A 65,258-nucleotide genomic window follows, 5' to 3' on the forward strand; every position below is an offset into this window, starting at 1 on the left:
AGTCACCGGTTACCAATTGAGACGGGAAGATGGCGAGGCTTGTCACGAAACGACAGACTTTGTCATCTCTGCGATTCAAGTGGTATTGGAGACGAATATCATTACATCATGACTTGTAAATCTTTGGATGTAGAGAGAAAGAAATTTTTACCTGAATATTGCTGTAAAAATCCAAATACATACAAATTTAATGGTTTATTTAATTCAGACAATACTATCATTTTAGAAAAATTATGTAAGTTTATAAAAATAATACAGGTCAGTCAGTCCTCCAAGTTAAGTTACGTTTGTTCACACATGTGCATGCTTATATATACATATATGTAATTGTAGATATATATTTTCTCTGTAACTATGACATGTAGTTTTGTGAGAATAAAGTTCATTCGTTCATTCAAGTTATCTATTGGATGTAACTGGGCTTGGACTATCATTAACTTTCAGCACTCTTTGAACGTCATTTTTTTTTTTTTTTTTGTTATTTGTTTTTGTGCTTAGTACTAACATTTTTTTTACGGTTTGTTGTATCTCTGTATCATGTTAGGGTATATGGTGTGACAACAATATTAAAATAAGGAGATCTGGTATAAATGCCAATGAGAAAATAATCCACTAGAGTCCAAATGATGAGGATGTTAGAACATGTTTATGTCGCCACATTATTTAAGTACCTGTTCTAAGAGTCTGTAATCCGACGGTTTGCCATATTTGTTTTTTTCTCTCCATTTATTGATGTATTAAGTACATAGTCGTTGGTTTTCTCCATTGAATCCCCCCCCTTTTCCCTGTTATCATCCCGGGGCCCTATATAGCTTACTATACGTCAAGGATGACCTAAGATCATACGATATCTCCTTATTTTATATAATTATTCAGTAGAGTTTGTACCGACATTTTGTTAAAAACCTGCTTAATGAAGAACAGTTTTGCGCAAACTTTGATCAGATTTAATTTCAAATACGAACAAATATAAGGGTTCATATGTAAGAGGTTAAACTTGTTTTTGTTATTACCCTTTTACCTAAAGTTGTATTCAGAATACGCAATGAATTATAATTTACTATACTTGACTTAGTAATTCTTGTATGACACACCAATGTACTTTTGTCATTTGGCGAAATTGAATACATGACCTGCAAAACGAACAGAGATTCCATTGAATCGCATTGTATATGTAATATATTTGAACGTTTATGACTGCTGGGAAAACGTATCCATTGTAACAAATGTCTGTTAATAATTAAAGCTGAAGACTGCATTCATTGTTTCTGCAAAAACAGAATTAAATATAACAATACGTTATTAATCAGTTTTTTGGAGAAAGTTCATTTCGAGGAATAGCAAATGAAATCCAATTACTCCGTTTATTAGATTCTACTTATGAACAAATCTTATGACAAATGGAATATTCTCTTTGGGATTATAGAAAGCATGTCCTCGATCACAAGGCAAAGTTTAACGTGCACCGGAAAGTAATGTTTCGTAACCACGTCGTTTACTATGGTACATAAACTTTCAAAGATAGCTCATATATAAAGTCTTACATCCTCATTCTTTTGACAATTTGGTCTCTAGTGGATAGTCGTCTCATTTGCAATCATATCACGTCTCTATTATTTTACATAGAATCGTGCTATATGTTAAGATATCGCCCTTATTTCATTCATGGGCAAACACGTTTTATTAAAAGTATTGCTTGAATATATAACGTCCCGTTAGATGCTTGGATGTCAATTAATACGAACATTTAAAGGGCGTTAGCTGTCAGATTCTTGTTCACCGATGTAACTTAAATTCTCATATTTGGTTTATTACATACTAAAACGTATATCCAAATTACAAAAAAATCCAAAAGAAACAATGTATGCACTCGTTATAGAGTATCAGCATGTTGTGCGTAATTCAGACTAAAACGTCTTATTAACCATCGACATGACCTTCGAAGATTGCCCGATGGTCATATGACCCGATATAAACATAAATAGAAATAGAAAAGCACGTGTTATCGTATAATGCCGATTTTCTGGGTCTGTTTGATTTCATGTCGTAGATTAAATATCAAACGTAAATCATCGTTTTACCTGGATATTAATTTTTTTTGCCGAATCAGTCAACGAAAGATTTATTCTTTGTTTCATTTTTCAATGTTAACATTATTTTCTTTTTTAATTACTGAACACGCTTTCAACAAACGTTATCCTTCTCCAATTAAGGGTCTAATTCAAGATGAATACGGATTCATATGTGGTTCAATTATTGACATGCAAGCGAATGATACATAAGCGATGTTTTTTTCCAGCTCATTGTGACAAACTTGAACCAAACTAACTGCTAATATCGAAAATTTATTTCAATATTCCGCTTTTATAAATGTATGAAACAAGAACATAATCTTATTTCAATTTTTTGTCTAAATCGTAGCTAATGCCCCTTTAATGCTATGTTTGATTGATTTGTTAATTTATTTTTCCTTTAAAAACCTGTTACAGCGTTTTAGTGAATATTCTACTCTGACCTTTGCATGAACTAATTTGCATGCCAAGTATGACTGATAACAAAGATTAAAATAAACATGTCTCGCCTACAAACTGTGTTTTTTTAACATAGTTTAAGCTTTTGAAACTGTTTAAAACATTTCGCTACCTTCCAATGTTTCATCGTAAAAACAATGCGCATGGCAAAATTTCAAACAAAACATATATCACGTCCAAATTCCGGATGTTACGAAACAGATAGGTTCAAACACCGTACAGAGGTGCCTTCTGTTAAGTCAGCATTCTCATGTTTGATTACGGAACAGATAGGTTCAAACACCGTACAGAGGTGCCTTCTGTTAAGTCAGCATTCTCATGTTCGGTTACGGAACAGATAGGTTCAAAAACCATACAGAGGTGCCTTCTGTTAAGTCACCATTCTTATGTTCGGTTACGGAACAGATAGGTTCAAAAACCATACAGAGGTGCCTTCTGTTAAGTCACCATTCTTATGTTCGGTTACGGAACAGATAGGTTCAAAAACCATACAGAGGTGCCTTCTGTTAAGTCAGCATTCTTATGTTTGGTTACGGAACAGATAGGTTCAAAAACCATACAGAGGTGCCTTCTGTTAAGTCAGCATTCTCATGTTTGGTTACGGAACAGATAGGTTCAAAAACCATACAGAGGTGCCTTCTGTTAAGTCAGCATTCTTATGTTTGGTTACGGAACAGATAGGTTCAAAAACCATACAGAGGTGCCTTCTGTTAAGTCACCATTCTTATGTTCGGTTACGGAACAGATAGGTTCAAAAACCATACAGAGGTGCCTTCTGTTAAGTCAGCATTCTTATGTTTGGTTACGGAACAGATAGGTTCAAAAACCATACAGAGGTGCCTTCTGTTAAGTCACCATTCTTATGTTCGGTTACGGAACAGATAGGTTCAAAAACCATACAGAGGTGCCTTCTGTTAAGTCACCATTCTTATGTTCGGTTACGGAACAGATAGGTTCAAAAACCATACAGAGGTGCCTTCTGTTAAGTCAGCATTCTTATGTTTGGTTACGGAACAGATAGGTTCAAAAACCATACAGAGGTGCCTTCTGTTAAGTCACCATTCTTATGTTCGGTTACGGAACAGATAGGTTCAAAAACCATACAGAGGTGCCTTCTGTTAAGTCACCATTCTTATGTTCGGTTACGGAACAGATAGGTTCAAAAACCATACAGAGGTGCCTTCTGTTAAGTCAGCATTCTTATGTTTGGTTACGGAACAGATAGGTTCAAAAACCATACAGAGGTGCCTTCTGTTAAGTCAGCATTCTTATGTTTGGTTACGGAACAGATAGGTTCAAAAACCATACAGAGGTGCCTTCTGTTAAGTCAGCATTCTTATGTTTGGTTACGGAACAGATAGGTTCAAAAACCATACAGAGGTGCCTTCTGTTAAGTCACCATTCTTATGTTCGGTTACGGAACAGATAGGTTCAAAAACCATACAGAGGTGCCTTCTGTTAAGTCACCATTCTTATGTTCGGTTACGGAACAGATAGGTTCAAAAACCATACAGAGGTGCCTTCTGTTAAGTCAGCATTCTTATGTTTGGTTACGGAACAGATAGGTTCAAAAACCATACAGAGGTGCCTTCTGTTAAGTCACCATTCTTATGTTTGGTTACGGAACAGATAGGTTCAAAAACCATACAGAGGTGCCTTCTGTTAAGTCACCATTCTTATGTTCGGTTACGGAACAGATAGGTTCAAAAACCATACAGAGGTGCCTTCTGTTAAGTCAGCATTCTTATGTTTGGTTACGGAACAGATAGGTTCAAAAACCATACAGAGGTGCCTTCTGTTAAGTCAGCATTCTTATGTTTGGTTACGGAACAGATAGGTTCAAAAACCATACAGAGGTGCCTTCTGTTAAGTCACCATTCTTATGTTCGGTTACGGAACAGATAGGTTCAAAAACCATACAGAGGTGCCTTCTGTTAAGTCAGCATTCTTATGTTTGGTTACGGAACAGATAGGTTCAAAAACCATACAGAGGTGCCTTCTGTTAAGTCAGCATTCTTATGTTCGGTTACGGAACAGATAGGTTCAAAAACCATACAGAGGTGCCTTCTGTTAAGTCACCATTCTTATGTTCGGTTACGGAACAGATAGGTTCAAACAATTAATTGGTATTACTTTATTGTATTGCCTCAGTTCTTATGACTGTTTTATAAAAAGTTGTTTTTTTTTTTTTAAAGTTTGGTGTTGACGGATTGAAAAGCCCTTTTATTCTTTTTCACGATTATTCAGTTATCAAAATGATCTTCTACAGTATTGAAATGTATATTAAATATTTTTTTACGAATATAAATGAAAGACAGAAAGAAACAATGTCCATCATCAATTTCGATAAATACACCTTATGTATAATCGTTCTTCTCTTGGTATTTTGTTTTTGTATTTGCCTATTTCAATTATTATAAGTGAATTACCTGACTATGATCACTGAATTATCTGACTATGATCCCTTAATTACCTGACTATGATCCCTGAATTACCTGACTATGATCCCTGAATTACCTGACTATGATCACTGAATTATCTGACTATGATCCCTTAATTACCTGACTATGATCCCTGAATTACCTGACTATGATCCCTGAATTACCTGACTATGATCCCTGAATTACCTGACTATGATCCCTGAATTACCTGACTATGATCCCTGATTCTTAATTTTGTGAGAAATCTTCAAACCTCAAAATTAGGATTTTTATAGTATAAACAGAAAAAGTTCAACAAAAGAAAGAGTATTGTCCTTACTTAAAATCCATAATATGATAAATTGTCACACCGCCAAATTTCTGAAAATATCCAGGAAGAAACTTGATCAAGATCTTTCCCGAGCCGCCCGTATGCTGTTTGTGGGCCCAAAAATCTTACAGGTTTGTTGATGAAGACTGATTAATCACCTAAACAAGGCTTTTCGTCTGTAGGCTATTGGGTTGTGGGAACGGATGATGTTTGACTTGCAAGGAAATACTGTACATCCAAACTTTCAACAGTCACTTGACTGATACGACATTCACCATACAATGTATTTCTTCTTCAGTGGCGAGTTAGGACATTTCACAATCGTATGAATGGCCATCGTAGTGACTATGACTGTAAGCCAGATCTCACTCTCGGTCAACCCTTGATATCTCCTGGTCACTCTATGGCAGATCTGAACCGACTATCACCATCATTGACCACAATACTTGGTCCAGCGAGGAAAAAATCACTCGGGAAATATTTTGATTAAGAAATTTGAAAACGTTGGCACCAAATGTAATCCATGAATAGAGGTAGCTTAACTCAAGCATTACTTACTACAGTTGCAAGATGTGTTATTTCATTTTGGAATGTATTGCCACGCACTCCTGTTGGTTTTAATATTAACTGTATCCAGTTCATCAATTTTTAATACGTAATTTGTATGTAGTAGCTTAAGATTTTAGAATTATTATATAACTCTACATTTTATAATATATGGCTATCAAAGTGTATTGCTGTCATAGTATATTGCTGTCAAATTGTATTGTATTCAAAGTTTATTGCTGGCAGATTGCTGTATAATATATATGTTTTTCGTTTATTGTTTTTAGATAAGTCAGTCTGTTTATTTTCTCTTTTTTTTTAATGGTTTAATATTTTGCCGGGGCGTTTTACAACTTATTATACGGTATGGGTTTTTGCACATTGTTGAAGGCCGTGCAGTCACCTATGGTTTTTTAGATTCTTTTATTAATTTGACTTTGATTTGTATCTATCAGATTTGAACACCGGTACCCTTTTGTTGCCTCTAAAGTACCACCTCTCCTTATTATTTTATAAACTGTTAATGATAAAACTTAAGTTGATATTCGTAGTAGATCAGAGAAATCACGTGTACTTAACATATATTTTCAAGCATATTGTTTTATTCTGATGTTTGGCTGAAGGATAACAAATGTATTTTCTCTGTTTGAGAATGAAGCTGCTATCCGAATGTGGAACACTTGACTTTTTGACACCATAATATAATAAAGCTTTGAAAGATCAATTGCTTCGTTTCCTTGTACAAGACTTTAAAAAAACGTCATTGAAACAGAGAATAACTTTTAGATCATGAGCGTCTCGCTTTTTTTTAAATTTCAATTTTTATTCATAAAGTGAATTAAATCTGAAAAATGCAATTTATTTTAGACAAAACTGAATTAACGTACTTTCTTAAAAGGTTAGATTATTAGATAATAACGTAGACGAACCAAATTGAATTAAAAATGAAACGAGCATCAGTTAACGACATTTCTGAATTGTTAGATAACATTTAACCAATCAGCCTGTTATCAATGGAAAGGGCAAAGTCACCATCCTTAGAATATATGTAAATAGTAGATTTTTTTTCACTAACCCAATATCATATGTATTATATATTGTTTAGTAGTATATTGTCACATACATGTTTCTGTGACAGTTAATAGAAGTAATGCCTATAGGATACATTATCTATCGACAATGCTCTGGATAAAAAAAACCTGTTAAAATTACATACAGATTTATAAAATGAAAATTCTGACGTAATCATGTTTTTTTCATCAACTAAAAACTACTAACTATGTCCATTGTATATTTAAAAATTAACACCAGTGAGACGTTGGACATTTTAGAGTGTATATAACACACTACACTATGATATGCATCAACATGTTTTACTGAAAGATTGATTTTCTCCTTCTTTCTGAACTGTTGGATAAAAAAAATTCTCAATACCATTATTGACTGTTTGTAGACGATGTTCCGTCATTTTGACAGCCCGACGTTTTACAATTAGCTGTTTGTGATAGGTCTTTAATTTAATCCAAAATAAGTTGATTGATGGTTTTAATATTTTGGAATTTTTCTTTAAAGGCAAGTTATAGACTACTAACTTTCTTTAAAGGCAAGTTATAAACTACTAACTATGTCCATTGTATATTTAAAAATTAACACCAGTGAGACGTTGGACATTTTAGAGTGTATATAACACACTACACTATGATATGCATCAACATGTTTTACTGAAAGATTGATTTTCTCCTTCTTTCTGAACTGTTGGATAAAAAAAATTCTCAATACCATTATTGACTGTTTGTAGACGATGTTCCGTCATTTTGACAGCCCGACGTTTTACAATTAGCTGTTTGTGATAGGTCTTTAATTTAATCCAAAATAAGTTGATTGATGGTTTTAATATTTTGGAATTTTTCTTTAAAGGCAAGTTATAGAGAAGTCAAATTGAACTTCATGCTCTCTTTAAGGAATATTACTATGCCTTTAATAAATCAGATTTAAAGTACAAATACAAAATTAGATGAACAAATATACAATATTTATGGCTCTGCAATCTGTCGATACCTGCTTCTTGACATTGCACAATGTCATATTTTTCTCTGACTGTCTTTACACTAAATCCATTGGATGTTGGATATGTACTAATTGATATATAAGTCTTAGATGTATGGTTTGATTTTATTAGTTGTTATTGACTTTGATCTAATATTCTGCTTTGTATTGATCTTATTAGTTAAACCCTTTTCAACTGATTTTTATTGTTTGTTTTTATGTTGTACTGTTATACCACTGTCCCAGGTTAGGGGAGGGTTTGGCGCCAACAAATAAGTTAACACCACCAAATTATGTATGTGCATGTTCCAAGTTAGGAGCCTGTGATTCAGTTGTTGTCGTTTGTTGCTGTATATCATTTTGTTTTTCGTTCATTGTTTTGTACATAAATCAGGCCGTTAGTTTTCTAGTTTGATTAGTTTTACATTTGTCATTTCGGGGCCTTTTATTGCTGACTATGCGGTATGGGTTTTGCTCATAGTTGAAGGCCGTATGGTGACATACAGTTGCAAACTTCTATGTCATTTGGTCTCTGGTGGAGAGTTGTCTTATTGGCAATCATACCATATCTTCTAACTTTTATAAAAAAAAAGAGAGTTTAATAACTGGACCCATTCATGTTAAATTCACATTGCCAATGAAATCTATATTTGCTCTTTCATCTTAAAAGAATTACTATGTGTCTTGTATCCATGTTGATTTAAAGATACATATAAATATGGATACTATTGACATTGTCATTACAAATTGCTTTCTTCCGATTGAAAAATGTATTTTTATTTTCAAAGAAAATTCTTCTTATTATTACAATCTAAGTATTTATCAAATTAAAAACGAAATTTTTCACTGTATTTTCAGTTTTTTTAAGTATAGCGTTTTAGATTTTACTTCAAGATTTTCTCTTTCACCGAATTTTAAATTCCAATGTTTCTAGAAACTTTCATGTGAGAAAAATACCCCAAAAAAACAAATTAATATTCTAATGTGAATCTTTCCGTTCACTTTTTATTTTCCGATTTCTTTACAATAATATCGTCTTTTTACTTAAGAATATTTTGTTTATATAAAAATCTTTATACTGGTGAAGCCAAAATCGTTACCTTTTTTTTTTTACAAAATTTGCAGTTGTGCATTTCTATGTCGAGTGAGGCTACCATGTGAGATTACCAAAAAGTAGAATGAAAATACATTTTCCTCTTTCACACCTGACTCATATTAGTTACTTATATTACATGTAACTTTCTAGAACCATTCACCATGATCTAACTCCATTATGCTAGTACAAGTACCACCTCTCTTCATAGTAGATTTATAAAAAAAAATGCATTATGCTGAATGTTATTGTAATTGTAGTCCCGGATTCCCACTGAAATTTTAAAAAATCAAGTTAATACATTAAATATATTTAATAAAACATTTATTGTGTGTAAAAATTGGATAATATCATGTTAAGAATTTTTGACAAACAACAGTCATAAAAGGCACTAACATTTACAGTAAAAAAATCACGATGAACCATTTTAAGCATCATTGTTACTAAGAAGGACTCTGTTACATGAATTGTCTAAACTGTCATCCTTGAAATTCACACATGGAATATGTTCATTAACTTCCCGACTTATACGATCTCCACCATTTTCCTCAACCTTATCAAATAGTGATCTATGAACACATTGAAAGTCGCCTTCTGCTCTCGAAGTAAGTGTCATGTTAACTGAAGTAGAGTTGAATTTACTTCTTGAATGTGAAATACCACGATCCCTTATTCGTCGGCGCCATGTCCGGCGTAGATATGAAAATACCTGTAATCAAGATATCAATAATAAAAAAAAATGTATAACGGCGAAATCACTTACTCATGAATGCCAGATTTTGATATAATAAAGAATTCGAAGAAAAAACAATACAAAACCAACTTTCGTTTTATTGATACTGTTGGAACAAAAAAGTAAAAATGCTACAACGTTTGAGAGAGATAATAAGAAATGTTTTCTTTTGAAAAAAAAACAACTCAATGTTTTCGGTTTACACTCTAGAATAATATAGATACTTGATAATTCAAAAAAATTATTACAGAAACCAGATACCAGATTCATTACGCCAGACGTGCGTTACGTTTACACGAGTTTTATTTTAAGTAACGTCCTAATGAAATCACTTGGAATACCAAAGCAAATATAAAGATGAAGAGCATTGAAAACCAAGCAACTCCAAGAAGTAGTCATTGTCGTAAAAACTGCGTTTAGCAACCTACCTTTGTTTACGGTTATATGTGCAACTGTTGTGAACAAAATGATATTATTAGGAAACATCGATGAGACAGCAACACTTCATTGTTTTGTTTCGTCACTACATAATAAAAATCAAACATGCTTTTTGTCGCATTGACCTAATATGTATGTTTGGGCTGCTCATCAATTTTGTCAATATAACGGAACTATAATCTATATAACTGTCATACAAGTGGGAGGTTTAGGTAGCTATAAAGCAAGGTTAAGAAATTATGAAAACAACACGTGATAAATGTCATGCGTCCGAAGCGCTCTTCTGTATTAACCTTCATCAGGAACGCTCAAAACTGAATATTTTAACCAACCATTTTCTTCGGAAAATACCTGTACCAACTCAGGAATATGGCAGTTGTTTTTCACTTGTTCCGTCGTTTGACTTTGTCAGTTTTTATGGACTTCCCAAACCTTCACCCCCCCCCCCCCACCCCCCACCCCTTTTGAATTTGCCTTGGAGTTCAGTGTTTTTGTTATACTCTTTTAAACTGCCTTTTGTAATGCAAGTCGAAAAAAATTAACAGAGACTAAACAAAAAATCTATCATTAAATTCAACTTCTCCAAATAACAAAAATGAATTCAACTTCTCCAAATAACATATTAAGATATTTCTAAAGACAACTTTAACGATGTTTCAGGCACACAAATATACGACATGGCTAATCTAGTCTTCTTATATCTCGGACAACATTGTCGAATGTTAGTGTTTGAAATAAAAAAAAATATAATTGCACAAAAGACCATTAACAATAAAACCAATGCAGCTTATGCAATGTTCGTCTTTGAATTTGAAATCGTTTTAACATTTTGTCTTTGTCATTTGATTTGTCATCAGACTAAAGGATAACATAGCTGATTAGAAAAGAAATAGAAAATATATCAAGGAAGAAATAAAGAGAATTAAATGTCCATTGATTCTAGATTGTGAAGTGCAGATTACTGGTAAGCATAATTATGATTACCTGTCTTTTTGTAATTTGTCTGTGTCTCATATTTATAAACACTATATAAAAGGAACACAGACGATTTAACGTGTTATCTTTTTATTATCGTTCTTATAAAACTATGCAATTTGTCTGTGTCTCATATTTATAAACACTATATAAAAGGAACACAGACGATTTAACGTGTTATCTTTTTGTTATCGTTCTTTTAAAACTATATTGTTTTACTTACTTCATTGTTTAGGAAACAAAATATCAGTGCCACAAGAAATCCCTAAAAAAACAACAGATTTCTTATAATTATATATAATGAACTGTTTTTCACAAAGTTTCATGCATATTTAAAATTGTAAAACCAGCGGACCTTGACCCGCTTGTACTATAAGATGCTATGTTTTGTTTGATTTGTTTTGCTGTACATGACAACCCAAAAGGCATGACAAGTCGAAGAGTCGATTAATGTCGATATAATCGGTCAAGCGCTAAACAGAATATAAACATTCTATAGCAATTACATAAAATGACTTTCAAACAATAAACTTAGATGGCTTGCCATTTTAGTCAGAACTTTGATATGTACATTCATAAGTTTATTTTCTTTTCACTACAGAAACATTTGCAATTTTAAGGAGGTGTGGTATGATTGCCAAAAAGACAACTATCTATTAAAAGATAACAAAATGACATTTATTTGGAATAATAACAGTTCATCGTTCGGCGAATGTTCAATAGTTGTGCAAAACTATAATTAATATTGAACTGTCAAAAAGTAAATTAACATTATCTGATAAAATAACTTTCTCTTAAAAAATGTTTATTTGAGAAAATAACATTATAAAAGGACATGTCGTAAAACGTACAATGAACCTATGTCCTATAACTTTTAATCATAAAAGCAAGACAAAAAAATCATCCAAACAAAACGAAGAGTCTTTCAAAGCAATAACAAAAGCTTGTGATGGACAAATGATGTTCATAGAATTTCGTTTACTTTCGCTCAAATATCGATTTGAATCATACCTGATGTAATATACATCTGAACATCTGTAAACGACCATATGTTAATGATCTTTATAGTTCTTCTTACCTGTAGATTGTTAATGATAATAGAAAATCGTTCGTACTGTAAACCGCCTGTCTCAGTGATTGGTACTCTATATATAGTCACGACCAACTGTATTCCAAACAAAGGAATTAACACAAACATTGCCTTTAAAGCTTTTCTAAAAGTAAAGTAAGAATAATAACCAACTATGGTTGAAAATTATTTATTGCAGGTTAAAGTAAACTCATCATAGATACCAAGATAAAATGTGTACGCAAGACGCGTGTTCCATCTACAGTAGACTCATCGGTGACGCTCGATTTAAAAAAAAGTTTAAAAAGCCAAAAGAAACATTCCATTATATAGTATTTTGTTAGTGTAGGAGTAGCTGTCTCTCAATTAATCCAAAGTCTATATTTCAAGAATAATTAATTTAAAAAAAAATAAAATAAAAATCTGGAGATGCGGTTCGAGTCCCAATTAGGTCACTGTACGGCCTTCAAACCTTGTGTATTGCAAGTAACCGATCAACATATTCAATCTTCACAGTATTTTAGACCAATACTAGTATATTTTTTTGCGCATAATTACGTTTAAATGTTAAAAAAAAATTCAAAAAGTAAAACCAACCAATAAACTCAGATCAGAACATATATTTGATTTATGAATCCAATGATTCGTTAATGAATCATATATAAATATTCTGAAAATCTATTTTTAGAGCTAAAACATCATACAGAATTATGAGAATAGTTTAGAAGCATCATCCGATTCAATGCTTATTAATTCGACTGAACTATTCTAAATTTACAAATTATATAGGCACGTGTTTAATGGTTCATAAATATTGTTTTTATTAATTATTCCTCTTGATAGCATAATGGTGATAACTTCAAAAATATTCATAATCGATGAAAAGTTTTATATTAATTACTGTATACTATTTTAAGTACATTTTCATTTGCACAGCAGTTTTTACTCATAAATAGCTACCCACCTGAAATTACTGGGTTCATTGGGGTGAGACTGCATCTGTGTGAGCAGTATCCGAAGAATGTTACAAAGAAAGATCAGATTCACCTGTTAAAGATAGAAGAACATAAGGAAAATTGGGATACTCATCATAAATCGATCAATAAACTAAAAATTCGTGTTGTCAAAGGATCATTTACTGTTCTTCGTACTTTGTATTTAAATACCTTGACTAAATTGAATGAAAATGTGATGTACATGTTTCAACATTATTCTGATTATAGTTTTATGTATGTATTAACAAGTACTACAGACTCAGATCTACTCTAACATTGTTTAGTTGATTTTCTAGGCACTTTATTAATATTCTAACGCCTGGTATTTCTTAGTTATAAGAAATCCAATTGACAAGGTATATTTTGCAGTTGTCAATACACATAGGCAGACATATTAACAAGTTTATATATATAATTATTGAATGACTGCATTTGTGTAAATGATATATAATCCTTATTTTCTTGTTTACGTGTTTTATTGATTGTTAAAGTAAAGTACGACTAACTGTACAAAAAAGAGGCGAAAGATACAAAGGGGGCATTCAAAACTCAAACGTTGGCAATACCATGGCAACAAAAAAGAAAAACGACGAAAAGATGAAAAAAAACTACATAGAAAACTACAGATTGAGCAAATTGTTATATGAATGTTCTGTTATTTTTTCAATTTATTCTTATCATTATTCTTGACCTGTGGTAATATACTATAGTGTTTGATTAAGACAGTGAAATACGTGAGGATGAGCTTTTTTTAATATATTTTCCATAATTTTTCTGATAGGCATTTCATTCGGCTTTGAGTGTTTGTGATCAAGGTTTATTTAGAAAAGCGCTTCGGATGCAAGAATTTATAAAGTGATGTTTTCACTTTTATAAAATGCGGCATACAATTTCCCTGATTTGCGTATTAAAAAAATCATATTTACAATGTAATTGGCTAAAATATGAAAACATTTGTGATATGTAGGATGTAACAATGACCATGATTATAAATTCCCTTGGTTTGTATACATTTTAAATAATGTTTTTATACATTTTCACTTGTAGCAATTTTTTATATATTCTCTTTTCGTTTAAGGATATAGTATTTAACTTATATAATTAAATAGTCATAATTAACAATTTAGAGGTAAAAACTTGAAAGGAAATAATCCAAAAAGAAATAAGGACGCAACAAAAGAGAAGAATATACCAATAAAATCAAAAGATAATAATGATGACGATAATGATGACCGAGGCCGAGGTGATTGATAATTCCAAGAAATATAGAAAACATCATAAACAAATAACATAACAAGACATACACAAGATAATTATATACAAATAAAGCGATGTGTTATGATTGCCAATGAGACAACTATCCGCCAGAGTTTAAAAGAGGTGGATGTAATCAAATATAGGCAACCGTACGGCCTTCAACAAAAAACACATTGAAATATTTTTCTATAAAACTTGTAATCTGCATTTTGTCAACACCAACCCGCAAATAGGATAATTATGCATCTTTGGCTCGTTAATAGACAATTTATTGTTTCTTTTATTTTTCTTTATAGCGTTGTGTTCGATTTGGTTAAACGGTTTATCTACAGGTTGCTTAAATTCAGAAGAGTAAAAATGTGCCTTTTTATAGTCAATTATTGTGTCTATTGTTATAAAAATCAATTCTTTAGAAATGTGTAGAAGAAAGAGTATCAATTACTATCTCACTTTTGCATGTTAAACAGACGACACCATATGTACACATAACAATTACTATGTTCCGAAAAGTTTAATTTATTTTCTTTTTCTTGATGCCTAACTGTCTTTTACGGAAAATATGTCATACAAAAGCAACGACCCGAAACATGAATATTTATTCATTTTATCATTCCTTATACTTATACATAAATTGTTTAGGAATAGGTTATTGTACTTGTAGACTTGCCATATTGAATTTAATAGCATTGTCATTTAAAAAGCACTAATATACAAAAAATCAAGTTAGTGTTTACTTTTGTACCTTTACATGAGGCACAAACTGACATGAAGATAATTCTGATTTTCAGTTTTATGTTGCTATTTAGTCACTAAATTACTATTTTCACATATCTTTTAAAGAAAGCTATTAAACCAAGGGTTCCTAGTGGTAAATTTAAAGACATCATGTCGAAACTTTTACGGACGCCATCTCGAGATTGTTGACCATTCTGGAATATATGTGTCACTATCAACCACGAATTTTCTCCGATTGTCGTTACTACAATTACGTTCTCTTTTCCTCGATTTGACTATCGAAATTGTACCTAGCCTGAGTAACATGACGGGTGCCGCTAGTGGAGCAAGTTCTGCTTACCTTACCGTGTTGGTCAATCGTTAGTTTTCTACGTGGAGTTTTGTACACCTAATTGTATGTTCGTCCTTTTTCGTTTTTGTTTTGTCATGGCGTATAAGATTTGAATGTCCTCTTGGTATCATCCGCCTTTTTATAACAATTTTTCAATTTCCAAATTCTAGTCTTCCAAAATAAAATCGAGCTGATATCAAATATGACAAACTGAACATTTTGATTTTAGGACACTCATGAACATTGACCGACAGAATGAATACTTGTTTTTGCAATTGAAAATGATCCGCTGCTCTACTTATTTTCTATTATCTGCTTTACGCATGTTTTTGACATTTTGTTGTTTGTCATCTGTCCATGAATGTAGGATATTATAATGCTTATCACTGGTACATAGAACTGTAATGTTGGATACTTTTACAGGCACGAGGATATAATAGGGTTTTACTATATTTCTTATAAAAGTTGCAAATTTCAAAATTTACTTCGATACTTACAGCTAGAAAAATAAGATTTGGTATATCAAATATCCATTCAAAATGTCCGTAGCTAGTTGACCAACAACTGAAATAAAACACAAACAAATCCGGATAAATAATTTTTTTACATTCCGAAAACAACATATATTTCAGTCAACATAACAAAATAATGTTTGCTATCGACTATTTTTTCACATGTTTAAACGAGGATCAAATTATTTACTACTTTCAGTCGCGCTGTTCTTACTGTTTAATCTAAGATTTCAAAATGTTTAATGCCAATTAATACTTTTCGGGCAGTTTAACTTTTTTTTCTTGCTAAAAAAATCAAGCATTGCTTCTGATCACCATTGACACATTTAGGTATAAGCCAGCTGTAAAAAAAAGGTTTAACCCACCATTTCGTTCGGAAAATGCCTGATCTTAGTCAGAAATATGACAGTTGTTTTTTCACTTATTCCGTTGATTGATAACGTTTGATTTTGTCAGTTTTATGGACTTCCACTTTTTGAATTTGCCTTGGAGTTCGGTATTTTTTTAATACTTTTTTAGCAGGTTAGAACCTCATACCCTGGCGTCAAAGGCCACTACATCAATACATTGAATAAAGGAAAACATGTATTTATACGTAGAGGAAAGTTCAATTTTTGATACATCATGAAAAAGACTAAATGCTTTTTCAAAGTATACTCCAATATAACTAAATAAGTCATTAATTATTCCTTACCTTTCATTTGCATAAACAGCACGCAGTATTGCATAAATGAGTGTTGTTATAAAAGGAACAGCTGAAATTTACAATGTGTACATTGAATTACATCTAAAACATAATCTAAATTTAATTACGCTAGAAACAGGAATATGATTTTGTTTTACTATACATTGTTACTTCCTTGTTTTTCCATTTCATAAATATACATTGATTTACAAATGACACGAATACACATTTTATCGATCATTTAAATAGAATCTAAGAAATAAAATGTACTTACTCCAACCGGCTACATAGAAAGGTATAAGTGATCTGGGAGGAGAAAAGGCGTCACTCATAAGTCGATGCAAAAACAAGCCTTCACAAAACATCCAAGTAAAACTTGCACATTTAAAGTAGATTTTCACAAATGATAGGATCTTACAGCCTGCCTGTAACACAAAAGAGATTGATAACTATTGTATTTTTCAATTTTGAATAGTGAATTGTCCACTTTTTTGTAAATATGTTTAAAGTTCAAACGTTCACCAAAACGATTAAAAAAATTGCATACGTAACTAAAGTCTTATAAAAAAAAGTATCTTTTTGAGTAGTTTTTAAGTGTTCATGAGAAAGTTTACTGATTTATGAGACTTTTTACCCTATTAAGATTCAGAAAAAAATGGATGGGTTTTTGGTTTGTTTTGAATGTTCTTCAAATGTTGTTCTATAACATTTTTTATTCGAGCGCAATAGATGAGTCTTGTGCAGAAGAAACGAGCGTCTGGCATAATAAAATATAAGCCTATTACCTTTCACGAATATTTACAAGTGCGGTTAAATGTCTTCATAATTACACATAATGGAGAATCAATAATGTAGAGTGCAGTTTGAATTGTTGATTTTCAAAATTGTGTACTATTACAAGTAATATACATGTTTATTTATACCATCTTACAATTATTATGCCAATCTTAAGATCTAGACGTATAAACCTGGCATCAATATGATGTCAAAACTATACTTACGGAGAGAGAAGACAAGAAGGTAAAATTGACTATTTGATTATGTCTTTTTCTAACCTATATTTTGTTGTAACAATGTTGTAAATTAAAGATGAGGATGACAAATATTTTAACTCATCTCTACATTATAAGCCTGTTAGGTTATCACATCTCCTGTCTAGTATATGCGTAGTATAATGGTTTCCTTTTTAAGATACTTGCTGGTGACTCTACCCCATTTATACACCGAATAAAGTTTACAATGCACGCAACAATAAACAATATTTAATCATTCAGTACTTTAAAAGACTGAATACTGCAAATATTTATTTTTAGATCATATCTGAAAATTTATGTAGACTTTACCACCATTGATAAGTGTTTAGTATGACGATAAATTTTCACTTTTGTTCTCGTACTAGGAACAACAAAATTATTTCCGTACTCCATATATACCTTATAACAAAATTATTTTTATTAACTTGTGTAAGTTATTTTATTTGGCGGCATTTTGTCCAAGGTTATGGTTGTCTTTCCGATATTTTTTTTACATCTTACCCCCTTGTTTTATTAATTTTGTATTTACATCGTGTCATAGATCAAATTTATTCGTTCAGTGTATGTTCACTTGTTTTTGTTAATATGTCTTTTGATTAAGTTAAGCCATTTCAATTGATATTTTATAGTGTGTCTTTCTATGTTGTAATATTACACTATTGTTCCAGGTAGGATGAAGGTTGGCGCCTATTGAAACGTTTAACCCTGCTGCATTTGTTTGCACATGATGTTCAGTGGTTTTCGTTTGTTGATGTGGTTCATAAGTGTTTCTCGTTTCTCGTTTTTTATATAGATTAGACCGTTGGTTTTCCTGTTTGAATGGTATTACACTAGTCATTTTTGTGGCCCTTTATAGCTTGCTGTTAGCTGTGAGCCAAGGCTCCGTGTTGAAGGCCGTACTTTGACCTATAATGGTTTACTTTTACAAATTGTGACTTGGATGAAGAGTTGTCTCATTGTCACTCATACCACATGTTCTTATATCTATTTTGAAGTTCAAAAGTTCATTTTACAGCGTGTTTTATATGTGTTATAAATCAAGGGGTAATTGTTTTTGTTGCATGAAAATGCATAGATTTAAAATCCTAAAGCTCAAGAAGGACTTGACTGTCCAATACATCTGGTAATTCGTGCTACTCTTTTTTGTGTATCATATAACATTTTTTCGCTATATGCGTCACAAATGAACTGTAAGATTCACAAAACAATCATGATTAAAAAGGGGGAACCCAAAATGTGATTGAAAAACGAAATTACCATTGTAATAAAAAAGCAAAACGTCAAAAAGACAAACAACAGTTAACGAAAGACTAAACAAATGCAATACAGATCAAACACAAATTCTTCAAAACAATCGGGGATTTACTCGGGTGCTTTGAATAAAAAGTAAGCATTTCTTTTCACCACTAGTACCAGCCGTTATATTCATGCAACAACAGTTTTGTAAGTCGCAATCAGTGATGTTGTAACTACGGAAGATAGAATGTGATTGTCGTTACGAAAAGTGGAATATATTCATTAAAATATGTGACAGATAAACCATTAGAATCCAGCAATGGATGATCCTATCGAAAAAAATGACAAAAGGAAGATTGGAATTTACTTTTTAAAATTTTTGATTAAATGGTGTCTTTGTAAGCAGCAAGCCCCTATCAAGGAAATCATACTAAAATAGTGTATAAAGTGGGATTTGTTGACACTTTCAAAAAGAAGGTAAGCAGCAACATTTTTAATGTATTTCTGATAGAAAAAAATACGCTCTTAAATATCGTGCCAACTGAGAGATATACATATGCGAGTGCTGATGTAATGTCACTACATTTAAACGAAAATCACCACGGAATAATTGAAGTCATCTTTGTGGTTGCAAAATTTGAATTGGCACTTTCAATCAATTCCAAAGTAATGATCGGATAAAATGAAAACAATCAGCACACATGTAGTTACCAAAAATAAGAAGTACAATCATTATGTATATTACTGTGGATACATTTTTATTTGTGGTATACCAATTTTCGTGGGTTTCGTGGGTCACAGCGAACCACGAATTTAAGAATTCAACGAAGAATAATCCCGAGAAATGTGCATGGAGTCGGATGTTTATTTCCGGTTATGTTATGCAGGTTCTAGTATAGTGTTGACTAGCGATAAACATTGTAACATAACACATGTTTTTATTGAAAGAAGTATTTTGATTAAGTAATAAATATATCGATTATCATTGATAATTTACTTTTTAAAATTGATTAAAACTGTTCATGGATAATAACTTCAAGTTGTTAATTATCGTGTCAAAGTTTGGTTTACTTGTGATTAAAAATCAATAGGATTAAGTACGGGGATATTGCCGGTAGGTAATATTGTTTATGACCGGAACATTTTTTTTCACACATTTTACTGATATGACTGTTTATTATATAGTGATTAGGGAAATGAGCTTTCAATCATAGTGTTTGAGTGCCTTATAAAATTCCGGCAAGAATTTATAAATGTAAAAAAAAAAACAAATTATTAGTTGTCTCTGTCCATTATTGTAATATAAGTTTTCAATGAACACTTTAACATAGAATGACCAAGCGAGGATTTTGACAATTCCAACCTTTTTCAATGAATTCCTTCTTTTTTGTTTGTTTTATTATTAATCAAACCAAGGAGGTTATATGATCTCCTAAATAAAAAAGAAATCAACGAATTACGTATCTTGATTTTTTTTTTAATCAGCGATCCACGAATTTACGTATACCACGAAACGTCTTTTTTTCTCTATCCACGAAAATTGATACCCACGAAAATAAATGAATCCCCAGTATGTATATATATATATACACAAAATATCGTTATTGATGCTCCTTCATAGCCTCTCTCAATCTTCTTTGGATAGAAAATTCGGCTACAGATGACCACTTATATGTTGATTTTGTCTTCCTTTCCTCGATTATGACAGAATCAAATTTAATAGTATTATAACAGGAATATTAATTGTCCTTATCATCGATTGTTACTAGTGAAAAGGAACTGCTTAGCCTTCTAAAGCACCTAGGTTCAACCCCCTTTATATCTTTGATTAGTTACTAAATTCATATTGATTAATCTTGTGTGTTTTGTGTTCTTAGTGAAAAAAGGAAATGAAGGGTAAACATTAATGAGAGAGCCAAAAAAAAAAAAAGAAATGTCGAGAACAATATAAATGTATCAACACTATACAGTTGACTTTTGTTTTCGTCTGGTCAAGGTGTCTTTTGTTTCTCCTTGATGTATTGTGTATATTGCTCATTTGATATCTTTAATGGCAGTACTACATGCAGTTACTATCTTGAAAAGCCCCTGTATAGAATGTGTTGCATACGTATAAAAGAGCAAGACAGTAATGGATCCGATTTGTACGAATTACTTGAATATTATTTTGATAAGAATATATAGGCATGGAAGACATAAATGAATGACATGTTTTACTACTAACAAAATGTGAACAAAGTACAATAAACCAAACTTTACCCCATTTCCCGCTAGTACTGTACTGCTTGTATCAATACTGGTAATTCTCTCGTAAGTTACTAACATATCCCAACATGCAACAGCAATCTCCTTAAGCAGTAATGATAAGAATAAATTAATATGCAGTCGTACCCTGTGCTGTTTCCGAAGACCTCTGAAATAGATTTAAGCAGTGTAAATATTATTTTTTTATTCAAAATTATAAGTATGCATTTGGATTTTTATTTTCGTTCTGTTGTTATTTCATTAGGGTATATCTACATATATCCAATGATGGGACTGGCAATTAATAAAATACCTCAAACTTGATATCTTTAGTGAAAATACGCTTAGACTTGTCATAATAAATTACATCAAGTCAACATAATATAGCTTTAACAGAAACAATGCTCTAAAATATAATCAAAGATTATTACCAAGACTCGATGAACACCGTAAATCTTTATTCTTTGGTCAGGCAATAATAAATTAAGGTTAATATGGTATTGGAGACAAAATAATTGCTTTCTCCATTTCATCAGATTTTTTCATTACAGTGTTAGATTTTTGTAATGATGTAATTTATCCCTATCACAGTATCCAAATGAATAAAACATTAAGAAAATCTAAGTAAAACTTCCATACTTTGGATCAATTTAAAAGCATATCATTCGTTTTGCCATTTAGTCTTTTATGCATTTAGAAGTCGTGATAAATACTATAATAGTTTCAATCACATTTGGACACTGTTATTAAATAAAACCATTTTATATGATTTGTTACCATCCTAGTGGAATTGATCATTAACTCATGGACCAAAAAAATAAGGCTTCCTTTGTTTTGGGAGGAAGGAAAATTGTACTTATAATTTTGGAAGACAACAAATTATTTCATCAAGTGCAATATCAATTGAAACAAGGTAAAAACAGGACCAGAGTGCTAAAGTGCTAAGAGTTTCAAATCGAGGTCTCCTGAACTCAATTCGTTTTACAAATATTCAACCAGACTATTGGCCTTCAGTAGGGAACGAAGTGTAGGCCGCTTCATTAGAAATTAATTCATACCCGCATTACGCAGAACGTATGCACCTTCTATTAAAGTGGCTTTGGGGTTTTAAGATTTAGCTTTTGTTCTTATCTAAATTTATAGTCTTTGCTTTAAGAATGTTATCTCCTTCTTTTATGGGATTTGAAGACAAATCAGATGTAAGGACTATATCTGAAAAGAGGAACACATCCGTTTTAAGTTTTCACATTGATTAATGAGCAGGTGGTCACGTTACCCACACAACTTAATGATAAATACCATTTGAATGTGTCTAATTCGACATTTTTGGAAGAGGGAAAACATTCCAAACATAAGTACACAAAACAGTCAATCTGTTAGGTCAAACTAGTTTGAACATTTTTTTTTCAGAAATTAACCACGAAAATAATAACTCATCACTATAAGTATAACTGAATATGATTGTCCATCAGGGCAATCTCAAAAAATAAAATCACTGTATACTTTTGTCATTTATTATAATATTATTCATTGAATTGTCGGCTAAAAAGCAACAGTATAAAACACATTAATTAGCTTTAAGTTCTGACATGAATGCCCAAGAAGTGTTCCAATGACATTACTGCTTCGCATCACGGTGCGGAGCTATTAGTTTCAGTCGATATACACGTCATCTTGAAATAATTACTTATCACATACAGATTCTGATTGGTTGCTTTATGATGCGTCTGAGATACAGCAACAGCTATTGGCTTAAATGAGATAAAGAATTACAGACTTTTCTCGTCTCAGGATAAGACATCAAACGCCGGAAAATTAACTATGTGTATTTCTGTTCCGATCAACTGTCATTAATTCATGTTCGTTTTATTATGCATATATACACACTGAAATTCAATATTGAAATATCAATTATTAATACGTGTTTATTTGCTGTTAATCTGCAATATGCACAATTTGTTTTGCTAAACAATGTTCCTATACAATGTTTAGAAAAATGCATTATCTGTATTTTATAACTTCTGCCAATCTAGACACACCTCCAAACAGGCAAACCTCCAGAGTCGTGTCTGTTTGTAAATGTTTTACTTTTCAACAAGTAAAGTGAACAAAATTTTAAAAGCATGGTTGTATAACGCACACTCTTGAGGTAGAACAACATCATTTTCACTGAAACTAAATATTTTTTGCTGTTTCTTATTTATTTTAACTGTTGTAAATATCTTTTGGTTGTACACGTCTTTGTTTACTCCCTGGTTTTGATTGTTATTGTCTTCATCACTCGAAATCATGTTACTCTTAATCAACATACCTAAACATTCATATATATCTAAATAAATTATATACAGAACTAGTTATCAAAATCGCAAGTCAATGACCAGCTGAAAGAACTAGAAAACCACCCTCCACAAAAACACATTTACAACTAAACACTGAACAGCCAGTTTAAAATTTCAGAAAAGTTCATCTTAATATATATACAAAAATTGATATTCCAAGTCTAAGACATCCATTTCATATCAATCAATGTCTAAAAATTAATACCACATTTCCAATACCAAATCAACAAGCACATGCACACATATAACCTTAAATTATGATAGAGCGAAGCAGTCCACAGCTTTTTAAAAAGCTCAAGCTTGTAGTATTTGATATCGCTTAATTCATGTTCGGTGTTAGCCAAGGCTCCGTGTTGAAGACCGTACTTTGATCTATAATTGTTTACTTTTTATACATTGTAGCTTGGATGGAGAGTTGTCTCATTGGCACTCATACCACAACTTCTTATTTATATCAACTCGGTATTCCCTAATGAGTCTGTTAAGTTTCCAACACCCTTTCTTTCGGGCTATATATTGTCTTGTTTATGGCGTCAAAGGACAATAACGGTTTGAAAATATTTTATACCCGAGTAAATATATTATTAAGATCGAGGAAGGAAGAATTTGAATAATCACGAAATTAATTTGACTTCAAAATAATATGCATTCACCTCGATCTCTTTACATCGGAACAGAGTGTGTTTTGTTTTGTTCATTATACTTTACGTAATTGCTAACTTACTGTTTCTTGATTTAAGATGGAGAAATTGCTAAAGGTTAAAGCAATCGCGAATAACACTTAATTTAATTTTGAAAAATAACTTAACAATATTTGAACCTTTCTACGGCTAATTATAATTCACTAAATTAATTTTTCTCTTATGTCGGGCAACCTCCCACCATCTTTCCCGAACCACTAACGCACTTATGTTGCCTTCTTTTAGTCCATATCATTAACAGTTTCGATTTTTATTCCCTTTGTGGAATTAGCTTTTTTCACTTTACGTCAGTGTTCACTTGTATCGTCTTAGCATTTTCCTGTGCAATTGTTTCGACAATAAGAAAAGTAGGCAAGAATAGCGGTATAAGTTTTGGTCATTGTTTAAGGCCGTATAGTGACTTTCACTTGATTTGTGGATATATCATTCAAGAGGTCTACAGTTAATTGCTTGGCTGGAATTTCACAAGTGTATAATTTTAATGCCTGATGATTGGTTACTCCAAACTATTCCCATGGACAATGAAGCGTTCTAACTGTCTGAAATTGGAATTTATTTCAATTAATGAAACAGGAAGACTGCATTACAGTTCACTCGCAAGTAGAAAGTAAAAGGTCTGATCCTAATGAGTTCGATATAATTGGCAATCATTTAAATATAAATAAGTTGTTAATTCTCCAAGATTGAATACATAAAGAAAAAATATCCCCATCCCCCAAAGATAAATAAATTAAGAAATAAAAATCAAAGAAACAAACAAAACAAAACTAATGAGATCTACTAAATATACACAAGGTTGAATAGGTCGATAAGAACATGCGAAGTAGGTCTATTATTCTTTGCTTGTTCAAAATTTGGACAGCAAAAATGAACGTGATAAGAGAAAACCAAACAAAATATAGTGGTAGGTTTTAACGTAAGAATGTTGTGCAATTCGGGAAAAAAATGTGTGTGCGTTCACGAAGCAACACTGTCATCGTATATTTGTTCGACCTGACAGAAGTTTCTTTGTGAACTTTGTTATAAAAAAATGCTTTAAGATTTGTTCCGATTTGACCAAATATTCTTTATCCTTTATTCCGTAGGAACAAGTACTCTTATATTTCTTTCAGAAGGAAAAAATACATCCCACAATATTTGTTCCATTTGTAACTAATATCATAAGGGAAATTTTATTCCATGCCAACCCCACCTCCGATAAATCTAACAATTGGATTAAAAATACTGATCGCTCCATTCATATTAGCTAATCACATCTGATGTAGAAATTGACCATGTTTATATTAATTAGCTTCAACATTATTTTTAGATCCCCCATTGTTTACATGTATGATAGGTAGTATTATTCGTGCTCAGATTAGATTCGACAGTTATCTCTAAAGATACAACTACAAAAATACAGAATGCACACTTATAATTTGATAATACACTTTGATAGATAATGATTCAATTCAATACAGAAAGCTCAACAAACATATTAAAGGTAAAGAAATACAAAACAAATTCTTCCTTCACAATGCAACGTTCTAGACTTCTCCAAAAGCTTTGAAAGTCACACATTTCATGCACCACATTTTCCCATTTTTACCTTATTAAACAAGGATACTTTAAACAGCAATGTTTGCAATTCAGAAATTTTATGTCGGTTAAATGAAAATGAAAAAAGTACAAGACCAACAGACGACAAAAAGTATTAAACAAGACTTACTGATATCTTATGAAAATGAAAATAGACGGAAACAGCACAAGTATACTAGATATACTGCAGCCAAGTCCAACAAATATGGAAGTTTTCAAATCCTAGAAAAGAGTATACACAAGTCAGGTTTAATATGAACAAATATGTATTATTCAAAAGCTATAGCCAAAAATGATTAAAACGTACTTAATAATTCCTAATGAAAATGAAAATAGTCTGAAATAGTTCTAATGTAAACATATATATTAATATTCTGCTAGTATTAACATTTTATAATCATAGAAAAATGATATAATCTGAAATGAATAAACTTATCTTACATCAACCGTTAAACATGGCTGATAATTTGTCCATTCTCGACCATCTCGTATTTCCCAACTTGCATTATGCTGGCAAGTTTTCACTGCCTGTCCTGAAAAATGATATCGTATACACAACATAAAAATGAAAACGTAAATGTTAATGTTATTTAGAAAAAATATATTAAAAAGTACTGAGGTTTGAGAGACTTCATTACTATAATCATTTATGCATGTCAATGTTACATATTTGTATGGTTTATTTTTTTTTTTTTTTACAGGTCTATTTAGGAACAATCGTATTGTTTAAGGAATGACTGAAATATTTTTTCTGTCTATGAAGAAATAACATCAAAAATGTGGTGCACACTGAATAACACGCGTAGCAAACAATTGAATGAATCAGCCCGAGTCGTGAATATTCTAAAAATCATTAAGTTGGAAATACAATTATATATTCGAAATTATATTTAAACGACAAGATAAGAAACAGTATCCTTAAATGGGTTTCTCTGAATCCATAAAGATAAACAATCACATATTTTCAAATAGTCCGTTTCTATGTATGTTGGCGTTTGTTTTTGTTGCACTTCAGTTGTTCTGTTGTTTCGTTGTTTTCCTCTTATAGTTGATGTGTATCTCTCGGTTTTAGTTTGTAACCCGGATTTGTTTTCTCTCAACCGATTTATGATTTTTGAACAGGGTATACTACTGTTGCCTTTATTTAAAGGAGATATTTGGTATAAATTGATAAGAAAAAAGTCCTAACACATGATAAAACTAATAAAAAAGATAATGATGTCAACATATGGCCGTCGAAAATAGACAAATGTTTACGCAATAAAATTGAGAATGAAAATGGGGAATGTGTCAAAGAGACAACAACCCGACCAAAGAGCAGAAAACAGCCCAAGGCCACCAATGGGCCTTCAATACAGCGATAGAATTATCATCCGGAAGCGGGCTTAGCTGGCCCCTAAACAAAAATGTGTACTAGTTCAGTGAAAATGGACGTCACACTAAACTCCGAAACATGTAATAAAACTACAATTAAAAAAAACATACAAGACTAACAAAGGCCAGAGGCTCCTGACTTGGGACAGGCGCAAAAAAGTGGCGGGGTTATACATGTTTTGTGAGATCTCAACCATTCCCCCCCTATACCTCTAGCCAATGTAGAATAAACAAACACACAGCAATACGCACAGTAAAACTTAGTTTAAAAGAAGTCCGAATCCGATGTTAGAATAGATAACAAGAGAAACTTTGCAAAATGGCATTGATACATAAATTAACAAAGGACTACTAGCAGTTACTGACATGCCAGCTCCAGACCTCAATTAAACTGATTGAAATATTATGTCGTCATCATATGAAAATCAAGCACAATCCCTCTCATTAGGGGTTTAGTATCATACCACCATAAAATATATGAGAAGAACATAACCCGTACCATGCCAACAACTGGTTTTAGAATAAATGTGTTTATTTCCGATGCAAAGACCTTAAGAGTGAATCAATATTTATTCAAAAATATGCCATTTTTAATGACCTGACAACAGCATCGTAACTATATCCCTTCTGAATAAGTCTGTTTAAAGCTTTAGTAAGCTTTTGAGGCGAATGACGACATTTTTGTGCTTTGTAAAGAATATTACCATAAAAGATTGGATGTGAAATACCTGAACGTATAAGATGTCTGCATGTTGATTTATATTTACGAAAGATGTCCTTGTACCGATGATAAAATTTAGTAAATGTTAGCCTTCAATCGAGCCATCTAGAACACATTTTATCGTATTCATTTGTCTTCTCTCTGTCTTTTACATTATGAGTTAACGCATAAATCTAACCCACCAATTAGGTGCAGACCAAAAAAGGCTTTATTTTCTGTTTTCATAACACATTAACTTGTTTTCATATATTTTAAAGTGCAATGATCGATATATATCTGCTATGAAGGCTGGACAATGATTTTCATGAAATATGTCTAAAAATATATTACTGTGTCAAAGAAAACTAGTTCGCACGACGTAAAGCCTAAGATATGTAGCTACTCATCTCGCAATTATTACACTGATTATCAGGAAAGCAATTGCATTGGATAGCTGAGGACAAATATAACACCCGTAATTCTCATGACTAGTCCCGATTTTGTTTATTATTAAATCAAATTACAAGCAACAGAAGTATAACTATGTTCAATATAAAAAAGAAGATGTGGTATGATTGCCAATGAGACAACTCTCCACCAGAGACCAAATGACACAGAAATTAACAACTATAGGTCACCGTACGGCCTTCAACAATGAGCAAAGCCCATACCGTACAGTCAGCTATAAAAGGCCCCGAAATGACAATGTAAAACAATTCAAACTAGAAAACTAACGGCCTAATTTATGTACAAAAAATGAACGAAAAACAAATCCGTTTATAATATACAAATCATGACTTAAAAATCAAAATCTGAGGGAATCGTTTGAACTCAAAACGGAGTTATAAAGAAAAAGATCCAGATATGAAGCACCTTCTAGTTTCAGTAGTTTTATTATTTCAAGTTCACTTAGATATATAAGAAACAAGTACTCACAGCTAAAATATGGGTTACTGATACCTTACAAAACAAAATCAGCCAGAAAAAAGTTTCTATGAAATATGCAATCACTTATTTTAGCATATACTAAATGTCAACTTTATATCGACATGACAGATACGAAAACAGAACTGTCATTTCTCTTGTCTAATGACCATAACTAGGTTAACAATAGATAAATTAGAAACGTAGTTCACGTCTGATTGGTTGTAGTTTAAAATATACAATTACCTATCTACGGTTCTTTTAGTAATCACCATCTTGTAATTGTAAATTTGATGGGCAACTGCCTTGGTGTTTTTTATACAGGAACTTAATAGTTTTGGTCGTAGAATCTTTAATGGAATGCGAGATGTGATGCAACAAATTCTAAATTGTCTCATAGACTTAGACGAAGCACTATCATGGCTGACTTTCCGTAAATGATAAATCTCTTTTTTTTTGTATTGCATACCATTAGTTACTGCTTGGTTAAGACGAAATATGCTATGTTTTTGCTTATGTACTTTGTCTATAGAGTGTCTACATTCCATTTTGTATTTCTTTGTTGAAATAGTTATTTGTTTTATAGTGATTAAGATTATAATACAATGGTGACTGCTGTATCCCAATTTTTGACATGTTTACCTTTTATAACGGCAACAGTAGTATACTGCTGTTCAATAGTCATACATCAATTTAACTGAAACAAATCCGGGTCACAAACTAAAACCGAGGGAAACACATCAACTATAAGAGGACAACAACGGAACAACAGAAAGACTGAACTGCTACAAAAACAAACGCCAATATACATATAAAATGGCTATTTGATAACAACTGCTATATTCCCGACTTGGTACAGGACATTTTAAGAATGAAATTGGTGGGTTGAATCTGGTTTTATGGCTAGCCAAACCTCCCGCTTACATGGCAATGTTAAAATACCGCTAAAATGACAACATTACGTGGCAGGAATACAGTAAAAACAAACACAAGAACACTCAGGAGAGAAATACATAAACAAATAATATAATAGTACACTACACCATGTTAACCACAGAATAACAACGGACACCTCCCATGTACACAACAATAGAATTATGGACTTAGCGTCACACGTATGTATCAACGCCATAAAAAGTGGCGTCACAGGTAAATGTATAAAAATAGAGTATAAAATTGGGATTAAGTTTGTAATGGTGTTATCTTATGTATTTTCTAACCATTACAAGAATATAAATATAGAATTGTGTTAGTAATGGTATAATTATTTGTATTTTCTAACCATGTCGGTTATGCTATTATGTCTGTTTGTGTTCCTCACACATTGTTGTCATTATAATGGAATTCTATGCGATTGTCATACAAGTTAGAGGTTAAGCTAGCTATAAAAACCAGGTTTAATCCACCATTTTCTACATAAGGAAATGCCTGTACCAAGTCAGGAATATGACAGTTGTTTTCCATTCGTTTTATGTGTTTGAGCTTCTGATTTTGCCATTTGATAAAGGACTTTCTATTTTGAATTTTCCTTTCAGTTCGGTATTCATGTTATTTTACTTTTTATCAGTTCTCTTTGTTTTAGTCAACACTTACGTATAGGAAGTGAATATTGCAAATAAAGTGGACATGACAGATACACTCGTTTCTCTTTTTCTGTGTCGTCCCAACATCCCCATCCATCCCATGTCCGACCGCATGTTTCATTTACATCTCCAATAGGTATAGATAACTGTCTTTTACAACAATTATTGGCAGCAACACAACATGATTTCCATCGATGACATTCATCATTGTCTAGAGTGGAACACACTTCATTTATAATTGTCTTATTATTGATATCTGGTGAAATAAGAAGCTTCTTTGAGGGGTTATACAAAACGGGAACTCGATCTGAAGCAAACAACTGTCGTTGAGGTTTGATGGTAAACAAATATTCATAACACCATGCACAAGAGAAAAGTTCAAACACATGAGAATTGTGGAATCCCAGTCTTGAATGACATTTGCGTTCAAGCGTAGAAGAAACTACAGTTACCTGTAAGATAAATTAGGTCTTGTATAAAAGATAATACGTATACAATGATGGATCACGATATATCACTAACAAAACACGAAAGCAACTAGTTTCTTTATGTTATTTGTAAAAATATTTCGTTGCCTATAAAACTTTATAACTTAAATACAAGAATGGTCTAAATTAAACAAAAGAACAGAATGCCAATGTCCCCCACGTTGCACATATTTTATCTGTTTAAGGTAAATAACTAAAAAAAGAAATTTGTTATTTGTTTTTTAAAACTTTTTAAAATTATATTATATATAAAACCAGGTTTAATCCACCATTTTCTACATAAGAAAATGCCTGTACCAAGTCAGGAATATGACAGTTGTTATCCATTCGTTTGATGTGTTTGAGCTTTTGATTTTGCCATTTGATAAGGGACTTTCCGTTTTGAATTTTCCTCGGAGTTCGGTATTTTTGTGATTTTACTTTTTAGAGAGTTGAAGACTTAAGAGCGATTTCTGATATATTTAATATTTCTAAGAGGTATAACTTATTAAAAAAAATTGATCCGCAATTATTTTGGAAATTGTCCGTGACATTGCTGATATTAACCTTTGATATGAATTTGATAAAAATCTGTCCAAAATTGTACAATGATATAATCCTATGATACAAGTTTTATAAAAATCTGGCAAGAAATGTACATGTAAGAGCTCTACCAAGACCGGACGCACGGACGGACGGACGGACGGACGGACAGACTCCCGGTATTTCTATGTCACCCCGCAACGCGATGCGCCGGGGAAATAACAAACGTGTATATGTCAGGAATATTTTCATTGGAATTCGACAAATCTTCTTGAAGATAATAATAGCATATAAATAAAATCACCTTTTACTCATACTACATATGGATATTGAGTTTGAGTGACTTGAAGTTAATCATTATCGTTATTCTTCTTTCTTTATCAAAGGAAATACATACAGTGTATACATCGATTGTTTGATTGGTTAATTGAATTGTTGCTTGAGGAATCTTTAACACGCGCAGGTGCTTTGAAGTATTTAGTTATAAGTATTTCATGAATTCCCAGGAAATCTCGACACAAAAGTAACATGATAATTGATCACTTTAATTTATCAGATTGCTTTCTCTAACAAGCTGAATAAATATCTACGAGCAAAGACAGAACGCTTTGTCTCCAAAATTCTCTACAAGTTTTTAAATTATCAAATACAGACGATTTCTAGAGCGGAATCAATAAATAGTAAAAAGATATGGCAGACAAAAGTAGCGTTGATGATAGCATAAATGTATTACTTTAATTTCAAATTTGTTTTTAATTGAAACGATAGCTTTGCTTGTCAATATTTTTCAAATTTCGAAATAATTCGACTCTTCACTTCATCATGTTATATTTATTACAAATTGATATAAACATTTAAAACGTAATTGACGTTATGCTTAGTGGTGCTTTTCAAATAATGTCAGCTGCGATAAAAAAAAAAGATGAAATACACAAAGGAAAATTCTAAATCTGATTTCATCCGTTTGAACTTACTCCATACAACTTTGAATTTCAAACTGAATCATTACCTGAGAAAAGTACCAGCACAGGAAAAAACTGTTTACTATTCTGTTTTTAATCATGGTCTGCTGTCCATTGAAATTGTCAACGTCTGTAAAATAAAATGGTTACATGTACATCTAATGTTTGGAGTATACACCAATCAGACAATAGTCCAACAACACAGGAACGGAAAACACAGGCATCAGTCTTGTTACCTTTCCCTCAATATCTCTGTTTATATTTACGTCATTAAAAAACTGGTAATTTACAAGTATTTTATGGGAAATGTGTTTCAATTGGAATCACCCTTAAAAAGAGTTTTCAATATATAATAAACTCTAATGAACTGGACCAGACATGTACCAAATGCGACTTTTCACCGGATATTTACTTGCCATGACTGATACGACGGGTGCCATTGGTAAATCAGGAGCTTTTTACCTTTCCGGAACACACCAGTTCATTCTTAATTTTGTTTTACAGGAGTTAGGTTTTGTTTGCTTTTTTCTTGCTAATTTTTCATTTTTACACTACCGTCTCGTCTATCGCTATTCTTGTAAAATACGTGCTTATTGTTTTAAATGTTTACATTCGGTCAAGGTTTATGTTGGATTAAACCATTCTAGTGACGTCAGCCTATTCATTCACCGTGGATTCTTTTTCTAGAATCAACGCTTCCTTAATCTGTCGCTGAAATGGACTCACCAAATTATATTCAATTGTTTCCTTCGTGTGCCTAATTTCATTAATTTTCATCAAGTTTGAATTGGCTAATTTACTGATTTCTGTTCACTAATGGAATCAATTTAAAAACTTACCTTTAACTTTTGTAATTTCTATATGCCTTCAATGGGAATCGAACCCGTCCTTGAAATTTGTTATGTGTGACTGACATCAACATATCGCGATTGACGAAACCTCTCGGCTACCGATTGGTTACAATTTAAATGTCTATTATATATATTAAAATGAACATATGATATACATCGGTATAACGGACACGCAGGGCTTGTACCTTTATATATATATATAATAGGCAATATATATAATAGGCAATCGTATAGTATAGGTTGGTAGCCGCGAGGTTAGCATGGTTAGGATCAATGAGTTAAAGGTAGGGACTTGTCGGTTTAGGTTCGAATCCCTGTATTCTTTTTGTTGTCCCTATTCTTTAGTTTTCTTGGTTTTTTTTTCTTGTTTTGTACATTGTTGTGGATAGTTTTGTAATAATAGCGAGTTTTACCGTTTATGGATTATAATCGGCTATTTCACATATTTGAAACGAAAATGATTACATTCTATATGTCCATTTTTGTGAAAAATAGTATGATTTCATCTGTTTTACTACATAATTTTAGAAATGGTTATTCGCAAATTCCTATGCGAGAAAATCGTGATGTGTCTAAAATTAGGATTCTTGCTAGAAATTTAGGTTACATACTTATTATATATACTTTTTATATGCTCTTTGGTCGGGTTGTTGTCTCTTTAACACATTCCCCATTTCCATTCTAAATTTTATTAGAAATAAGTTCGAATATGTCTTATTTCGTAAAAACAGATAATATTCAGATGCCTAATAATATAACGATCTTTAAAGGCAGACGTGTTGTGTTATATTTGTATCTTTTTAACCAATTAATTGTGATCTTAGATGTATTGATGCATCGTTGGACACGATAACATGGTTATCAAAACTCACTTACAATACCTTCTAATTAAGAAAAGGCTTTAATTTTGAAAAGACATTAACACAATAGTGTAAGTTATAGATACAATAGATAAGCGTTGATTCATGTAAAACAAACCATTCGCCATCCGGGCTCATGGTTTCTTTTTCAAGAATTAACGCTTATCCATTGTATCTATATAACAGAATTTACATGTACAGTCTTTTAAAAATGTTTTTAAAAATCACCTATTTGTTATGCATGTTGCAAGATTAACTAAATAACTTCTCAATGGAGTAACACGGCAAGTGTCAGTAGGTTAGAATTATTTTGGATTGCTCGCAATATCGTATTTCTCTTATGCAACCAATCCGCTTTTTAACCATTTCAACATGACTTTTCGATGTCGAGTTTCCGTACAAATGTTCCTTTTAAGTTCGTTGATTGTCTGACTGTCTTGAGCAGATATGGGAAACTAAATCAGGCTTGGGGGGCTTCCTGTATGCAAGGTGATAGGATGTGTCGCTGGAATAGGTCACATTAAGCAGCTTGAAAATATGCGAATAGGTGGGGAAGACAATCAGAAATATATGATAAGGTCAATAAAGTTCCCATTTCTTGTTATATGAAAAGCCCTGTAGTTTTTCACAGCCGAAAGTCTCGGCATAAGTAAACATACGAAATCTGAGCGTCAGATCTGAGACTCGCTCCGAGCCACTCTCCGAGCAAAGGTGATATTCTTCCTCTTTTGACACTTTGGTATTCCACTTTTTCAACACACCGCACAAAACCCAACCAATATTGGAAAAGGTTTTATTTTTACCTACGCAATATATGAAAAGGAATACATTTTTAAAATAAAAATTATATGAAAAGGGTGGGGGTAACAGAACCCCAGCGGTACCCTATCAATTAAGTATTGAAGTGCCACCCCCCCCCCCCCCTTGGCTATTATTTGTCTGTTTGTCTTTTTATTTTTGGCCATGGCGTTGTCAGTTTGTTTTCGATCTATGAGTCTGACTGTCCCTCTGGTATCTTTCGTCCCTCTTTTATATGATACTTACAAAGTATAAAGTAATCCATTGGCAGTCAAATTCCATGTTTTAAAAAATCTTTTAATAATGAACAAAATCTTTAGAAACATTCCCACGATAGACTTAAAACAAATGCGTATACAGAATAGTCTTTTCACATTATATTTGTACAAACGTACCAATACCAAGAGGACCATAAAAGCAAAGGATCGGAGAAAAACACACAAAACACCATGGCCAAAATGATGATGATAAATGTGTTGAACGATCTTGACTGTCTTTGAAGCCCTAACACGGTCGGTCCTGACCTTTTGGGACATTTAAATGATTCATTTCTGTGACACAGATATTCAATTACGACCAATCACTTAATGATGGCTTCCGTGAGACTGTTGATGCAATGACTGCAACTTTACAAATAGGAATCCTTGTAAGCAGTCATCCTATATCAAAGAAATCATGATAGGAAACGCGAGCTCTGGAATATTGTCTTCAATATGTAGGCGCTACTTAAATGTTGCTACATATATACTTTTTTGTATTCGTAAATAATTCCCATATAATCCTGTAACTGTGTTGTAGAAACAGATATTTAACTATAATTAATATTGTATTCGGACGCATCAAATTTATAAAGTGTTGTTTTCATTTTTACAGCACTGGGTCGATACCTCTGCTGATGGACTATCAGTCCCCGAGGGTATCATCAGCTTAGTAGTCAGTACTCCGGTACTGGCATGGTTTATAATAAACCTTTTTTAAAATGTCCGTTAATAAATTTTGAAATTGTTAGAAACTAAGATTTCAACTCCCTCAGGCAAAGTTGACCTAAGATGGATTTGGCTATTTTTTTAGGTCGTTTTTGGTTATATAGCTCTTCAACATTTAGGTTCTTATACATCCTTGGCTTTCAAATATTCGGCCTTGAACATTCCTGATGAAGGTACATCCAGAAAAGCGCTTCGAACGCATGAAATTTATAACGTGTTGTTTTCATTTTTTTTTTAATAAAGATTTTACATTGTCAATTTATATATTGGAAACATGTTATTTGATGAGTCATTTTACTCCTCTATATTTTATATATAAGACTGAAGACGCTTCGACTGAACCTGTATAGCTTTCCTAGGTGTCACATTAACAAATAAGTCAGATGCAAATGATGGATTATCTTACACCTCAATAATCATTTACATAAGTTTTTAAATCATTGGGCTTTTCTAGAAAGAAAAAGGAAATATGTTCCTACGAGAATAAAAAATAGATTGTCCATTTTCCGATTGAATTGCGTTTGTACTGCAGGTGCATAAAATACATTGATATTAAGATTTACTTTCGATGGACATATATTGAATTGGCCAAATCTAAAAGGATAGCTTTATACAGAACGTGCATATGATAGTTATCATTGCAAGGTAGCACAGATTGAATAAATAGTTATATATGGGAAATGTTGAAAACATTATTTTTTGCCAATTTCATTCTGATCTTATATATTGTTTCCTTGGCGCTTTGTTTTTCATCCTTGCAGTCGTCATTTATAAGTTGTTTGCTAAACGACCTTTTTTTTAGGGAGAAAGACATCATCAGTTTGATTAAATCCTACAAAGTTACAATTCTATAGTAAAACTGTAATAAGAAATCATTAGTAAAAAAATAAAAATAATATCGTATAAAGAAATTCATTTTTGTAGTTTTAAATGACACAGAATTTTAATATTTTACATGACAAATTAAGTTACTGACTTTTGTGGCAATATTTTTTCGAGTTAGAAGGAAATGATCGTTTGATACTTAAACAAAAGACTTTTCACAATATGTCTGTATAAAAGTTTTGAAATGAAACCAGAACGACAATAGACATGAGTGTAAGTCGAGTGGATAAAAAGCGTACGCATATTGAATTTTGATAGTCGTACGTGTAAATGGAAATATCACTTGCATAGTCTATATGTAACAGCCACTATGTTCCGTAAGTTACTTTGTTCCGGCGGAACTTTTCAACTAGTTATTTCGTTCCGAGTGCAGTCGAAAAGTTCCGGAAAAAAGTAGCTAGTTGAAAAGTCCCGGAACAATGTAGCTAGTTGAATATTTCTGGCGGAACAGAACAACTAGTCACATCGTCCCGAATATACCATATTTCGTCCTTTTTGTAGAAAGAGGGGGAAGAATGAGTATCAGTATATATAAAAGCAAATCATTAATTTACAAGAATACCCAACGCACTGAAAGGGGTTTCTTTGGGGACAAATATGCAAAATTTTAAGTTGTATTTCATAGCTCACATAAAACGGAATAAGTTGTATTATCATGCAAATTTAGTATTCATAGTACCCTCAAGAGAGGGAAGAATACCCCCCTCCTCATGTGGTTCTTTGCATCAATTCTCCAAATGGAACTTTGTGACTGGTTGATAAGTTCCGTTGGAACTTTTGGGCTAGTTTGTTAGTTCCGGTTTTGACTTATTTGCCAAAGAGGAACTTTGTGACTAGTTGATAAGTTCCTTTTGACTTTTGTAATCACTATCTTGGTTTCCCTTTGAAAGGTTCAAATATAAGATGTTGCGCTTTTACTTTGCATCAATTCTCCAAATGGAACTTTCTGCCTGGTTGATAAGTTCCGTTGGAACTTTTGGGCTAGTTTGTTAGTTCCGGTTTTGACTAATTTGGAAAAAAGGAACTTTCTAACTAGTTGATATGTTCCGTTGGAACTTTTCAACTAGTCACTTTGTCCCGGTGGAACTTTTAAACCAGAGGAAGAACAAAGTAACTAGTAAATAAGTTCCTCCGGAACTTTCCGGCTAGTTAGTTCTTTCCGCCCGGAACTTTCCAACGTCGGAACAAAAGAGCATTTACATATACAGCGTCATCGACCATAAAACAAATATATTGAGACTATACTAATTGATAAACTCAAGTGTTTCAATAAATATTGGAATATACTTCAAAGATATGTAAGACAGGTTATATTCGCAGGGTAGACATTTTCATCAATTTTCACAATTATCTGAGATATTATACCATTATAATCTAGTAAATTAGACTTTCTTATTTTTGCAGTACAATATATCCCTTGGCATACTGTAGTTATAGAACGTGTAGGTTTTGATTCTATATTATTTACTTAATCTGATCAGAACCAATATCCTTCGTCTTAAGATGTCCAGTTAAATGTCTAATAAAAAACAAAGAAACCACAACTTGACCAAAACATGAACAACAAATTGTAAAAGAAAATACTTCTCAACTGACATTAATGCACACAACGTTAATTACTCATACATCTACGAATAAAAATGAATATCACTTAATAAATTTTTGTAGATTACTTTCAATGATTTAAGAAGCAAATTACCTTATTTTAAGATAAAACATAATGAATTCATAATATACATTTAATGATCGCATGGTGAAATATTTTCCACCTGTCTGTTATTGTTAATATCAACGTCAAATTTAGGAGTTCAAATTCCGGATATGAACAGCGGTGCTAATGCCTAATGTAAGTGAAATCTTAGAAGCGTCTGCTCTTGATTTGTAGGATTTAAAAGATTGAAATCGATGAAACATGTCAGTCTTGCAGTCAATTTCCTTAGATATCCACTGTGGTAGATTCAGTACTACTTAAGCACTTGGCAGTAAATAAGGGTCTGTTCAGAATATTCAGAATCCTCATAAAGTAGTTTTACTTGCGTAGAAAAATCCGTAGTGAATAATCTGAAATATGACTGAACAGTACAGGGTTTACAACCACAGACATATAATAATCTTAGCCAAAATTTACATTATGTTCAGACATTTCAAATGATAATAAGGTCCAAATGCACGTTTCAGACTAAAAGTTGCCATCTGAATATTTTTTAATTTTTTTTTTTCAATATTTTCTCCATAAAAATAGAAACGGCTAAAAGGAGTAAAATTCCGGAAATAAGTCGAATTTTGTGATTTCACAATCGAGGGTAGGAGAACAGAATTGTGTTTTCCACAAATGTAACATATTCGTGGTAATATCTGACACAGATATATGTATTCAATAAAGGTTGACCAAACCATAAAACTATCGACGGAATGACTTCGCCTTTACCATAAGAAACCAAATGTCCAACAGATTCCTTGTATGCAAAAAAACATATCAAGGCATTATAAGTAACGTAAGCCCGGAATGCTTAACAACTGTGAATATATGCTTCATATGTAGGTGCTGCTGAAATGTTGCATTAGAAAAATTGAAAATTCATAATGATAATATATATAAGAAGATGTGGTATGAGTGCCAATGAGACAACTCTTCATCCAAGTCAAAATTTATAAAAGTAAACCAATATAGGTCAAAGTACGGTCTTCAACACGGAGCTTTGGCTCACACCGAACAGCAAGCTATAAAGGGCCCCAACAATGACTAGTGTAAAACCATTCAAACGGGAAAACCAACGGTCTAATCTATATAAAAAACAAGAAAAGAGAAACACTTTATGAACCAAATCAAAAAACGACAACTACTGAACATCAGATTCCTGACTTAGGACAGGTGCAAACAATTGCAGCGGGTTTAAACGTTTCAATAGTACCAAACCTTCACCCTTATCTGAAACAATAGTGTAACATCACAACATAGAAAGACACCCTATAAAATATCAATTCAAATGGCTTAACTCAATCAAAAGACATATCAACACCAGTGAACATACACTGAACAAATACATTTGATCTATGATACAATGTAAATAGAAAATAAATAAACTGACGGAAGAATAATTAAAGTAACATGTTATGCCGCTGTGAAATGTTAGATAAGAATGTTTTGTTTCAAAAGATATGATTCTTGATAACTTTCTGTATCAAAACTATACAAATCATTTACAATCCAAGATGGTTGAAGACTTAAATTGTACATCAGGACAAAAGTAGTCTAAATGATAATAAGGAGGCTATTTAAAACTTCGTCTATTGATAGCCAACTACAGACCTTCTATTTAACGCAACCCGTAAGATGTATCAATCATGATAGGCGGAAACACCAGAATTCGTCTTAAACTTTTCAGATCGGTTAAATAATTCTAAATGTCGGTTGATTTTGTCTCGTTGGGTAATGTCTACTTGATGACAAATCAAAATCCCCTTTAAGTCCTGTTGAAAACAATAGAAATTTTAAATATTTGTAACCTCAGTTCTATTGATAGAACTCATCTAAATTTCAAATTAGATAGTTATAATATTTACATTTACATATATCTCCCACTTGATACGGTAGTCAAGGGCTTGTATTTCCTATCATGATTTCCTTGGTAGAGGGTAGCAGCTTTCAAACCAAGAGTTCCGAGTGATGAAGTTGAATTCATTCTTTCGTAAATTTTACGGACGTAATCACAAGTTGGTTGACCGTTATGGAATATCTATTGCACAGATGACAACGGATGTATTCCAATTGTCGGAACTACAATCCAATTCCCTTTTCCTCGAATGTGACCTACTGAATTAAACTAATCACCGGGTTTGTACGAACATGTGCAACACGACTGGTGTCACATTTGGAACAGGATCTGCTCACCCTTCCGGTGCACCTGAGATCACCGCCAGTTTAGTCATGGCGTTGTTGGTTTATTTTCAACTTATGAGTTTGAATTTCCCTTTGCCATCTTTCGCCTATCTTTTACATCTTCTAAATGAAGAGAGCCTTTTGGTATCTAAGCTTTCTAATCTTTATAAAATTACAAAAGATAAAAGAAACTTGAGGGTCTGACTTGTCAATCAAGTATATTCATTGACATTATTGTCGTTTCTTACCCAGGCAAAATACTGAATGACACATCTTCTTTTTATCTATATTAACCATAAAAAAAGTTTAGTTTTAAACCATCTGACAAACTAACCAATATAAAAAAATAGGGAGATGTATAATGATTCCCTTTTATTGTAATTGAACACTGTTGACGTTGTTTGAAGAAAGGACTGTACTCTTCCATGAGATTATACATTATTGTATGTTCATTAACACTACTATACCATACATATCGTTGATAAACATCTTTCTACAACGACTAAATTGAAAGCTGTTATTGAACGTCAAAATATTCAAACAATGCACATGATTCTTCAATTACATAGAATACTTTAAAACATTCAATTTATTTCTGCTTAAAGAAGATTTCCAATTTCTATTACGAGTTTTCTTACAACAGGTATCAGTTGTGTTACAAAGGTTATCAACTAATTTTATGCTGTTTGAATAGCTGCATGTAATTAACAATATATGAACTGCTGTGCCAGAAATGCTTTTCTGGGTAAACCTTCATCAGGAACGTTCAAAACTAAATAATTGAAAGCCGTGGATGTTTAAATACTTGAGGAGCTATATGGCAAATGGAACATCAAACAAATAGACAAAAGCATCGAAGTCAACTTCGACTGAGGGGGGTTCTTCATAATTTATAAATATATCAATGAAAGTTTTATGAAATGTTTGTTAAAAATCGTGTCAGTTGCAACACAAAACACCGACTACTGAGCTGATGATTCTATCTGGTACTAAAAGTCCACAAGCAGCGGTATCCACCCAGTATTAAGTGCAATCTTTTGATAGTCAGTCTCTCCTTTGAAACTTCTCATTTCTGTATTCCTTACAGGAGTAATAATTTTTCGATTAGATAAAATAGTCTTTTGAAAGATAATAGGGAGATTGTATCTATTGCAGTCGTTTCTATAACCTATTTAGTAAAGGCCCGTTGTCACTATCAAAGTGGTTTTGTACAAGTTTTCTTGGTGAAAGGTTTTGATGGATTTTTTAATAGTGACAACCGTCAAAGAAAACTTTGATCAAAACCTTTGACGGACTTTGATAGAATAGGATATCATCCTTTCTTCTTGAAACTTGGATTGACTTGGACGGTGATAATCCACTGCAGTTTCTTTTTTTCTTTGACCAAGTTTTTGATGACTTGTACCAAGTTAACTTTGACGGTGACAACCGGGCTTAACAGACAAACAAATGATAAACGTTTGTTTTGGAGATTTAGGACGCAAAGTCTTATTTCAATTTACCATGGCGTGAAGAGAGATTGTATTCCGATAGTAATTATCTGCTCCTATCTCAGGATTGTGTCTTTTAAATATTTCAATAACAGCTGCAGTTATTTAAACATACTTTATCAAACCAATTCCGATTCAATAAATTAATTTCTCAAATTCTGTTTGCATTTAAATCTGGTTTGACCAGTTGGATAAATTTTAATCAACCAGGCAGTGATCTCTTTTATTTTCGTGTACTCTTTTGCCATATCCATTGCAATCAATGGGGTTTTGTCGAAAAAATTAATTTGTTCACACATGAATACACTCTTACCAATAACGTAAAAATCGTTCACTTTTATACTTTCGGAGATGATATAAGAAATTTCCAATACAATTTTTTCTTACCAGACAAATGTAGCGACGATTTAATTCTCATGTCTTTTTGTTGATTTGAAATGTTTAAATATTGAGTTTATACCAGTATTTGGAAGTTGGTTTGACATTCGCGTGTTTTTCAGTAAATTCTCAAATTTCAATATACGTTTCAATTCTATCATTAAAAGAGTTTATTGCAGAATATGGATATCAAGTACCGGGGGAAATTGTTTACTGTATTATATCACATATATAAATGATCAATTGTGTTTTAATCCTTCATGTTTGCTGAATTTATTGGCTTTTTGGAAATGTTTTTTTTCGTATTAATTTTGATGTTAATTTGTTGAGCCTTCTACGTTTGGGTCTTATTTACAGAATTAAGCTGTTTCATTTACTTTTTTTCTGGCTTTAAAATATGTGCATATTATCAACTTGTGTTATTCTATAAATTGAGCTTATTTATTATGTTGCTACACATGCTACACATGTAATCAATAAATAAATACAAAAAAATCCTTGGTTCTTTTTTATAACTCTTTGTTTGCTTATAATCATTAATTATTCTTCAAGACCAGAGGAGAAAAGATGTCAAGGGGAAAATGACAAATCAAAAGGAGAATTTAAAAACAGAAAACACCATATACAAAAAACACTCGACAAAACAAACAAGAGTTAACAAAAACCACAAAAAAACCTAAAAATAAAGCAACACGAACCTCACCAAAATCAATTGATGAACTCTGGTGCTCCGAAAGGATACAATTTCTGCCCCACTAATTCAAGTTACACTAACAATTGGGTGTACACGTTGGGAAATGGAATAAACAAACGTAAATCAGAATCTTTTTTAATACTGGTCATAATCTTGTCATTTCTGTTTATCAAACAGCTCACATGTATGATCTTTTAATGTCGATAATGATATAAACCGTGTAATAAAAGAAAGAAAATTAACATTTGCTAAGGGTCTAGTTGTTGCTGTTCATTCTCGAACAGATTATATACAAATGAGTACATATCATTAGTAAGGCACTTTAACGTATGTAGCGTTAGATGTGCAAACCTCAAAATACGCAAAGGGGGGGAGGGGGGGGGGGGCGGCAGAAAATTCGACATTCTAGCATGAGTCCCTTAAAACAATTTATCTACGATTCTGTTTTTATTTTTCTTTTCGCGAAATCACATCAATAAATAATTTAAGTAGGAATTACGAGAACACGTGAAAAAGAGGTATGTAGAATTTTGCAAGTTGACACTTTTCGATTAAATTGTTTGGGCTTTTCTAAATTATTTGACTTATTTTGCATCTTTTAAAATGAGATGTGCATATTATTCTTTCAAGAAGGATTTATGAATGATGCTCTGGGTGTTAAAAAGAGGAAGGGGTAGCGGCTTCATTTCATTATTCCTTTCTTTATTTTATTGTCTATGCTTTCCTTTTTGTTTGCCAATTTTTCGCGTCCTCTAAACTCCATCCAGACCCTCATATATACGCTTCAATTGCTTTCATGTCAATATTAATTTTCCTTACATTTTTGCTTTCGTTTATGTGCTAGCTTCATACATTTAGACTTTATTTGTTAGGGTTCCATGGTGTGCAGATGGATATTGTTGAAGGCAGTCCGGTAACATGTAGTTAATTATACTGTTGTTCTCTGTTTTTTTTTGGTGGCTGGTTGGCTCATTATACAAAACCTCCCTATTTGTATACTTACTTCATTTTGTAGTATTTCCTACCATTGAGCTGATAAAATGACCACAGGTATTTTTTATACATTACACAATAAGTATAACAGATTAAATAAAATGATGCAGTTGTTTTCTCTAAATAGAGACTATTATTCTGTCCACAAAACAGTTTGAGGAGCAATTATAATATCTAAAATGTACCATAAAAATCGCACACAACATTCAGTCATTTAAATGAACGTTGTATTGAGGTGGGTTGTGAATATTGGGTGTATGTTCGATTTGTCGTCAATGTTCGATTATTTTTCAGTTGTAAGTACTGTGGTCAATATTAACCAACTAATTCAATCATTTTCAGACGGTTCGGTATGTAATGAATAGCTAATCAAAATAATAGTTTTGTGCACAGTTAGGTGTTAAACGAAATAATTGCTCCTAATATAAGATAATGATTAATTACAAGGTGACAGAATCGATTGATAGACTGGAGTACATTTTTGGTTTTCATGTTATATCTCTTGATCAATATTTCCATCATTTATCAAACTTGAAAATGCTCATGGGAAAGAACAACACTCATGTAGATGACTTGGGTTAAAGGTCATGGTCACAATCGCTTTTTTCTATGATAATTTAAAATAAATTGTCAGCAAACTTTACAGTTTTCATCACCAAAAACTCTTAATTAATATTCCCTGGCCCAAACATATGTTTCTCCAACTATTGATCCATTAAAATCGCAACTCGGCTTATGTTCCTATGGTACAGCCGGACATTTTGGTACATATCAATTTCACTGTAAATGTATAAAGTTGAAAACCGTAATTTTAGTACAGATGAATATCGTATAGTTATTGATAGCATGTCTGAAATAAAGTTAATCTTATCTGGTTTTATCTCCGAGGTTTTGAAGTATCAAAACATGGATAACTTTCATACAATGCAATGATTTGTTTGTCAACATTATTGAATTCTGGTATTGTTCTCTTCCTGTTAAGGTTTAACTTATCTAGAATATTAAATTGGCCATATCTCACACGGACCTTATTATGAGTTTGTCCGGAATAGTTAACGTTTACACTTGACGATGGTTAGCGATAAATAATGACCATAATTTAAAATGGAAAATAGAACCTTGGAAAAATGTTCAAATAAATTAGGCGATATAATTTTTGATTGAATATTTTCGTTGTGTTAGCTGTAAATAATTTAATCTTACCTTTTATTTATTTAAGTAATTCTACAGATTATCACATGTAGCAATTTGAATGATTATTTGAACAGTTTGTGGTGGACTATATCACTATAACAAGAATTAAAATGACGTACGTTTTGACACTAAAATATAGGTCTCCCTCCGTTCCTATTGTCTAATTAACAAAGTATGGTAAACCTAAATGTGTCTGATTTAACGGTACAATAATAGTTCATTCTGCGAAGGAATAACTAGTAAACAAAGTTTACCGACCTCTTCTTATTTTCAGATGAGTCGGAGTTCCTTCAGACACTTGTCAAAAACAAGAAGCCAGATCATTTAATTTCACATTCACATATATTGATGATGTTCTTTCCATTAACAATCAAAATTTTTCTGATTGGATTCTATTAATATATCCTCCAGAACTAGAAATTAAAGAAACAACAGACACGGCTTCCTTCGCCTCATTTTAGACTTATACCTCGAATTTGACATAAGCGGTCGTCTCAGTACCAGAATCTATTATAAATTCCCCCCGCCTTTGTAGCAATATACCAACTTCACCTGCATATGGGATATATATTTCCAAACTCATTATTCGGTATTCAAGAGCATGCAGCTGCTACTCAGACTTTATAAAACGTCACAAGTGTCTGAGCACAAAGTTGATGAACCAGGGTTATGTCAAAGAACATCTCGTCGTTTTCCTAAAAAAGTTCATCGGAAATACCAAGACCTTGTTGATAAATATTCCGTAACAACTTCACAAATAATACATGATGGTCTTGAAGTATAAATTATAGGTACTGACGTTGTTTATGATCTTACGTGTTATATTGGTTTTTTTTTATTTGTCTTTGTATATTTTTACCTTTACTGTTTAGTCCATTTTTGGTAATATCCTTTTGGCGTGGCTCGGTATTTATACACCCCGCCATTGTGTTATTGTACTATTGTCATTTTCTGTATTCTTGTTTTTCATTTGTGCTTATGTGATTTATCTGTAGAGTGTCTATATGCCATTTTGTTTTTCTTTGTTGACATAGTTGTTTGTTTTCTATAGTGATTAAGATTATAACACAATGTTGACTGCTGTACCCCAATTTTTGACATTTTTTACCTATTATGTCTGTTCGTTTTGCTCACACATTGTTGTCAATATATTGGAATTCTATGCGACTGTCATACAAGTGAGAGGTTATACAACCAGGTTTTACCCACCATTTTCTACATTAGGAAATGTCTGTACCAAGTCAGGAATATGACATTTGTTTTCCATTCGTTTGATGTGTATGAGCGTTTGAATTTGCCATTTGATAAGGGACCTTCCGTTTTGAATTTTCCTTGGAGTTTGGTATTTTTTTTTTTTTTTTACTTTTTGTTACATATAAATGTAGAATGCATATGGTTTTATGTTGACATACCTCCCGTTTGTGATAATTGCATGTCCATGTATTGCAATTGTGTCAGCCTTGATCGATAAAACTAAATGTGTTGCATGTATACTGACATAAAGTAAGTCTGGCAAAGATCGCATCATTCAAAATTTAATGTAAACTGTTTGAAATGTTATGTCACATACGTTCCCAAAGTGTTAACTAACACATTTACTGCTCTGCTGCATTCTATGTCAATTCAAATATCAATATCATCAACAATTAAAATAAGAGACACACTGCATGTCTATACCAAGTAAGGAATATGGCAGTTTTTGTTTCCACTAGTTCCGTTGATTGATAGCGTTTGATTTTGTCAGTTTTTATGGACTTCCCCTTTTTGAAATTGCCTTGGAGTTCAATATTTTTGTTATACTTTTTTCTATATAAAGCTTCGTTTCTAAAGTGTAGAAACGTTTCAGCAATTTTTCTCAAAAACAGAGAAGACTCAAGATTTATTAAATCAATCTGAAAAGATTAATATTTTAAAAGGTGCAAATCTGCACATGCTATGCAATGTTTATGTCAGTACTATGCTGACGATTTATTCAATAAAGCTTCTATGAGTATTGAAATAGGAGAGCTGAAATGAAGGAAGCTATAAAGTCAATAAATAACTACTTATCTACTAAATGAATAAATAACAGTGTTGTCATATAACCTCGATTAATAAATATAAATTAAGAAAAACAATTAAACAAAAACAAAACTACAATTCATACTTAAGTCATATCTACAAAAAGCTACTCTTATCGTTTATCTAGTCGGTTTTACTTCATACTCAGTCCCACATAAAATGTAACTTTTATTACTCCATCAAGAATTTTAACTGGAAATATATAAAAGAAAAATATGACAAGCAATCATCGTATTGATGTGTAGAACCAATTGATAAAATACTTATCAGTTCACCTCCTCCCGATTTTAATACGAAAAGCATGACTTTTAATACCATTCTTATCTTATAGCGATAAAATACTAATAGCTATACCACTATAATTCTTAAATCATTTATCAATATTAAGTACCCTTTTCTGTTCACTTTTCTTTCAAAGTAGAATATCTTTAAAACGTCATGTTTGTCGGGGTAATAAAGGAATAATTACGAAAATCTTTGTATTTGTCACTTCTCAATAATTAGAAAAAAAACCAAAGACTTCCTACTAATATATGTATGTATGAGATACACCTTGAGGCGTTAGCTCGAATGGGTGTATCTTTACACCAAGATAATATTGTCAATGCAGAAATTTCGTTTTTAATAATTTAGGAGGGGGTCCTTCAGCGATTTGACCATATGTTACTGAGACGCATGATGAATGCAGGGTATCTAATTTCATTTAACGACATATTGGTTTAAATAGCAATACTAGGAATTTTAACCGTAAATGATAACTTTTTTAAGGATTCAGTTAAAAGCTTACAAATAGTATAGGCTCACGTTTTATCTTTATAATTGCATCTATTGTATTGTCGTTCATTGACTCAACAGTGTTAACAAGGCCCACTTCTGACAAGTTAATGGCATTTATCCAATCAGCCTTGTTAGTAAGCAATCTCGGTCAAGTTATAATGACCATATATAAAGTCATATAATAATGCCTCTCAATCCATTACTTCGGAGGTTCTACTCAAAGAAAACAAACATGGAACTTGGAAAAAAATGTTATTCAATATGATAATAGACTGCTAACTGATTCGATAAATTCGTTTTCCTACCAATGATTATATATGATATAATATTAAAGATTGATGAAAATATGAGACATCACAGAAACGTGCGAAATACCAACAACACATTATTTTACAATGAAGAGCCCTAAAAAATAAAAATAAATCAATCGAAAAGAAAAATCATTAGAGGTATATTGAAAAAATACACAGGTAAAACAGCCTTATGTTGCTTCCTTCAGAATGCAAAGGTAAGATGGCATATACACGAACAACAGCTTTGAATAAGTAATTATAAAACGCAACACTGTTCTTATTTATAAATAATGTTATGACGGAAGCATTTTTAAATTTTGAACTTATATATGCCGGGGGAAACAACATGCCATTTAGAAATCTCAATTGTTCGTCTGTTTACGGATATATATCGTCTTTAAGCAAACTTTGTCCATTCAAAAAATGGAACTTTGCACTTAAAGGTCAAAGCACTGGCATATAAACAATCTTTATCATTAGAAGACATGTGAATATGTTGTTAAAGAATTCAAAAATAAGGCTGTTAATTTATATTTCCTGGATACGGATACGGTTGTCAACTTTTTACTATGGAAACTTATAGTTAATCTTCTGTGAAGATTAAAGAACGATGCATGTCTTAAGATAAAGAGGAAAGATTTACTTTGCACTTCATGTCATAACTGAGTACACTGTGGTAACGAGACATTTAATTAGCGAATACAGGTACTTGTTCACTAAAATACAATACTACGAAATATCAAAAGGATGACTTCAGATTTAAAATATCATGCTTACAATTAATTCTATATTTGAAATTTTATTCAAGATTTGGAATTCAATATCCGTCATAACCGCTCGAAAGAAATTTTGTTTAGCTACAAAATTTTAACAGCCGATGGAAGATCATTTTACGAATAGGATTATTTTAGAAATTTCAAAACAATGCACTGCTAAAAAGATATCTCAGTTTCGGAAATTATCCATAAAGGCTTTGATTAATCTTTTTTTCTTAATTGACTGATAGATTGATGTACACGTTTCAACCAGCTGTAAATATATATAACGTGCATATTCTTTACAATAACACGTCATGATATGAATGAACTGTCACTTTGAACAGGACAATGTGTCTCCAATTTAGCTGACCATTCTTGTTTACTGCTTTTATACGCTTATTGGGAATTCGGGAAATCAGCAGGTAGAATGTATTAATTGTAGAATTATAAAGTTTCAACCGGCGATAGCACCCAAGACTACAAAATTGTGGCAACCGCGCTTCAACGACATCCTTGATGTAGTTATTTTTTATCAATGTAACAAACTAGACTGAAATTAACTTATTTACGGAGAAAAACAATATGGTATGGGTTTTGCTCACTGTTGAAGACCATATGGTTACTTATAGTTGATTTAAGCTCTTCATTTCGGACTCTGTTAGATGTAAAAATTTCCTCTGAATTGGTATTTTGGATGTTAATTATATCAAATTCGCGTATTTAGATGAAGAATGCTTCTTTCAAACTCGGTACACAAATTTTAGAACAGACACATTTCATTCTTGAAATTAGGGTTTTGAATTCGAGTTTTGAATATGGATCATTCTTGATTCAAAAATTAGCAGTCAATCAATCTTAAAGTTAAACTGAAAATAAATGACGTGTTAAACACCTTCACTGTCTTACCGACTATTAAAATAAAATTAAAAATCTACTTAAAACTCTATCTAGACGATTTATTGAGACCACTGCCGTATTAATACACATCGTATAATTCTAAGTGACAATGGTCCCTCAACAAGCTCACATCTGATCTCGCTTGTCAGTCGTGACAATGGTCCCTCAACAAGCTTACATCTGATCTCGCTTGTCAGTCGTGACAATGGTCCTTCAACAAGCTTACAACTGACATCGCTTGTCAGTCCAGTCAGGGGTGTTACTTGAACATGTATTTTTTTATTACATATAATGGTCATTTTTTGAAAAATTACTCAATGGAGTCATTTAAATTTTCAAAAGAAGCATAGAGTACATGAGTTTTTATGAGGTTTGTGAAATTTTACTTTGTTTTATTACTTAAAATTAAGAATTAACCAAAATTGAAAGGAGTCTATAGATAATAGGTTACTTTAAAAATAATGACAAAAATATTACTTCTACAAGTTGATATATACATATGTACATCTAAGAAATTATCTATAATTACAATTATATAAGGATCATATGAAATTGTTTTGAGTTACAAATTATAAACAACTTCAAGTCTGAATAAAATAACAATTTTCCATCTTTTTATATCTATCTACCTTCAAAATTTCTAAGGAAAATGACATTGAATAGTCCCAAAAGACCAATCTATGACCCGAAAGCGTCAATATTAAATTAAGTGCGTCTGGAAAGTAATTATAGTGTTTCCGGATGATTAGTATTTATTCTTCATGGGAAAATAAACCAGATTACTGCGAACATTAGTGAAATATTTATGAATGAACACCTTTGTAAATGAAATTTACAAAAGTAACTTATATAAGTTATATTTACAAGAGCTACGTTTTCAACGTTATATCTTTATAGGTATTTTTGAAAGTTACTTGTACTTTCAGTTTTGAATTTTCCTTGGAGTTCGGTATTTTTGTTATTTTACTTTACACTCATAAATCACACAAAATTTAAAAAAATACTAGAATGTAAATAAACAAAGAAAACAAATAATAAAAGGAATTTTGTAGAGTTGTGTCAATGATTTAGCAACCCAACGACAAAAAGTCGAGTCTCTAAAATTGTGAATAAATTTATAAAACACAAGTACTATCTTTAAAAAAAAACATATCATATATCTTTTTTTTTTTGGTTTTTGTTCAATTTCGTAATTTCGTCCAATCAGAGTAAAGATTTACGGCATCATGCATGCCGTTACCATAGTTAAGCGTCCTGTAAAAATAGGTCACAAACCGAAATTAATACTGACTGCGTCAGTAAAAAAAAGAAAAAAATATTATCAAAGATCTGGTATGAACGCCAAGGTCTTCAAATAACCAAGAGCATTAAGATAAATATGACATTATACAACAACTAACGAGGTTTCTGACTAGAGGCAGGCACTTAAATATGTAGCGAGAATATACTGAATAAAGATCTCACCTCTTTTAATCTTGACTAGCAGACAAACAAACGGTACATAAAAGACCATACAATAATTATCAGTACTGGCTAAGCACTTTGTTGTAAAATAATGTTATAATAGATAGCAAAATCAAGCTCAAAGTACTAAACACTAAACCAAAAATGAAATTGATTGTTGCACTGAAGAGAAAATTCATGCAGCAATAGAGAAACACCATTTATCTTGTTAAAAGATATAATCATATAATAAGTAATTGAAAAACAAATGCACCAGATGAGGATTTGTTTTACAGATATTTTTTGTCCCCTTATTGAATCCTCCCCTTGCTTGGTTTAACTAAAACTTTAATACGACAATTGCTGCCACGCTGTAACTTATTTCAGTGTATATCTTTTAAATGCTTCATTTTTAAGCCAATCCAAATACATATTTATTGAAGATTAGTTAAATAGCATGAAGTTGCGAAACATATTAAATGCTGTCAGCGTATAACTGATATTATTTTTTTTTTATTAAAATATTTTAGAAGTCCTGTCTGGTTTATTAAGAATAGATCTTTAATAAAGTAAACATACCTACAATAAACAAAACAGTTTCGTTACTGAATATTAACTTATGAAAGTAAATTAATCAGAGGAGAGTCGCCGTATGTGTCATTGAAATCCCGATAAAACGCGGTTTCGTCACAATAAAAAGTATTAAACCATGGGAAACATGAGTCACATGGGACAAATGTATTTGCAAATTCACAAAAGGTATTCATATAATTTAAACAGGATTTTTTTTCAGAAAATATACTGGTAATCATATGACATAAAATATTCTGGATGCCTTAAAATTAACTATCAAAATAGGGTATGAACTCAAAAAAGACCGAGAATTAATGCAAATATTTTGATGAATTATTATACTATTATGTATGAATGTAGGCACCAGTCGGCTTTTTCATCATAATATTTCTGAAAAATAAAAATGATAAGTCTTGTCATGGGTTAAAGTTATTTGTGAAATATTATCCTTACGGTGCAAGTATCGTTAAGATATTTCGATAGCATTTTATCCAGTACTATTTATATATTTCTATAGCTGTCATTCCAGTAATATTTATATATTTCGATAGCAGTCAAACCAGTACTGTTCAGATATATTCTGCTAGCATTCAATCGGTACTGTTTGGATATTTCGAAAGCAGTCATTCCAGCACTGTTTATATATTTCGATAGCAGTCAATTAAGTATGGTTTAGATATTCAGCTAGCATTCAATCGGCACTGTTTGGATATTTCGAAAGCAGTCATTCAATCACCGTTTAGTATTTTCGATAGCAGTCAATTAAGTACAGTTTAGATATTCTGCCAGCATTCAATCGGTGCTGTTTATATATTTCGATATGTGTCGTTCCAATACTGTTTAGATATTTCGATAGCAATTGATCTGGTACTATTTAGATATTTCAATATCAATCCATCCAATACTCTTTAGATATTTTGATAGCTGTCATTCCAGTACTGTTTAGATATTTTGATAGCTGTCAATTTAATACTGTCTAGATATTTCGATAGCAATCCATACAACACAGCTAATTTATTTCGATAGCTGTCATTCTAGCACTGTTTATATATATTTCGATAGCAATCCATCCAATACTGTTTAGATAATTCGATAGCAATCCATCCAATACTGTTTAAATATTTCGATAGAAATCCATCCAATACTGTTTAGATATTTCGATAGCAATCCATCCAATACTGTTTAGATATTTCGATAACTGGCATTCCAGTACTGTTTAGATATTTCGATTGCAATCCATCCAATACTGTTCATATATTTCGATAGCTGTCATTCCAGTAATCTGTAGGTATTTCAATAACAATCCATCCGGTACTGTTCAGACATTTCGATAGCTGTCATTCCAGTGCTGTTTATATATTTCGATAGCAATTCGTCCAATACTGTTTAGATATTTCGATAGCTATTCGTCCAATACTGTTCATATATCTCGATGGCTGTCATTCCAGTACTGTTTGTATATTTCGCTAGCTGTCAATTAAGTTCCGTTTAGACATTTCGATAGTGTGTGAATAAACTTTAAGGGTGATTTCGGCAATAATGACCCAAATAACCAAGAAGAACCCTAGAAGGTTATTAGTAGCTTCAGACTCCGTACTATTCTTCGGTTAATATTTAATTGTATGACATAAGATTGAGAATGGAAATGGGGAATATGTCAAAGAGACATCAACCCGACCAAAGAGAAGAAAACAGTCGAAGGCCACCAATGGGTCTTCAACACAGCGCTTATAACTGTCGAAGAGTTTGGACCAAAACTTTTTTTTATCTCTTTACATTTTGGTGTATACATCACCATAAGACGACGTGTTGTGTATATCACCTTCATGTGACCTTGACATTTGAACTCGTAGTCAGAAAAGTTGATGGTGGGATGGTCGTGTCCCTGGAAGACGTGTCTTGCCCCTTTCATATCGTTAATTATCAAATATTTTGAAAATTATTGTCATGTCAAAACCTTAAAAATGCAATGTGGATTTTTGCTTCGGGAAATGCTCCCGCCCCTCCTCAAAACGTAAATTGTTTAACATATCACAAACTGTTAAGATTCCCAACTACATAAATGAAACAATTAGAATGAAGTTTTAATAATCTGAAAGAATTTCAAGGATCACCACCAATGGTTATCTTTAGTTATAGAACGTCTGATTGGAGTAAAAAATCCATACTAAACCATAAAGATAGCGCTTATAACTGTCGAAGAGTTTGGACTCAAATCGTAAATTTCAACGGTTTTAATTTGTTAAATGACAAACGAGGTTGTATTCCTCTATCATTACAAAGCTATCAATCGTTTCACGTGTGATAATGAATTCAATATGAAGATTTCTCTAGATTAGGATATAATTGTATAGAATTCTAATGACGATAGGAATTTGAATACAGATTTATCTTTGTTTTTGAAAGTGCAGCCTTTTCACGACGGCTTTAAAGCAAATGACGTTACAACATGCAAACATAATTGTATATATAGAATTTATAGAATGTCACACTAGTTAAGACACATTCCAATAAAAATGGTTATTTGATTATTTCTGTTATACCAAAACGTGAACATGGACTGTGAATCCCCACATCGATTATCTTTTCCTTCATCTTCTGCAACTTACGTGAATTTGGGAGACACAAAAACTAAATAATCGTTATAAAAATAAGAATATGTGGTATTACTGCCAACTCTCCATCAGAGACCAAATAACGTAGAAGTTAGCATGCAACTATATGTCACCGTATGGCCTTCAACAACGAGCAAAAACATATACCACACGCTATAAAAGGCTCCCAAATGATAAATTCAAAACATTTTAAACGAAAAAACTAACGGTCTGATTTATATACAAAACCATAAACGAAAAACAAATATAATGCACTGCCACTGAACCACAGGTCCCTTACTAGGGACAGACACAGACAGAATATGGCTGGTTAAGGATGTTTGCGGGTCCAAAACCCTCCCTTAACCTGGGACAGTGGTGCGACAGCACAAGACAAGAAAAACTGTACAAAATAATAAACGAAAACAAATATGATATACAGCAACAAAAGACAACCACTGAATTATTAGCTCTTTATAAAGGACATGCACACACAGAATGTGGCGGTGTTTAACATGCGTGTGGGTCTCAAACCCTCCCATAACCTGGGACATTCTGTGAACATCTCGCTGTACTTGGAATGGAAAATTTAGAATTTCCTCCATTTTTAAATTATTAGTGAGAACTAAAGAGCCACTTTTTCATTAGATAATTCCAAACAAAACTAAATAAGAAATATAATTGGTGTTGTTAAAAATCAAAGTCCCAAGACAATGCTATCGTAGCACTTCAGTGTTTGTTACCATGACATTCCCAATGTCAATCGTTATCGTAGCACTACAATGTTTGTTACCATGACATTCCCAATGTCAGTCGTTATCGTAGCACTACAATGTTTGTTACCATGACATTCCCAATGTCAATTGTTATCGTAGCACTACAATGTTTGTTACCATGACATTCCCAATGTCAATTGTTATCGTAGCACTACAATGTTTGTTACCATGACATTCCCAATGTCAATTGTTATCGTAGCACTACAATGTTTGTTACCATGACATTCCCAATGTCAGTCGTTATCGTAGCACTACAATGTTGATTACCATGACATTCCCAATGTCAGTCGTTATCGTTAACACTATGTTATACTGTTTGAAAAGTCAAGTTGAATCATAACAGAAAGCGCTCAAGGAAATTATTAAAAAAAACTTTTTTTATATGGCACGATTTGTTCTTAAATAATTTAACACTATTTACCGCTGGCTGGGACATCGTATTAGACATTCCGTGACTGAATTGAATTTAGGATTCGTATTGTTGTATGTGAAGACGCGGAGTGAATTAGGTGGACAGTTTTCTCTGCTTACAATACCTTTCTGTATGAACTCGTCTTTGTTTTCTTTCTTGGTTTCTTGCTGTCATGTTTTTTACCATGAGCAGCTGGACGGGTCTGAGAGTGTAGCAGATCCTTCTGTAAAACCCAATTTTTCATTAGGTTTAAAAGGGGTGCATGTTTTTAACTTGTAATCCCCCAAATTTCTCAAGATAGTGCAGAGATATTATAATAGTTATTTCTGTCCATAATATTTTTGTCGTTTTTGTTTAAGATTGTATGTATTCTCATAATTGTTTGCTAGGTCTCTGTATTGTTCGCTAGCTCGGAAAAAAACGTGATTGTTTTATGTGATATTGTGGTTTTTAGTTATGCCTCCTAATTGTTCTCTAGCTAACTGTTCGCTATAATTGTTCGCCAGCTTGAGTCAAGTGTCCATTATTACAGCGGATGACCGTGAGGGCATTCCGGTGTTATGTTGCCACAGACATTTCTACCCACGTGACTTGCGTTTTTGACTGACAACCGAACGTATTTCGTATAATTACGCGGCTATTATCGAGTGCAAAATAACATTCCTTATCGCTTGTTATATATTAATTTCATCAATAAATATTCATGAAAATAAATTTTTAAGAACAAAGATAAATGATATGAAAATGTTTTGTCGTGAAAATATATATATCAATAACAAATCAAGAATACCGAAAATTTGTGTTATCTCAAGAACGTTTTGCAACAAACGCGGGAAAATATGAATGCCTACTCAAATCCAATCTATTAGAAAAACGAATTATTACAGAAGAGTGTCCACCATGCACTTGCACTGCACTATCATTAGAACAGTAGAATAGAATGATATACAAATGGATGAAAATTATATATAACTGTTATACAAATATTAATATAATATATAACAACAAACCAGAGTATATACTGATAAACAAATGATTATATCACTACAATATAATAGTTATTACGGTGAGGTTGAATTCCCTGTCATTTATTTATCATCCACACACGAACTTGTCTCAGAAAAAAATATATCTATGTACCTTAACCTAACTTTCAGGTATAGAATCTCTATACCTGAAAGTTAGGTTAAGGTATTATCTCTAAGACGTGATTTTTTTTCTGAGACAAGTGCTTGTGACCATCCACCAGAACTTTCGGTCATCCGATGTTCAGTACTTCAGCACTTTGATTAATTATACCTTGTTCATATCATTGCACCTTTAACAACGGGATTATATAGTAATCAATATGTCCGTCCGCCGTCACATATTTTCTGAAACGCCTCCTTAGCTTGAAAGAATTGTTTCCCGTATAAAAATTGAAGATTTTATACCATTTAACACCCTCTTCCGTGCTTAACAGATTTGCGCTCGACAATTAATGTCTAGGATTTATGTAGGTTATCACGCTTACTTGTTTACTTGCATTACATTAAGCTCTGAATTTATAGTCATGATTGAGCGATATAATTTATCATTTACAAATGTAGGGTTATTTATGAAAATGGAATACATACCAAGAAAAGTGATTTTGCATGTGCTCGTAGAGGAAGCCAAATACAGAATTACTTGTATATAATAGTATGTACATTCACTTAACTATATTTGTACATACTATTATGGATCCAGGATTTTGAAAGGGGGGGGGCAAACTAGGTTTGGCCGTGGAACCGGTAAAAAAATCTGTAGGTCCATAAGGAAATCCGAAAATCATGTTTTTCCCAACTAACTAAACATAGAAAACTATAAGAGGATAGAAACTTCAGTTTGTATACTAATCTTAGAGCAGAGAGCCAGATAGACTGATTTGATCGGAAAAAAAGACTGAGAAGCGACACACAAAACCAGGTTTCTTCTGAATCATTTAGTATTATTGATAACATATTATACGAACTTCGTCTATCCAACGGTACCGCATTCAGACATACAACAACAATTCCGGAAGAAGTAACTAGATAGTGTTAAATAGGAACTGATATGATGTTTGTCTATTAAGAAGTACAATCTATACCATATTGTTTATCTTTTAATTACTAGAACCCTCTTGATACGTAGTTTTAGATTATTCAACATCAACAAATTATTTACTTATTGCAATTGATAATTTTTACATCAGTTACCAAGGATAAATAAGAGAACCCATGTTTCAAATATACTAAGATATAAATGACACTACTTGTTTTAATTTTTTCAACAGAAATGATATTTTTTCTTTGTTATATTCATTTATATCGAAATAAACACTCTTCACATTCATCTGACTATATGTTCACCTCTATATGTCTTTGTTTTTTCGTTTTGTTTGCTTGCTGCTTCAACATACTTCACGCATTTAATTTATATTTTGAATAAAATAGTTAACTTTTATATATAATTGGCATCACAACTGATAACTGTATGCAAGAAAAAAAAAAACGCAAAATCCTTTGGTATATAAGAGGTAGAAGATACAAAGCGAATATTCAAAACTCGTAAGTCAAAGGAAAAATGGCGACAAAAAAAAACTGCAACTTTTACTGATAAGGTCTCAATATATTACCCGTATTTTTAGCTAAGATTTCAAAGCTTACCCCAATGTATCACTTAGAAAAAAATGACTAGGTAAGAAATTGGTTTAAACATTTTTTAGTTGTTGTTGTGTAAAATTTACGTATCAAAACAGGGCAATGTTCATGAACTTTGGGAGACAAAATAAATATAGTGTATACGTAGCGAGCGTATGCATTGACAAACATATTTTGGGCATTATTTTTGTTATAACAAATATATTATTTCACAATATTTAGTTTGTCGAACCCAGCGCTCTATTTTTGCATATTGAGGATTTAAATTTTAATGCTTAATTAGAAAAGCACGTAAAAAACACATAATTATGCATCAACTTAAAACACTTTTCATCTTGAAATAATGAACTTAATATTGGGGACAAACAGAACCCTAACCACGCTTACTCCTTTCAAAAAAATATCTAGAACTAATTTTTATGTATAATGAATGTAGAACAAAAATAGTTTAAACTAAACTGAAACACAGTTTTAAAAAAAATGTATTTTTATTAAAAAAAAAATAAACGTTTAATTCTTCTAACAATTGAAAAATTAAAAGGATTACCTTGACTCTGTGTACAGTTCAGTTAGTTCATACAACGCAGCTATCCAACAAGTAAATGAAGCAACAGAAATAGAAATCACAGTGTCGAATTTATCAATCACTTTATAGCATGTTCATGAAACTATAAAATCATCAAAAGAAACTTTTCCAGTTAGCGATTAAGCTTTGTATAGGCGTGTTTATAACTGTCTTTCATCGACAGAGAAGCTTTCATAGATATCAATACTATAGCGTACATAAGGTAAGTCCCATTGATTTATACAGAACATATTTTAGTTTGAACATAAGGCAATCAGGAACGAGTGAGATAGGACAATTCATGTATATATTGAAAGATCTGTCAATTTTTATACTTTCTTATCCTTCATTTTATATCGCACGATCCATACTATCAATTAAAGTAATTCAAATATTTTCCCCCATTTTATCAATTTAAAGATTTTTTATGACAATTTGTACCACACTATATATATAACATGTAAAATACACGTTGTATACTTCATTCCTTACAAGCAATTTGTTATTTAACTAGCAGTATTAAAAACCGGCGAACTTTTACAATCAAATAAAATGCAAGAATGAAGACAGTTAATTCCGTAGGGCCAAAGAGCAATTTTTCATAAAACTTAACAAGACAAACTTTAACAGAAAGTAATTCGTTTGAATTGTTAACTTGAAGTCGTAAATTAATTGTTATCTAAAATACCACGACCGCGACGTCCCTTATGTCAATCGTTGCCAGTAAAATTATTGTATTCTGTCTAAAAGTATGGCAGGAAGCACTCTCAGATATCATCGAAGAACTTTGGTTGATAAAAGGGGGACTAAATATACAATTTATAATTATTTATATTTAACCTTCACTTTACTTGCGGGAAATCCTCCGAACTTAAGCCATTAGATATACAAGTGTTGTGTTTAGATTCATTGTATCTAACTTTCATCGAATGTCTCCTAATTGATCCCAGTGCATGTAGTTTAAGACAAGGTTATATTCAAGTGCAATCATTAGTGAAAACGACATTTGTTTTTCAAATGGAATTGTTTGTTTTCCGTCCAAAGATAAGACAGTGAACATTGACATATTCTAGACAACATATCCGTATACTGTGTGATACAATCTTTATTCTAAAATAGCAATGATACAATTCACCGATATTATCTAGAAATGTTCATGTATTTTCAATGGCTCTTAATCTCAAAGTCCGATTCCAGCAGCTCAAACACACTCATAATCAAAACAGTGATCTAAAGTTTGTTGACCAGTTCTTACGCTTCCCAATCTGGCTTATAGAGACTGCAAGTAAAGTGTACATACCGTTAAGTTTTAATGTTAATTACAAACATTCAGAAGTAATCAAAATGTACCTTACCTTAATTCTGATTTAAAAGTATTTAGTTTTGAATTTTAGGTAATTCCCATTGTATTCTCATAAACTCATGAACTACATAAATTATTGATGTTTTAAAGACAATAATTGTTATATACTTGGCAGGAAATGCCTCCTTTAGTTAGTTAAACTTATATCACTTGTATTATAGTATCAATGTCATTTTAGGCCCTAATTGACTTGATTTTGGGAAGAGCGAACAACCAGAAACGGTAAGGTGTCGATTTGATTGGACACATTTTGTGGATTTAAGGTTTAAAAATGGCAGTGTTTTCATCTAGAAATTTACTCTCCTGTGCAGTTTGCAAAGTTTAAAGGCCTGGAATCCACTAGATATATAAAAGTTAAGTACATTTTGAGTTTCAGAGAGATAAAATCTTTTTTGGATTTTTTTTCGTTCCAGCAGAAGGAAAACATGGCCTTAAAAAACTGACCAATCGTCTCAATAAACTACAATGCATTGTGGGCTACTACGAGTTTACTAGCTACCACTTATAGCCAGTCATGGTCGTTAATAACCCCCATCATCATCTTAAAAAACGTGGAATTAGTGGGAAAACTGTCAACTTATATAGTGTCCGGGACTCTCATAATAAATATTTTTGTCCAGCCAATGTATTCAATTGTAAAATATATAACATAATCTTCAATTTGCATGCTCAGATTTAAAAAATACTGTTTATTGGTTATACGAATCGACTCTCTTTTTCGCCTTCTAAAAGTAGTTGAACAGGTTTTGTCCATTGTTTTGCATTGTACCTATGCATTAGTTTCACGTGAAACAGTGAAATTTGCAATGAAATGACGAATGTCTAGTATAAAAAACATTTGAACTCTTTGAAACCTGTCAAAACGGTTTGAAGGAATGGGTTATACGCCTCTCTATATAAATGATCTTGGATTTTTTTGTATCCTGTATAATGCCATTCAAAAAACATTGCTGCTCCGAAAAACACAAAAATATGTGTTATAAAAAATGGGGACGGTGAAAAGCTTAACATATTTTGTAACTTTTGTCCGTAGAAGAAGTCCGTCTATTGCCAATACTTTCGATACGATATGTTTCACTTTAGCATCCACAACTCCGATCGACCTCCTTAACCATTTATCATAATGAAACGAAACCTCATAATCCTTACCATACAATGCTATTTTGCACTTCATATTTTGTTTTTGGTCAAAACTATTTTTGGGGTTTCTATTTCCTAAACATGAACATTGCCATTTCTTTATATGGGGTACCCATATTGTATCTACAACAACTGAATAAAAGTTCGTCTTATGAGTAATTATGTTTTTCACTGTTGTTTCGTTGCTGTCTTGTGGACGAATATCTGAAATCTTCGTTTAATCAAACAATCGTTTCGTCGCATAGAAACAACTATTCGTTAATCTGAGCATTAGAACAAATACTTTATATCTAGAACTATAATAGTTCTATATATATGTAGATATAAAAGTTGAAAAACTAAGCTAAATTGTATATCCCTCAATGCAGGAAAAACATGTGTTATATTTCAGAAAATAACACGTGTTCTCGGTTGATCGTAAACACGTAGTAGTCCATCATGCATTGTTATCCATTTATTGGATTGGTCAGAAACCCAGGTAAAAAAAAATGCGTCATACGTAAATAAACAATTATATTTGCGAGGACATTATTATGCAAGTTTATGCATATCCATATAAGGTAGTGTTCCCGACCTGTTAAAGGGTGTAACTGAGTGGACAGTATCAAATGTAATTCAGGTGTTTATTATTTTTACACCAATAGCAGGAAAGAAAAAAACGCCTATCAAAATCCAAAAGAGGTTTTATCTTTCTGAAACACAAAATGCACTTAACTTTTATATATCTAGTGGATACTAGGCCTTAACACTTTTCGAGCTGCACAGGTTTGTCTGTACTCTGAGTAGTTTTTGAGGTGAACACAAAGGCATTTTTGTCCATTTGTGATGATGAACCTTTATTTTGCTGTTCTTCAACAGCGAGTTCTTATATAAAATGACTTGTTCCTTCACTATCCGTCAAAATACGATTTAGGTGTTCTTTAAAACAAAGCGTTGTCTTGTTTGGTTACGGGATAAAGTCCGTTTCTGTGGTGATAGCTTTTTTCTTATATATTAATGATAGAATACAAGTGTGCCATTGTAACTAAAGACTCTTGTCTGTAATAAGCTAAAGATTTCAAGACTGAAGACTTTTCAGTTAACATAAAACTAAGGAGATGTGGTATGATTGCCAATGAGACAACTATCCACCAAAGTTCGAATGAAGTGGATGTAAGCAACTATAGGCAACCGTACGGCCTTCAACAATGAGAAAAACCCATGACGTATAGTCGGCTTTATATATAAAAGGCCAAGACATGTTAAGTCAATCATGCAGTGCAATCTAAGACATAACCATAGAGTGCGATCTATGTTACAACCATGCAGTGCAATCTTTGTCAAAAACTTTCAGTGAGATTTATTTCGCAACTATGCAGTATATTCTTTGCCACAAGCATGCAGTGCGATCTGTCACAATAATTTTTTTCAGTGGATTCTGTGCCAAAACCGTGCAGTACAATCTATGTTGAAACAGTGCAGTCCAATCTGTCGCACCTATGCAGTAAAATCTGTCACAACCATGCAGTCCAATCTGTCACACCTATGCAGTCCAATCTGTCACACCAATGCAGTACAATCTGCTGCACCCATGCAGTCCTATCTGTCGCAACCATGCAGTCCAATCTGTCACACCCATGCAGTCCAATCTGTCACACCCAGTCAGAGGAATCTGTCACACACATGCAGTCCAATCTGTCGCACCATGCAGTCCAATCTGTCACAACCATGCAGTCCAATCTTCAACACCCGTGCAGTCCAATCTGGCACACCTATGCAGTCCAATCTGTCACAATCATGCAGTGCAATCTCTTACAATAATAGAATGAAATATGTCAAAACCATGTATTGCAATCTGTCATAACAATGCAGTGTAATATATGTCCCAACAATGCATTGCAATCTGACATGACCATGCAGTGCAATCTGTCACAACCAATCAGCGTAATATGTTAAAATTATGCATTATAATCTGTGACAACTGTGCAGTTCAATCTATGTCTCAACATTTATGTGCAACCTGTCACTATCATCAATGTCGTCTATGTTATAACCATGCAGTGCAATCTGTCACTATCATCAATGTCGTCTATGTTATAACCATGCAGTGCAATCTGTCACTATCATCAATGTCGCCTATGTTATAACCATGCAGTGCAATCTGTCACTATCATCAATGTCGTCTATGTTATAACCATGCAGTGCAATCTGTCACTATCATCAATGTCGTCTATGTTATAACCATGCAGTGCAATCTGTCACTATCATCAATGTCGTCTATGTTATAACCATGCAGTGCAATCTGTTACTATCATCAATGTCGTCTATGTTATAAACATGCAGTGCAATCTGTCACTATCATCAATGTCGTCTATTTTATAACCATGCAGTGCAATCTGTCACTATCATCAATGTCGCCTATGTTATAACCATGCAGTGCAATCTGTCACTATCATCAACGTCGTCTATTTTATAACCATGCAGTGCAATCTGTCACTATCATCAATGTCGTCTATGTTATAACCATGTAGTGCAATCTGTCACTATCATCAATGTCGTCTATGTTATAACCATGTAGTGCAATCTGTCACTATCATCAATGTCGTCTATGTTATAACCATGTAGTGCAATCTGTCACTATCATCAATGTCGTCTATGTTATAACCATGTAGTGCAATCTGTCACTATCATCAATGTCGTCTATGTTATAACCATGTAGTGCAATCTGTCACTATCATCAATGTCGTCTATGTTATAACCATGTAGTGCAATCTGTCACTATCATCAATGTCGTCTATGTTATAACCATGCAGTGCAATCTGTCACTATCATCAACGTCGTCTATTTTATAACCATGCAGTGCAATCTGTCACTATCATCAATGTCGTCTATGTTATAACCATGCAGTGCAATCTGTCACTATCATCAATGTCGTCTATGTTATAACCATGCAGTGCAATCTGTCACCATCATCAATGTCGTCTATGTTATAACCATGCAGTAATCTGTCACTATCATCAACGTCGTCTATGTTATAACCATGTAGTGCAATCTATGTCATACCTCCGCAGCTCAATTAAAGTCAAACAATTATTTTCTGCTGTATTATATACAATATTGTATAGTAACAACATATCACATACAGAACGAAACCAGACGGTATGATGCAATAATATATCTGTTTGCACTAGTGCAAATAATGCTTCAAATTAGTAACGTCATCAGTGACATGCATATTTGGGGAACAGATTCCTTGTAGAGCATATATTGCTGTCGCAAGCTCGTGTAGTATAAAAATCTACAATATTCACCGATATTTACGCAATAATCCTATAATATGACTTAAAGGGAGAGTTCCCTGTAATGTCACCGAAATAGTTATATTACTCAGCTATCAATATAATATAAATTTCATATTTAAGTTTTTGATTGTCGGGATTCAAGACTTCGGTAAATTAATATTGGCTAGCATTGTATTTCTAAGTGCTTTAAAAAATGTCTGAAAGAATAATTTAGCATATGATCAATTTGAACTTTTCTCTTATACCACTGAAATCGCGGTAATGAAGTTAA

General features: G+C 32.3%; 1 protein-coding gene across 1 annotated transcript; it reads right to left on the bottom strand.

Moving 5' to 3' along the window:
* Positions 1 to 9,265: 9,265 nt before the first annotated feature.
* Positions 9,266 to 59,359, bottom strand: LOC127731104 (calcitonin gene-related peptide type 1 receptor-like). Its single transcript, XM_052239972.1, has 13 exons — positions 59,186 to 59,359; positions 32,430 to 32,512; positions 30,421 to 30,862; positions 26,271 to 26,362; positions 25,960 to 26,051; positions 21,227 to 21,380; positions 16,972 to 17,122; positions 16,707 to 16,767; positions 15,998 to 16,064; positions 13,147 to 13,229; positions 12,192 to 12,327; positions 11,337 to 11,378; positions 9,266 to 9,676 (listed from the first exon to the last, which is right to left on the bottom strand). The coding sequence occupies exons 2-13, from the start codon at positions 32,481 to 32,483 to the stop codon at positions 9,395 to 9,397; spliced, it is 1,656 nt and encodes a 551-aa protein (XP_052095932.1). The 5' UTR covers positions 32,484 to 32,512; positions 59,186 to 59,359; the 3' UTR covers positions 9,266 to 9,394.
* Between the last annotated feature and the right edge of the window lie 5,899 nt (positions 59,360 to 65,258).

The sequence above is a fragment of the Mytilus californianus genome, unplaced genomic scaffold (genome assembly GCF_021869535.1).
Source record: "Mytilus californianus isolate M0D057914Y unplaced genomic scaffold, xbMytCali1.0.p SCAF_2, whole genome shotgun sequence".
Taxonomy (NCBI): Eukaryota; Metazoa; Mollusca; class Bivalvia; order Mytilida; family Mytilidae; genus Mytilus; species Mytilus californianus.

Bases quoted from the DNA above. Each gene is read 5' to 3' on its own strand.
- LOC127731104 (XM_052239972.1), bottom strand. From the start codon at position 32,483: ATGATTAAAAACAGAATAGTAAACAGTTTTTTCCTGTGCTGGTACTTT. The intron at 26,052-26,270 runs GTAAGATAAGTT...ACTCTTTTCTAG, and splicing joins AGCCATGTTTAACGGTTGAT to GATTTGAAAACTTCCATATT. The intron at 16,768-16,971 runs GTAAGTACATTT...TGTAAATTTCAG, and splicing joins TTTCTATGTAGCCGGTTGGA to CTGTTCCTTTTATAACAACA.